The sequence below is a fragment of the Halichoeres trimaculatus genome, unplaced genomic scaffold (assembly GCF_033239565.1).
Source record: "Halichoeres trimaculatus isolate MK-OKI-2021-1 unplaced genomic scaffold, fHalTri1.1 fHalTri1_scaffold_9, whole genome shotgun sequence".
Taxonomy (NCBI): Eukaryota; Metazoa; Chordata; class Actinopteri; order Labriformes; family Labridae; genus Halichoeres; species Halichoeres trimaculatus.
In genome coordinates this window covers 33,584,225-33,646,206 of record NW_027437188.1, presented here as the reverse complement: position 1 = coordinate 33,646,206, position 61,982 = coordinate 33,584,225, and the positions used below count along the sequence as shown (strand labels likewise).

The window sequence follows — 61,982 nt, the reverse complement described above, 5'->3', positions numbered from 1 at the left end:
CAAACTCTGTGAGTGTATATTGCACGACCAGTGAAACAGTGAGACTCTGAGTTCAGTTTCTTATATGCTGTTGTAATTTTAAAATAAACCATACTAAAAAAAAAAAATATGATGAAGAAAAGACTAACTTTCAACAATGAGAAAAAAATGTGTCCCCTAAAATCAGACTGAATTTTGCAAAAGAGTATTAACAGGCTGCAAGAACTGACAATTTTACTTGTAAATGGTCTGTATATTGGCCTATTTCGTCTGATGGCTTTTATTCAAGTTTGACAACAATTACAACTCATACAATTCTTTCCTTATTCTTAAATAAGTGTTTTTACACATCCTTATTTCAGCAATTAAACCCTTAAGCTTCATTTCAGCTTCTTTTTAAGAAACCTTAACCCCTAAGACCCGAGCTTCTGTCTGGTCAGCATTTTTTAATTTACCTTGCTATTTTGGACTGGTAAGCCCTAATAAGTACAATTACTAAACTTTGTCTTTGGACGAGTGGTTTGATTATTTGTGTTATAGGTTCCCTAGAATGTGTTTGTTAGTGGTGTTATTGTACTTAAATATGTTGTTTTCTTCACTAAAATGGGTGTAATGTTGTAATTTCCTCAAAAGATAATGTGGGCAGTGTCCCTAAATGTGGCTGATAGGTCAAAGTATAAAAAAGGGAAGTATCATGAGTCTGAGAGGCAGAAATGTAATGTCCACATATATGGACGCTGGGTCTTAAGAGGTTAAAGCACTCGGGAGCCTCCCCCAATGTTGTCATGGAACAAAATTGTCATTGAGTCAATCATGCTTCTTCTTCTTTTTTAATTTGTTTTTTACTTATTTTTTTATCTATTTTTTGTTTATTTTCTATAATAATAATAATAATAATAATAATAATAATAATAATAATAATAATTATTATTATTATTATTATTATTATTATTATTATTATTATTATCATTATTATTATTATTATTATTATTATTGTTATTATTATTATTATTATTCATTTATATATTTTATTTATTTTATTTATTTATTTATTTATTTTATTTTTTTATCAAATACAGTCTGATGTTTTGGACCCCTTATAGGACCCAAAAGTGTGAAAAGGTTAAAAAGAGTAAAGAAATAAAAAATAATGTTTTTTGTTTTTTGTTTCCTTTTTTTCAAAAGTCCCTTCTTGAGGTTAACCTACATTAACTTGACAGTTTGAATTGTGAAGGCTGGTATCCACAGATAACATTTCAACTTAATTTTTAACTAAATATTTATTTAGGCTTTGAAAATTTGACCCAAATTAGTGGTTTAGTTGTCAGCAGAGTTAGCAAATGGACTATGAGATATTAAATAATATCATCCCTTATCTTTTTTAACTTTCTATTTTTCCAAACTCTTGTATCTTATTGTTGTCAACCTCTCTGTGAGGCTCTTTGAACCTATCCCTGTGTATATATTTGAAACATGCTTTATAAATAGCACCACGTTGCCTTACAGAGTCACCATTTCTGATGAAAAAGAGGAAGAAGAGCTAAGTGCACTTGAGGCCTCTCAAAGCGAGTCTGTTTTGGAAGCCCTGAGGAGATGTGTTTTAAAAAAGGAACAAAAAGCAGGCCAGCATCCTCTGTGACTGTTCCATATTAAAAATCTGTGTATGTCAATTAATTGTTTTGATCCTTTTTTAAATCAAGAGCTCTCTGCTGTACAGAGTTCTGACCTGAAATCAAGTTTTTTTTTTCCATGTAAGCGTACAAAGCTGGATATATTATATTCAAAGTTTTTTTTGTTTTCAAAAGAGACTTCTATAAATATGGGAAATCAACTTGTAGATAGCTATAAGACTTCAGGAGCTGTTTTTTCTCACTTCACTGCAGCTGAAAACAGGAAAAACTGAGCTGCGCGGTCCCTTTAACTCCCCATGTGGGCGGAGCCAGAACTGCGGAAGTGCTCCTCTTCTTACCCAAAAGAGACGTCCCCCTCACCTGTCAAATGTGGTTTTTAAGTGAAAGTTTCCTCTAAACCAGGCTGTGGTTTGATCTCTGAGCTGTTGCAGTCCAGTGGACACCGCTTCTCACGAATCATGTCGGACAGCATCAAAAACGTTGCGATTTTTGGGGCCACGGGGATGACCGGGCAAACGACCCTTTCCCAGGCGGTGGCTGCAGGTGAGGAACGGTCACTCAGAGCTGACCTAACATTGCATGGTTGTTGTTTTACACTTTGCATCATATGGGGTAAAAGTAAAGTATTTTCTGTTCAAAGCTTTACTACCTTAGTTTGATTGCTCTTGCAGTATAAATCGACCTAGGTCTGTGCTCACTTGTTTGCCAACTTTAAAGGGGTGAAAGGGGAATAAACCTGAGCTTTATGATCCAATATTGGTTTTACATGAGCTGAGTGATGACACAAAGTTGATTCAAAACTGAATAAAAACCCAGAGTCATAACAGCAAATGTTAAATATCTACTTCTGCAGAGGATTGTACACAGGCAGTACTATAATATGATATTTATTACAGACTCATGGACTAAATTTGCTGATTTTGTGTCTCTTCAATTCTAAATGAAGTGAAGTGAAGTGAAGTTTACCATTAATTACTATCTTTTCTTAATGTTTCCATTTGAGCATTATCTGAAAACACCATTGATTTTTATTCAACCTTAATTTTACCAGGTAGATCCAACTGAGATTAAAAATCTCTATTTAAAGAGACCATGCTAAGACAGCCAGCAGCACAAGAACACAAAGTTAGACACAGAAAACAAAAGTTTAATTCATTAACAATCACTTAGTAAGGAACATATTTTGGTTAATTTAGAGGGAGAGTAAGTCGGGGTAGGATATGATAAGCTTTTGCTTCTTCCCACTCCTTTTCAGACATGTTGAATGTTTTATTTAGTAGTTATAAGCAACTGTGGTATGTTGTACCCCTAATTTGACTGTTTTTGTTTTCTGAACTTGAATTATCTATAAAAGATAGACTAAAAGTCTGGATTGTAGAAAGTCTGCTTCAGTGTATTTTATTTTTGCTTGAGTTTTAAGTTTTAATCTAGCTGTAGGGGTGGTAAGCATAAAAATGACCTGGAAATATTATATTATGTATCAATTTTAAGGTATTTAGAGATTAATGGAGGTAATTCCGGTTCATTAGCAGCCATTGACTTAATTTATCTGTCAGGGATTAGAGGGAAACAGCTGATTCAATCAATTTAATACATTTAAGCACCCAAACTGAAAACTTCTCATTCTAAGTTGAATTAGTTGTAAACAGTTTGCTTTGATATCAGTCAGACGATTTCCAAAATACAAACTCTACACCCCCTGACTCACACATATTACACAAACACTTTTGTCACATGCTTTATTCGATAAAACTGTTGAGTCATGTGAACGTTGTGGGTCAGCTACATTCTGCTGAGTCACAGTCCGCTCTGAGCTGATAGAATGAGCTGGTGATTATCTCGTCTGTACAGGAGGGGTGTGATCTTCTACATGGAGTTTGTGAAAGTGTTACAGAAGCATCTGGAACAAATTAAATCTTTATCATTTTTTTTAAAAAGGCACATGTGCCAGAAACTGTACAATAACTGTTCAGATGACTGGACTAGTTTCATGAAGTGAAAGCAAAAAACAGTTAGATTGTTCGATTGTTGTGTCAGCAGAACTAATTCCTGCTCCTTAGTTGTTGTTTTAAAGTAAAACTGCTGAGTATTCGTCTCTGCTTCCACATTTGCATGATGGGAAAAACAGGAATGAAAGTAAGCACTAGGATTTAGTGTCATGATGACATGAGTTCTTGTTTCCTTTCCATTTTTCCTCCCTCAGGATACAATGTGACAGTGCTGGTGCGAGACCCTGCGCGGCTACCTGCTGACCACAAGGCGTCCAGAGTGGTGGTGGGAGACGTGCTTAACAAAGAGGATGTGAAGAAGACCATGGAAGGCCAGGATGCTGTTATCATCATCCTAGGCACCAGGAACGACCTGAGTAAGGCTGCACGGTTTGAGAAAGGACACAAATTACTGCAAAAGACAAAATTTTTTATCTTTCTTAGTTTGCTTGCATCAATTTATAAAAAGTAGGACTGGTTAATGCTTTAGTTTGGTACTCATTGATTTATATTTTTGTAAATTGGATTCTTTTTTTTACACAACTGAACAGTGTTGTAGTATTTATTGGTGTAATATTGTCAATCATTCACTAGAGGGCACAGTAAGACTTTCACAACAACATATGAATCACATTCACCTCAAAGAAAATAAAAGATGGAGTTTCAAGATGTAAAATTAAACATTGTGTGCTTGAATTTCCTTAATCCAACACTTCCAGACAGACACAAAAGTGTCTTTAAGCTATGCCTGTTGTAAACTGATCTCTGCTCATCAGGTCCGACCACCATGATGTCTGAAGGGACAAAGAACATCGTTGAAGCCATGAAAGCTCGTGGGATCCGTAAAGTCATCGGCTGCATGTCAGGTAAATCTCCCTGTTGTTAAAACCCTATCAGAGCATTACATGGCTTATTATAGTTATAAAAACAAAAGAAATACCATAAAAATGTGTTTTTGCTTTCAGATAGTCATGACATTAAAAAATAATGAAAGCTAACTGCTTCCATTTCTTCCTTTCTTTCTCTTTCTTACTTTTTCCCTCCCCATATCCAGCGTTCCTGCTGTGGGATCGCTCCAAAGTCCCACCTCCTTTGATTCCTGTGACAGAGGATCACGACCGGATGTACACAGTGCTGAAAACATCGGGACTGGACTACGTCGCCGTAATGCCTCCTCACATCGGTGGTTAGAGAGATTAACAACCTAAGATCTTAATTTAGGCTCCTCTATAAGTTATTTCTGCAAGACTGCACAAGTTGGCTCATCTGATAAAAGTGTTAAGGAAACTTGACTCTTATGTTGCACATGTTTTCCATTTCTATATGTTTTATTATTATTTGTGATTTTTGTTACATTAACTGAAGATAGAGACATAATTGGTGACATTTCTCTTATTTTGTGTATTTTCTGTTTCGCTCCTCCAGATGATCTTCCTCTGACAGGAAACTACATGACGGCAGAAAGTATGCTGAGAGGAAGAGCCATCTCCAAACACGACCTGGGACATTTCTTTGTCAAGTGTCTGTCCACCAACGAGTGGGATGGCAAGACTGTGGGACTGTGGGGAGAGTATAAAAAATAAATAATCCTGAGTGCGACACTGCTGACACCCTCTGGGCAGTGGAGGAGTTGTCAGAGAAGAAAATGAAGATTTTAAACAATAGTTTTTTGTGATCAGACAAATTACATTCATCATTATATGCTTTTATTGTTGACAGGCTTTTGCTTTGCACTATACATTCATTACTGAAGTTTATTTTTGAACTCATTTGAGGTGCTGCTTTTTGCTACTCGGCTTTCAGAAAGGCCTGGATTTTCAAAATAAAAGACTGTTTGAAAAAAGTTTTGAAATGAGTTTTTCCTGACAGGCTAGTCAATTTGAAAAGCAGTTAAAATGAATCTATCATTATTTGTGTTATTTTTAAATTTTGTTCTTATTACTTAACATAAGTTGATTTAAGATCTTCAATGAAAATAAAAAAAGAGATGAAAATATCCATTGATTTAAATTTATGTAATTAGATATGAATCAGCCAAAGGATGTTTGAGACGTGGTATAGGTAAAAGGAAAACACCTGATAATAGTAAATTAAAAAATTGAATAAAAAAACACATTCATCCTTAGGTCTAGTGTCCTTGCGGGTCACCTTATGTGAGTCTGTCTTATTTAAAGGACACCCCCTCTGTCAGATGAATGGCATGCATAGCTGTTGTGCAACTCGGTGCAGGGAAAAAAGTCAGGTAGTTAAAGAACATGCTGCATGAAACCGGAAATGTAAAGTCTTTTCACAATAAAACAATGCTCTGGAGGAGAGCTGCACGCGCAACAGTACAATAAGGCGAATGATAAAATGTTTAAAATCGTAGAGCTTTATAACTTTTTATTTTTCTTGTGAGAACCTTTATTTTCCAGTCGTTAACGTCACATCATCTGACCTTTATTCCCTAAAATTATGAAAAACCTTGCTTTTCTAGCACACTTTTTAAACTTTTATTTTGAAAAGTCAGCAGGAAGTAGTTAGATGTTTTTAAAGTTTTTCTCCGCCCTCTTGCACTGTTAGGAGGAGCCAAAGCTGTTTTTTCAAAGTTGCCTCGCTGGTTTTTCATGAGAAAAGGAAACGAGTGCTGGAATTTAAATCGAAACAGTTAAATTTTGGCATGTTGGTGATTTCACGACCTTAGAGGCTGTTTTGAACTGACCCTGTCCATCCTAGACGGCTCTACCTCTCAGGTAAAAAAAAATACATGTTTACCATACATTTGTTACACATTGGGAAGTCGGAAACTTTCGTTTAAGATGGAAAACAACACGCAAACATGTGAAATCGAGCTTGAAAAGCTTTAAATCTGGCCAAATTGTGTTAACATAGTCAGTAAAATTTGAAGAGATGTATTTTTAAATACCTCTGATTATGAATGTATCTGTTCAGTATAGCTTCATATCCTCACAGAATATGAGCATTTTCTGCACAAACTATCTCGAAACATAAGATAAAACATGCTGACTGTGAATAAAATCAGTGTTAGTACGTTTTCAACAAACATATTGTTGAACCGTACGTTCATTTTTGTGGGATTCCCTCTTCTATTGGTGATGTAATCATTTAGGAATTAGTGTAATGCAAATTACATAACAGCAGCATCGACAACACAGTCTAGTTGATAAAAAAAAATATCAATGGAGGTGAGTTGACATATCCAAATAACACTTTATTCTTTCAATATTTCACAAAGGTGCTCTAAGTTTATTAAAAAGTAAGATTATTCAGTGTGAAATGAAACTTTAGGTAGAAGAACTCCACCTCCCATAATGCCTTTCGTGTTTTGGCGTAAAACTTAAATCACGGGCGGGAGAAGACCCGGCTCATTCTGTTAGCGAAACTCCGGTGTAGCATGTAGTCGGATTGTGACTCGTTTAAGAGTCTTTTCATTTTAAATGACGTGTTTTTAGGTTTTCATATTTAATTAAGTGAAAAGTTTTCGTTCGTTAACCTTTTCCATCGAAACGAAGCAGAAAAAGGACCCACTCTAACGGCTACTTTTTCTTCTACACCCACCGAGGAAACACACCAACTAACTCAACAGGTCGGTCTCGTCTTAAAGTTTAAAATTGCTAACTGAAGTGAAATTCGACAATTTATGTAGTTTTGTTGCTACGTTATCGATTTCTTCTGGATAATCAAGATAAATGAAGTCTTTCTAAAGTAGTTTTTTGCCCTAAATGTCGTGTTTCTTTTTCCCTCCTACACGATGGGACTAATGTTACAGCCTCCAACCTCAGCCAATGCCCCCCACTCACATTTAGTGATTTCAGCTTGGACGTAAAACTTAAAAGTATGCTGTACTGAAAACTCAGAAAACTATTCGGTTTTAGGAAAAAGGACTAAGCCTATTTCTTTCTGTCAAACCCTATTTTAAATTCCGTTAACATTCATCCAACATTTTGAAATACGTTTTTATCAATTACATAAGTTTTGCTGGAATGATCAGTCTGATCAGACAGGAAGTTAGCTCATGATTAGTAAAATAGTTGTTTATGTGTAAAATGTGTGTTTATGTATATGTGTTGCAATGAGAATTGATTTTTAAACTGATTATTTCGTAAAAGACAATGATAAAACAGACAAATAGAAAGACAGAACAGAGACAATTAAACGATTTTGCAAACTATGTAAAAACAATATAAATCCCCAACTGTTAGGGCACCAGTTTATCTTCTTTTAAGTACAGTACATCCAGTACATAAATGCACAATTCTACAGATACTTTAAGCATGTACATACACACATATACATGTATTTGTATATCTACTCAAATACACATTACCTCATAATCTACATTCCTGTATTTTGAGGAACTCTTAAACACTTACCTTAAACACAGACCTGCTCATTGTGTTCTGCTTTATCAAGTGGATCAGTCTATTTTTTTAACTTTATCATTTTCAGTATTTTGGCTTTTTAAAAGCTGAAGGAGTTCAAAAAAAGACAAATTAGTATTTCGGTATTGGAATAGGGTCTTACCGGGAGGAACAACAACTCTTGAATCTCTTTAAATTAATGTATTCATTCATGTAATGTTTGAAAAAAGATAACTGAAAAACAGGCCTCTCAGTCACTGAAGAGCCTGAACTGTAGGACAAGTTTTTTCACTGATTCACTGATCAGATTTGTAAACTGAGTTTCTTGTTTTATTCCAAAGCTGATTTAATATTTTCTTCCCTCCACAGCTTGAAGATGATCATGAAAGGGCAGAAACGTAAGCTCCCCCCTGAGGAAATGGAGGTCTCAGATAGGAGCAACCCCTTTTGGGAGAGCCAGCGCCAGTTCGTCTTCTCCGTTTCCCTGAACAAGTACCAGCGAAGCCAGGAGCTCCCTGAGCCCAGCCTGAGGAGGTCTGTCCTCATCGCCAACACACTGCGGCAGGTCAGCCTGGAGGCCTGTGGTGCCCCCTCTGCAGAGTGGGAGGTGTCACAGCCACCCTGTAGCTCCTCTAACGGCCTCTTAACTCTTGATAACACGTCACACTGTGCTATAAACAGGTCTACACCCAGCGGCGCTCTCAGTGCTCCAAACGCCCCTCTGCCTGTGAGGGATGAAGACGAGGACTGGGGATCAATGTCCATGGATTCAGATTTTTCCCTCTCAGCTGCCATCTCCTCCATCCTCACTGCACTGGACTCCACCATGGATGGGAGCACACAAGCAGCTCCACGGACTCCTCTCAGGTCTTTGGAGAACCTGTCAGGGCTCCCTGAGGGAGGGGTGAGGCTCGGAGGCAGAGATTGTGGTGAGCAGCAGAGAGATTGTCGGGCAGGTTCCAGCTACCTGAGCGATCTCACTGTTGAGGATCTGTTTCAGGACATAGACACGTCCCTGCTGGAGAGGGACATGTGTGTGCTCGGGCTCCGTGGAAGTGGAAATGTTGCTGGTGATGAGCTTTTACGATACCTCCCTCCTTTCTCACCAGTCTCCCCTCTTTCCCTCAACCAGAATTTAAAGTGCCTGCCTTCGTTCTCCTCGTTCAGCCCGTTGTCTTCCTCCTCCTCCTCCTCCTCCTCCTCCTCGCCCTCTCTTTCTCTGCCACATTTCTCTGCTGCTAATCATGTTGAGCTGGAGCATCTGATGGAGATCCTGGTCGAGTCCTGATGGCCTAGACCTGAACGCAATGTGGACAAAAACTGAATCCCTACGGGAGACGTCAAAATTATTCTATAATGTCAGAAATTCACTTTCTTATTTTATATACTGCTTATAAAATAATGTGTCATGGTCTTTGTAGTAAGAGCGCTCTAGAAATGTGGGGATGGTTGAGACAGAAAAGGCTTCAGACGTTTGTTATCCTGAAGGATCTTTCAGACTTTTTTCAGTTATATGAAGAGTTTTCACTCTCAGGTTGAAAGCAGTACAAAAAAAAAAATGTGGGTCACGAGCCGGACAGGGCTGTGAGTTTCCTTCACAGCGAATAAGCCATGAGTCAGTGCACAATGAAAAAAAAACTACAGCTTCCTGCATGACTCATGCTGCTTGAACTGTGGAGGAAGGTGCTTGATAAGGGAGCAGAGAGAAATCTGCTGCAGTGTTGCCTAAAAATGTGTCACAGACTCGAGTAATCCTGGATCCTCACACTGAATATCCAAGAAAAGAAGCCAGTAGACTGATGTTGGGGGGCAGATGGGATCAGTGAAGTCTTAAGTGTTAATGAGTACGGAATGAGGATGTAGTTTAACTGGTGTTTGAGGTTGTATGGTTAAAACTAATGTTTGGGTCAAATCTTCTGTGAAGAAACGGGATGAAATCAGGTGCAAAGAGATCAAAAAGGAGTGTGAAAGAAAACGTGTTCACTCTCAAAGTATATTTATAATATCAGGTGGTTTGACCTGGGAATCACAAGAACAAATCTTTAGGTTGAAGGGATTTCACATGTGGGATGTGTTCTTGAAGGTTTCTTCAACAGGACACTTCTTCTTTCTAACCTTTCCTCTAACATCAGGGACAGACTGAAATATTTTCTTCAAATACAGGTAGAGACACTTTAAAATAACTCAGCTGATGAAGCGTGTCCATCTGGGGGCTGATGGGAAATTTAAATAAGGTCTGTAATGAGTTCAGCTGAAGTAGGTGGAAAAACCCACGAAAGTCCATCGTGAGAAACGCCCCCTAAAACCATTTTCAACCACTGCAGCAGCCTCTCCTGAACAGAGGTTTGGGTCGGCCAAAGGCCCAGGTGCCTGTAAAGTCTGACTGTGTGAACATTATTCACACATTAATCAGACTCTAGTGGGTCGAATTCACCCGTTCCAACTGGTTTACATCTGAATTATTGCACTTTTTGAATTCAAACGTGTTTCAAAGTCACGTCAGCAGCTCATGGTTTTTGTTTCACTCTGTAATGAGTATGTGGTAAAGTTACAACTTCAGGCGAATTATTCTCTCAGAATCCATAAAGTTAAGTCTTTTAACGTGTTTTATTGTTTGTGTAATGTTTGATGCTGAGATGCATGATGTCTTGACCTATGCAAAGGTCCTCTGAATATCAGGGCTGCAGTCCTAAACTATTTATACGTGTTCTACCATCCTTTACAATCCACTAATGATGATGTTTTTATGTACTGTATTTTCTTTTATCTTCCTCTAAAATGTTTCACAGTTATGTTCTGAGATTGAGGACAGAATGTCCTGTTACTATGTAATAAGACCTTTCCAAAAGAAGGCAAAATGTTTGTTCACTTATACTGATGTTTTTAATAAAATGTGGAAACAAAGTTGGCGTTTTGTCCAGTTTTTAATCCTCTTAGACATAAACAGAAGTATTTTTAGAGACTGATTCTGTCATTTACTAGAACAAGGGTCTTCAGCCTGCTGCTCTTTGACTCCTCTGCAGTGGCTCCTTGTAGCTTTAAAAAAACATTAAAATAAAGAACTTTTATTTTACTTACAGATCATGCGTTAACATTTAGTTGAACTAAATTTTCATCCCATCTGTCAATAAAGCCTGCCACCGCTCTACTTCACCTCCTACAACATCAACAGCCCACCAATTTTCATGCACCTATGGCTAACCTCAAGTTTTACAGCCCTGGGAAGATAACTTAATGAAGAAAATTGGTAAACAACAAAACACAATGAGTAAAGCAAAAGTATCAATATAAGGAATAAAATTCAAGTATTCTTTAAAAAATTTGAAAATCAAATTAATTTGAAATGTTTTTTTCAATATTTGGATTTTTTTCATTTTTTTTTATTTCAGTGTTTTTATTATGGGAAATTAAAAGAATTGTTGTAAAGCTACGCAATTTTTTAAAGTTCCAAAAATTTTTGATTTTTTTCCAACTTTTGAAGTTTCATTTTTTTTTTTTTTTTGCAAATTTTTTGGAAACTTTAAAAATTCATCAAATGCCTTTTTTCAAATTTTTGCAATGTTTTGAATTTTTTTTTATAAAATGAAATTTTTCAAACCTTTTTTAAAAACTTTTTTTTTTTTTGCAAAATTTTTTTAAAAAAAATATTTGTAAATTTATATATATATATAAAAAGACATCACCTGAACAATTTCATTGATTTGTTGAACTAAATCTTCATCCCATTTGTCAATAAAGCCTGCCACCACTCTACTTCACCTCCACAACATCAACAGCCCACCAACTTTCAGTGCAGATAGATGTAGATTTTTTTTTGAATATTCTTAAATTCATGTTTTTTTCTATTTTTCCAAATTTTCCCAATTTTCATTAAATTTGCAAATTTCTTTATTTCATTTTTATTTTTTTACACAATTGATTTTATTTTCATTTTAAAATACTCAAATTTATTTATTTATTTATTAAATATTTTTTAAATGTTTTAAAATTCTTGCAAATTTTGGAAATCTTAATTTTACCCAAACTTATTAAAATAAAAAAAACTATGTACAGACACATGTACAGTTTCATAAATTATAAAGAAAATAAAGAAAAATCTTTATGTTTCAATGATTATTCACTAGATTTTAACTATGTATAGAATTCAATACAATGGATAGTCTTGATTGTGACGATAAAGTAGATTTTGTGGCTTCAGAATGACTCTAATCCAGGTGAGCTGAGGCAAAATGGCTCCTGTGAAAGTAAAGGACCCCTGAACTAGAACAGGACAATAACTTTTAAGTGAACATCAACAACAAACTACAGAGCAAACTTTTTTAATGAATGGTTGTTCCATATGAATATATGTCAAACTGGTAGTACTAAATAACAACAAAAACATACAAACCAAGAAAAGGAAAGTTTTACAGCATCAGGTTAAAGTTGAACACCTTATCTAACTACAACATGTCTCAAAACTGACGTTAACTGTGAATTAAAGTGCGTTTCAGGTGTCCATTCTGTGGATTTGGCCCTCAATCGCCACAAAGAAGCACTCATCATTTTAAATCCATCTTTTCTTCACTTCCTCTGCTGCAGCAGAGTAAAAACATGTTGCAATTCTCCGTGTGGACACCAGGGGGAGGCACCGTAAAGGTGGAGAGTCCTGAGGCAGGCATAGCTCCTCTGGAGTTTTCACTGAGGCTGACCCAGACAAGATTTCACACAGGAAGTCTAATTTAATCCAAACCAAAGTTCCCAGTGTCTGAAAGATTTCAGAGAATCTCTTTTCTTTCACTGCAGCGGTGAAGAGCCCTGACCTTAACTCCGAGTGGATGGTCGAGTTTAAAGTCAGGGCGTGTTTGTGCTATGATGTGAAATATAACCACAGAGAGCTGAGGATGACATGCCACCAGTAAAAAGTAGTTTGGTTAAAGGTGAAAAGACTTCAGGGCTGTTCGATTGCAGCAGATTGAGTTTCAGATCAATTACACACAAAGTTTGTTCGTGGCACAAAGAGGGAAGACCAACACCAAAGTCTGAGCCCCTGAGAGGGAGCACCTGAGCCTCCTGGTCCAGGTCTGTTGGTGAAGTCAGGTCAGCATGGTTCCTTCATGTGTGCAAAAAGTGAATCCAGCAACGGTTTCATGGTCCCCTCTCAGAGGCTGAATCTCAAACTCATCTCACTTCCTCATTCGACTCTCAGGACGGCATGAATGAAAACAAATCAGATAAGAATCCAGATTCAGCCCACCAGTCCGGGTGTTAGATCACCGGTTCAAGCCCTGTAGGTCACCAGAGGTAGAGCTCCTTCTCCTCCTCGCCCTGCCTCAGCCTTTGTTGATGGTGTTATACGAAGGCTGTGATGCCGGGTCCAGGGGCTTACTGGCGTCTTTACCTCGAACATGAGGGGTCGTTTGGTTTTGGTGTCCGTTCTCGACGATGGGCTCTCGTTCGTCGTCCATGTCCGACTCCTCGCAGCGTGGCAGCTGCAGGAAGGTGGTGAGGCCGTGGAGGTCGGCCATTTTATGGAAGGTGCGCAGGAGGAGGTACATCATCATCAGACCCAGGAACAGGTAGACTGAAAAGAGAGGAGAGAGGCAAGGTTAGAAGGAAGTTCTCCATCAGGGGGCGATGTGGAGAAATATGTCAGAATGTTTTTATGGCAGGATCAGGATCTGGATTTGATCACTTAGACCAGGGTCTTCAGCATTTTTCAGACCAAGGACCCCCTGACTGATGGAGAGACAGGCGTGAGTCAACGGGGAAATAGTCGGTTTCGTTTGTGGCACAAAAACTATCATTTGTGCCTCAATGGTTTTAGTTTTTTGGAGATGACGTCGCCGCCAGCTCTTCAAACAAAGTTTGTCTCGTGCTACCACGCCCAGTAAATCACTATTTTTGTTTTTAAGCTAATGTACCTTTAATATGTTCTTCTGCTTTTTCATATATGCCAACATTGAAGGACGAATTTCAGGTTAACATGTTAGACTGTCGTAGCGTTTTTTTACTTAGACGAGATGAACTTTGTAACGGCACAAACAAAGCGCAGACAAAACAGACTGTTTCCCCGAAATTTTGCGTTGGGTGGGGGGCCAGCTTCACGAAGGTAGAGACAGAGCAAGGACCTCCTTTTATATCTGTAAACTGCAGGTTACATAAGAATAGAAAAGACAATACTTTATGTATCCCTGAGGGGAAATTCAAGATGAGTCACAGCAGCAATCAAGAAAACAAAAGTAAGAAAGTGTATAGAAAGTGCAAAAAGGTCCATAAGAAAATAGATGCTGACAGCTTGTCCATCATTGTCCAGTCAGCCAGCCTCCACCTCCACAGGGTCCAGGACTGAGCTTCTTCAGCAGTCTGTTCAGTCTCTGTCTCCTGGATCCTGTCTGCTCACAGCAGGTGAAGCTCTTCCAATGTAGCGTTGGTGTCTGGTGTTAGCTCTGTTAGCCATGTCTGTGAGTAGCATGATGCTACTCTGCCTTCTGGTATTCCCTCTGTTGCTGGGTTAGCACAGCTAGCTCATCCATCTTATTGGAGATAGATCTTATGTTCCCAATAACGATGGATGGAAGGACAGGTCAATGTCGTCACTTCTTAGCTCACACCTGAGAACCAGCAAGTCGTCCTCACCTCCTTCTCCTCACCTTGTGAGGAAACATCAGGCCTAGCACCAGTTAGCATTGACATGCTACAGGCTGCTAACAGCTGATTTCACATGTAAAAAATTCAGCCATGGTTACATGTAGGATCTCCAGACAAACACAGGAGAAAAATAGTAAAAATATCACTGTAGCCCTAAAAAGTTGTGTGTCCATGACCAACAAATGAGCTTCTCCAAATGCAAAGATGATGAACAGGCAAAGAGAGCCACTGCAACAGGCAGCCACAACCAACAGGGTGGTGCCTAGCAATTAAACTGGGCCTAGGCCTATGTATAAACGTACCTCGTTAGCATGCATTCAGTTTTAAGCTATTCCTCCACTATATCCACTGATGTATGTTCAAAGACAATAACATGAGTAAAAATTGAAATATTTGGGATTAAGTACTTGAAAATACAAAACAATGCTGAATCAACCAAAAATGTCACAGACTCCCTGCAGTACCCCCATGGACCCCTAGGGGCTGCGAAACCCCTGTTGAAGACCTTTGGTTTAGACTATTTTGATCTGCAAACAACTTTTTTGGCCTCAAATGTTTCTTATACTGCACTCTGAACAAATTTGAAGCTACTTTATTTGTCATCTCTGCATGATTTCACAACTTAAATGAATTAAAATACTATACAATGAAAGCTGGCTGTATGAAATTGATCTTCCTATCTTTTAAGAGGGGAAAGTACTGTGTATTCTTTGGGTTTTAGTGCAATAAAAGGAAAGTTGCTTTCCCTTTTTCACCCATTACATATTCTTGTTTTCTTTCACATCATGAAAAGGAGAGTTGGACAGAAATTTGTTGAGCTTTTGTACATTCACAGAGAGAACAGACTGTGCTCTTTACATGCAAACACTGAAAGAGAAAGGTATTAAATATTGTGCATGTGTGGATAAACAAGATGCTGCAGATTAGGGAAGAGTAAACTTGAAGTTTTTCTGTTTACCCTCAATAAGAGGTTAAAAGCTCCCTCGTGTTGTTCCAAAACACCCAGCGTTTGTTACTTCTGCTCTGATTCTTGTGTTTTCCTCATGTGTGTTTTTTTTCCCGTCACATGGCTGCACTTAACAGGAGCAGGGTTCAGGTCCTGGACAATACTCACTCATTATACAAGTAGGCCAACTGTTAATGGAAAACAGCGTGGGATTACCCAGGCTTCAGGGCCAGGAGCCGAGAGTCAGCGTGGAGGTGAATGATCAGCTGTCTACACCTGCCGAGTCAACTCATACACCTTTAATGATTTACAGCTTTGTTTACATTTTTACAAAAACAGACTTTGAGCATCCAAATTCCAAAATATTTGCTCATCAGCAAAACTTCAAAGCTGAGGCGTGAAGGAAACGGCTAAAACCATCAGTTTGACATATTTCTGGTTGAAAATCCAAAGCTTTATGATAATGTGCAAATATTTGGGTAATATATTAATGAATAAGTTTGACGTCTTTCCAAATTATATTTGCATTAATTTCCATTTTCTAAAGAATATAACATTTTGAATCAGGAATAAAAATGACTGTAAAACCAACAAAGTCAGTGAAACCACATCCCTGCAGCATGAGGATATTTAGGAAATCTAATTTTGAAGAATAAACCTCACCACGTCTCAGGCTGTTGGTTATTAAAGTCTGAGGATGTAAAATCAGGGAAATGTTCATCCATCAGTCAGAAACAGCTTTTTATTCTTCAGGCCAATAACATGAAGGATAATAAAAGACAGGTTTGCTTTTCTTCTCTGTCATCAGAATGACTTCGCATATTAACCTGTTTACTCACAGAATATCAACCTGTGATATCTGATACACTAATGTTTTATAACTCATTGAAGCAATTACTGATATCATCAACTCTCCTCCGTATTAGAAATAGCGTACAGTATTATGGTCACACTCATCACATTTGTTACGTAATATTAATTTCTTGTGCAACACAAGAAAAAAATGCTTAAAACCATATATTTGTTTACGAAAATTGCTTTCAAAGGAAATTCATGCAAAAAATAAATAAATACATAAACCTACTAAAAACGTGGATAATTTGTTCACAGACTTCTGCTTAAATATGCTATGAGGAGGATTTGTTTTGATTGGACTACCCCGCCACCTTCTGGTCAAGAGTCTCACACACACTGTCATAAAGATGTGACTTTTAACCAGGCGTGCTTTTTTTGTTGTTTTTTGAAGCGTGACAACAAGCAAACGTAAGTTTGTACTGTACGTCAGTAGCCAGCTTTATGTAGCGCTAATAGCAGCCTTGTGCTCCGACGTATCTGTAGGCTAACGAGTCAAACAGCTAACTGTCAGTTTGTAAGTAGTTTAGTAGCCGTCCGTATGTAGCGCTGACAGCCTGATCCTGTGAGACATGTCCGTAATGTGTAACGTTAGTAAATCCTGGTTAGCTATGTCCTGCCAGTCATCTACCAATCAGAGCTAACGTAACCTCATTCTTCATTTTATTGATAGACTCTCAATTTTGAACCATAGTCTGTATAAAACATGGACGTAGTTTCCTCGGCGTCACCCGTCTGTTTCTGAAATGGAAAATGAAGCAGATCGGCTGTAGCGGCCATATTGGTAGTGCCAACCCTTACGAAAGAAAAACATATGTACCAATATATTTTTTGAAATGTATTGCAATATATTATTTTTCCAATATATTATATATTTGATATACATGGAAAAATATATTGAGGGCACATATACAATATATTATATATTCATGAAATATATTGCAATATATTGCAAAATACACAAATGATTGCCGCTTTCCATATATTGCAATATATTGGAAAATATAAATACTAATGTCATATATGGGGATATATTACCTAATATATGACGTGATATTTTCCAATATATTTTTCTTTCGTAAGGGAAAGGCTTCACGTACAGCTATAGGGCGCTTGTGAGTCACATGACCCCGAGGTGTGACTCTGAACAGCAGAGTTTGAAAAAGTTCACCCCCCGTACAGTGTGTGCTGATAGTAAAATTCACGACTCAGACAGGAGACGTTTTTTGAACCAGGCTGTAAATAGGTTAATTTCTGCTTTGAAAACAGCTTTTTTTGGCTTGCAGAGAAGTGGACATTAAAACTATGATTTCCAGAATCAGCTGAGCTAACTGAAGTTTGGTGGCTTCAGCAGGCCGACCCCTCTTCACCAGATCCCACTCTTCAGGGGTCATGTTGTGGAAAAAGGTCTCAATGAGTGGACAGTAATCAGGGAACCGTCCGCTCTGAGTCCTTGCTGGTCCTTGTGAACATCCAGGCTCCTCCATTGTGGGCTGGGTCTCTGCGGGTTTTGTGTTTGAATTTGCGTTCATTGTGAAAAAAAGTTTTTTTGTTGTTTTTTTGCTCTGAGCAAAGTGCACGATGTGTCCCTTTCTGTTGCAGGTTTCAGAATGAAACCTCAGGTGAGAGCTAAGACGTGTCGACATGGACCTGTCCTTCCATCCATCGTTATTGGAAACATAAGATCTATCTCCAATAAGATGGATGAGCTAGCTGTGCTAACCTAGCAACAGAGGAAATACCAGAAGGCAGAGTAGCATCATGCTATTGACAGACATGGCTAACAGAGCTAACAGCAGACATCAACGCCACATTGGAAGAGCTTCACCTGCTGTGAGCAGAGCAAGCAAAAACTTGTTGACAGGGACTTCAATACGGTCCTGCCCGACCTGATCAGCAAGCTAAGAAGTAGCTAAGCATTAGCATTTAGAAACAACCTATATTGGCACTGATAATCTCATTTTAATGTTTGGATTACAATGGGGCATATAGAGGGGTTATTTGTTTGTCAACAATGCTGGATGTGCGCGCAACTTGGGTGCAGAAGCACTGCGGAGTATAATGGTTTGTAAACTGATGCATTTTTAAACTAAATATCATCACTTTTATAAAGAGTGAACAGAAGAGATCAGCAAGTGGACAGATATTAGGTGGACAGACGTTTTTAGCGGAGAAATCCAACGCGTACCCAGAGATGAAACACAACTGTCACTCGCTGCTCATGACTGTATTATCCGTGGACACTTACTAGATTGTGACAGACGAGGAAGTAAACATGTGTCAATAAATCACAAACCCTCTCAGACCAAAAAAAGCACACACACTGCTGAGTCTGAGACCAGGTTCATAATAAAAGAACCAGAAACTACATCCAGAGTTAATTATTTACCCACAGACGTCACTGGTGTTTCAGTGTAAAGTGTGACCCTGTTAACTGGTGACTCTCGGCCGTTAATCACAAACACTGTCAGCTCAGAGTCACCAGTTAGCATGGTCGCTATTAACTCCAAAACACCGGTTGCTCTGTGACGGTCAAAACTCGAAAGATGTTGCCTCTGTCGTATAGTATCTTTTCTAAAAACTGAGCACAGAACAACCAAACATTTTTCTGCTGATAACAGGTTGAATTTAGTGTTTAAAAAACACTAACTCGTCTGAATGAATGGAGCTCATTTTTAAGCCAATATCAGCCGATACAGAGTTACAAGACCCTCTGTAGGTCACTAATCCTCCTCACAACCTGCAGGGCTGTTTGGTTTAATCTGAGTTAACCTGACCTACATCATCATCCTCATGTTATGTAATGAAGCCTGTAGGATGAGGAAAACAACACGGCTGCTCCGTGTGAACCAACAAGACTCCTTCTGAACTGAACTCATGGGATTAACTGAGGACACAGAGCAAAGAGCAACTAACATCAAAGACAAACACAATTTTCATGTCTCCAAAAGTTTGCAGAAACTTAAAGTTCAGTTTGATCAAACATTCTTCTTTCTGCAGAGACCAAACAGCGTGTCTACTTTAAAACAAAGAGTCATTCCTGTTCTGGTTTTATTACAGAGGAAACACCCTCACAGAGGAAGAACAACAACTGAGTGACTGAAAATGACCGTCATGTGATGGCGAAGTTTAATCTAATCACCAACAAAGAAGAACTGGGATCCATCCAAGGCCTCATGAAGACAAACATTTATAAAATCATCTGAATCATATCAGCGATGGGGGTTTCATCAACATCAACATGTGATTTCCTGTTTCTCTTCTTTAAGACTGAAAAATTCCTGCTACATTTTTCAGAGCGACTCGGTTCATCTGCAGAGGTATTTTTCTTTTTAAAACCAACACGCTCAGTCCACATCACTTCCCATGTTGCTCTCCTGCAGGGCGGGAAAATAAGTGGATTAACGTCACGACTCGCTGAGTAAGAGATGAAAACTGACTCACCAGAAATTGTTGCTGAATTTATGACGACGCAGGGCTCTGATTCGGAAAAGAAAGTCTAAAAATAGCGCAGACATGTCTCACAAAGACGACTGAGGCAGACTTATGTAAAGCTAAGGATGACGAAGCTAAAAATATATCAAGAGAAAAACAGTTTAAGAGTTATTTCTGTGAAAACTGAAAGCATGAATAAACAGTTTACGTACGTCAGTTTAGTTTTGGAAATCAGAGACGACACATCAAAGAAAAGTAGTTCATGATTTCTGTATTTATTTTTCCCAAAGCAAAAGGAAATGAATCAAAGGTGAATATCCCTGGTTTTTAAAAGTCATCCCTTCCTGCTCCTTGTGATCATATTTTAATCAACCTGTTAGTGTCTCAGAACTTTTAATCAGATAGACTTATCTGATTATCTGACTTGTGCAGCTCTTGAGTTGCCATTTTCAGATATTTGCAGACACTACAGAAATGACTGACTGCATTAAATCCAAACCTTGCCTTTAACCAAGGCTGTGGTTCCCAAAGTGGGGGTCAGAAACACTGATGGATGTTTGCAAAATGCCTTTTCATCCATGATTTAAAAAATAATAAGAAAAATTGGGTTAAATTTGGTATAAAAGCATGCAAACAGACAATGTTTGATCTATTTTTCTTTACTGAGGACCTCGGTGGTGACTGAACCAGGAAACTAAACAGAGGCTGTTTCGTTTTGGAAACATAGCAACGTGTGCTTTTTGGAGCTGCAACCTGCGACTCTGGAAGACCCTGACACCGAATAAAATTAAACATTAACACTTTGTTGACCTAAAAATGCTTCAACTTTTACAATAAGGCTTCAAATTTATAGAGATTTTCAGAAAATCTTTTGAAATTTTTTTGAATTTCAATTCTTTGACTTGTTTTCAATTTGAGGAAAAAAAATAATTTTTTCTGAAGATTTTGCAAATTTTGGAAAATTTCATTTTTTTTTGTAATTCCAACATTTTTTTAAATTATTTGATTTTTTTTTAAAGTGCAAAATCTTATTTTTAAACAATTCTTTGAAAATTAAGCTAATTTTTGAAATAACATGTTTTTTTTGCAAAGATATGAAATTTTGGCAAATTTTTGAAAATTCAAAATTTGGGGATTTTGCAAGTTTTTACACATTTTTTTTAACTTCATTTTCTTGAAAAAGTTTGCACATATATGAAATTTATGACGGTACTATTTTTTTTTTTGTATTTGCAAATTTATTAGAAATACAAAAAAACTTCTGGTTTTGATTTTTATTCACTAGATTTTTACTATGTTTAGAATTGTATTCAAGTTTTGTCCTTAATGTGAAGATAAAACAGATTTTGTGGCTTCAGAATGACTTTCATGAAGGTGAGCTGAGGCAAACTGGGCCCTTTAAAAGAAAAGGTTGCAGATCCCTGTTGTAGACCGATTCTCTACCAACCAGCTAAATGAAATATCTTAGGCCTTGTTTGGTTAAATTTTCTCTTTTTTGCGATTAGTCTATGAGTGTTTTTCCACAGCAGGAAGCCACTAATCTCTGACTGAAAAGTTCAGGCACAGCTGAAAAAAAGTCTTGATCTCTTATTTGAGCCACTGTCTCATTCACTCACAGTTAACCAGACATTAGTGCAGGTTTCTGCTGCACTTTCTGCAGGTTTTAACAGCTTGATGCGTCTCCGGTCCGGCTCCACTCTGTTGCGTGTTCGTTCCGTTCATCAGCTCTCACTGGCTGTGTGTTCAGTTTAGCATGTTGCAGGCTCTCCAGATAGCTGGAGTCTCAGACTGACGAGTTTCCTGGATTCCCACCCTAATGATGATCCTCCTCTAGTCCATGTTGGACTGTAAAACTCCTGGTTTGGCTGCGCTCATTATGTCGGTTTGTTGTTGTAGTTTCTTTTATTTTGAAAGTCACTGGGTGCTTTTTTAGAGGTTTCTGTGCCTAACTTCCTGTCCTACTCCATTTACTTTTTGTTAAAAAGCATGTCACAGCTCCGGCATCTAGCACAACAGGAGGCTTGCGTATCTGATGCAGGGACGCAGCTGGACCGCAACAGAGCCGATCCAGTGTGAGTTCACACATTGACTTGGATAGAAAACCTATCAGATCCAAAACCGTGACAGAGTGGTGTATTTTGGCTTTCCCTGGACCTGCCGCCTCTTTTTCCTATCACCCTGTTTCCTGCTCTATCCTCTGTCCTCTTTCCAAATTAAGGCATCAAATACATAAACAAAAATCCTCAGCAGATACAAGTTTCTACACATCAAAACACAAGTGAGTATTTTCATTTCCCTGCAGCAAACACATCCAGAGAGTCGTTTCTTTTTAGGGAACTGACATCTCAGCCCCTGACCTGCTACTGAGAAAAGAGAAGCAGAGAGAGACGCGACTTCTCACATCAGAGGTGAGAGTTAAAGCTTGCACGCACGACTCAGAAGGTCAGCTGCCATCTCTTACAGCGAGAAACACTCATCCTGCAGGTCAGACTGTATCTGGCATCATCGATGAAGAGCCTCTGGGTTTTCAGGACGTTACACCTTACATGATTTCTCTAAAGACAGAAAATGAGGACATCTCAGTGTCTCTGCAGGACACGGCGCTCATAATCTGCTCTCATCATCTCCAGCTCTGCAGGCATGTAGCAGCCCAGTGTGACCCTCATAGGACAAAACCAGGCCGCGTCATGTGACTCCTGTTGGCCGTCATTTTAACACGGAGTGTGTGTGGTCACAGTCTTAGTCATCACTGCAGTGGAGTCACAACAACAGAGGAGACATTTGGAAACAGATGAAGCTGTGTGGAGTTAAAAGGATCTTTAAACCAGGTTTAGAAGATTCAGAGAGTAGAGACTGTGTCTGATCTACAGCTCAACGAGTCTAAATGAGTCTTTTGTTCATAATTTAAGCTGACTGATGAAGAACTGGTCTTGTTGATCCATTTAGCTCCTGGTCATTTGCTTTGTTTCTAAATGTAAAAACCCAAAGCTTGTGCTGTTTCCTCAAGTTGAGCTCACAAAAAGTTTTGTTTACTTTCAATTGATCAAGTTTTTATTGAAATGAAAGCAGATCAAATCCAATGAACAGCATAAAAGGATGAAAAGATGCATCACGGTTAAAAATCAAAACAAAAGTGTGAAGATTCAAATTGGCTGAGATAAAAAATAAACTGCAATGCCATATTTAAACAGCAGGGGGCTGTTTTTCCTTAACAAAAAATACATGTAAATCCTACCCAAGTAGCTGCCTGTTGCAGCAGCTCTCTCGTCTTTGTCCGTTACTTGTAAATTTTTTGTCTCTTTTTCGTAATCTTTGTATTTGGAGTGGATCATCACTTTGTATGGTTCATTGTCGGTCACGGACACCAAACTTTTTGTGGCTTCGGCGATATTTTTGACTACTTTTCTCCTATGTTTGTCTGGAGATCCTACATGTAACCATGGCTGCATTGTTTACATGCGAACTCAGCTGTTAGCAGCCTGTAGCATGTCAATGCTAACTAGTGTAGGGCTTGATGATTTCCCTCGAGCTGAGGAGGAGGAGGTGAGGACGACGTGCCGGTTCTCGGGTGTGAGCTGGGAGGTGACGACGTGGACCTGTCCTTCCATCCATCGTTGTTGGGAACGTGGGATCTAGCTCCGGGGGATGGACGAGCTAGCCGTGCTAACCCAGCGGCATCATGCTGTTCACGGACGTGGCTGACGGAGCTGACATCGGACGCCGGTGATACATCGGAGGAGCTTCACCTGCTGTGAGCAGACAGGATCCAGGAGACAGAGACTGAGCAGACTGCTGGGGAGGCTCAGTCCTGGACCCTGTGGAGGTGGAGACTGGCTGGGCTGGAGAGTGGTGGACGAGTGGTGGACGGGAAGTCGTCATCTAATTTCTTATGGACATTTTTGCACTTTCTATATTCTTTCTTACTTTTGTTTTCTTAAATGCTGCGGTAACTCCTGAATTTCCCCTCGGGAATAAATAAAGTATTTTCTATTCTATTCTATTCTAAACTAAGAACACATGCAAACCTGAGATTGTTTATCTGAAGAGATTCTATTTATTTGTATTATTCATTTAGTAATTTTGATGTAAGATTTGTTTAAAAAATATTTAAAATATATTTTTAATTTATTTTATGCCATTCAAGGTAAAATATAATTTCACTGGCACTTTTTTACTGCAGAAAATTAAAATGAGTTTTCTTTAATTTGTTAAAAATATGGGAAAAAAAGTTGTAGTTTTTATACATTCAAAAAATTATATAGAATGCTGAGTTGAGTGTATTGTTACATCCCTGTCTAAAAGGTAAGGTTACCAAAAACAGAAAAATAATGAACATTTCTCGGTTATACAGAAAGGCCTTTTAACAACTTAAAGCTGCTCTGGTGATTAGTCAAGACTTGAAAGTTGGTGTTACCAACTCTTACAGGTGTCCCAAGTTTTCTTCATTTCTTCCAACCTGCTCTGTGTATATAAAAGCAAAGCTGAACACACTGTGGGACCAGACCCTCACAGAGAGCATTACTAAACAGTATTGTTCTGTAGAAAGTTGTGTAACCCTCTAAAAATGAGCAGGAAAAGACGATTCATGATGAAAGAAAGACAGAGTATCAAAACATTTACAGGAAGAGGTTTTTCCTCCAGAGAAAAGAAGTCAAAGAAAGTCAAGGTGAGCTCAGAGAGGAGAGCTTCCTTCTCAAACTGGGACTGGAAGCCAAAGCCAAACCAGAACCAGAAGACAAGTTTCTGAGAGTCAACAGCTCCAGAGGTCGTTGTGACTCTGTCCGGACCAAAAGCGGACTTTATTTTTTTCGTTTGGTGTGGTTTGTATTCAGATTGTACTTTTTGCAAGTGGACCATATTCTGTAAACACATCCAGGTGTGTGACGATCAGTGCTCTCATTGGACAGCACTGACAAAGGCGGCACACAGAATACAGACCAGGAAATGGAGCTAAACATGTGTGTTTGTGCTCTTATTAGAGCTGCAAAATCATTTTCAGTTTCAAGAGCAGCTCCTTCAAAGCAGCGAAGACGAATGCACGCAGCAAGGAGACGCTATGCTCTGCGTATCCTGACCCACAGCATGCTAGCTACAGCGTGGCTAAACAGAAGACGGAGGATCAGGTATGAACTAAAGACGGTTAGGTTACGGTGGCTTTATAGGCCCAAAAGGCACATGTATCCTGTAGTTAGTTTGGATGGACCTTGGTTTGTATTCAGACCTGCACGGGAGAACCACGAACTGCACCAGAGTTCGTTTGGAAGCGGACCGAGACCACCTCAAAAAGTGGGTCTCGGTCCGGTTGTTTGGTCTACACCAGAGTTCATTTGTGTCTATTCACACCTGCATGAAAAGTCCGCACCAGCGTGGGAAATGAACCCTGGTCCGTTTAAAGTGGACCAAACAGTCCAGGTCTGAATACGCCCTCAGTCTCAGTTTCAGTTACTGTGAAAAGAAGACTTTGAGACACAGCTTTGACAGGTCAGACTGCAGAAAGAAAGACATCCATCACTAAAGGTCCATTTCTCCTTCCTTTACATATAAAAATGTCCCTGCCCACATGCTTCCCCGTACGGAACTTTGAGCATAAATGGGCCTTTAGAAAGAGTCAGAAGAAGAAGAAGAAGAAAATAATATTGTTCATTTTTTCATTGTTTTCATTTCAGAGTTCAACAAGAGGGCATTTATGTGTGTCAGTGTCTGTGTCTGCCTCGAACCCTGTCCTCTGCCTTTATGTTGATGTTTTGGTTGTGTTGGGCCTATTCTGGGCAGGGAATAAGTGTGGTTACATCAGCCAATCACAGAGCGCCCAGTGCGTGAGTGGCTTTGCGTGTTGATTAGCGAGTAGAAGAAGCTATCCTTAGAGGCTACGATAGCGGATGTAGCATGGAGGAAGGAAAACAACCAAAGTGAAACGAAACTCCAAACAGATTAAACATTTTCCTAAATGAGGGTGAAGCTTGGATCAACTTTCAGTTGCTTTCAGGAACTTGGAGAGCAGCACAGAATGAAAAGTGATGCGAGTTAGCTTTGTGCTAACCAGGTATGTGTCAAATACTCGTGATTAGCTTGTGCTAACATGAGAAGTCAGCGGCTCTCGAGTATCTCACATGTAGCAACCCGATGCTACAGGTGGTTGCTGGGCTAGTGAGCATGTTCACTGCCACAGTTGGAGGTTGTAGGTGTGTGCTGCTGCTGGCACTGAGCCAAAGAAGAGGGGCCCAGTTCGAATGATGTGTTTACGAACAAGTTAAGAGTTTTTTTGATAGGTTGTAACGCCTGATGATCAGTGGATTGTTGAATTAAAGTCGGACCATAAACAGAGGAGAGGCAGGACTCAGCACGAACAGCTGAGCAGCGCAGTGTTTGTTTTTCTTACCTGCTCTGTTTACTCACACAGACAAACAGTGTGTGTGTGTACGGAGTGTGTGTCCTGACACAAAACAAGGAGGGGGACTTTTTGCGTGCAGCTTTGTGCTTGAGAATAAATTACAACATGTTTGTGTTGAATTCCTCATGTGAGTGAAACTGAACGACTCGTCTGTTTTCATCTGAGACAAAGAATCCAGAGTAATGACTTCATCCTGACGGCGCAGAGCAAACATTTACTGATACGGACGTCAGAGTGAAACAATCATGATGAGACAACACCTTCTTATCAAACATCTTAAATTCAGATCGACACGCCTCCAAGTGTGTGTGTGTGTGTGTGTGTGGCTGTGGAAACACTCAGAATCAGGTCACATCAGACTCAAAGTGACATGACCACGATGAAAAAACGGTGATGAAATTCAGACAGGAAATTGTACAATCAAAAAAAAACAAGATGCTGCTCAAACCTTAGGACAGGAAGAAGCTGAAAGTGAATCAAAATGGCGAACAGAGATGCTGGACTTTCAAAAGAAGGTGAAATAATCAGACGCTCACCCATGACGGCGACCTGGTACAGCGGTCTGTACTTCTGCGCCGGATGCGTCCCTGGGACAAAGTCGCCCAGCCCGATGGTGCACAGCGAGATGAAACAGAAGTAGAATCCATCCAGGAACGACCACGTCATCTCCACGGCGCTGAACACGGCTGCTGGCGCTACGAAGAAAAGCATGATCACCAGAACCAGCAGCAGCACGAAGTGGAGGATGGTGGCGGGCCGGGGCTCTACGCCTGATCGCTGCAGGAGGCCGACGGGGGCGAGGACCAGAGGGTACATCAGCCTCTGCACGCAGGCCGTCAGGACCAGCATGGTGAAGGGGACGCCAATCAGCGCGTAGACGATAGAGAAGGCTTTCCCGGTGTCGGACAGAGGCGTGTTGTGACCGTAGCCTGAGAAAGAAGGAAACAACAGGAAGTTAAAGAGAGGCCGTCACTTCCTGTGTTTCTGACAGATCCCAGCTTCTAATGCCTTTTAAGGACTTAAAAAAACGTTTAGCGTCTTCAAACACTTTTTCATGTAAAGTGCAGCAATTATTTTAATAACCCAACCCCTGAGTCACATGTTTCATGTTGTCTTCATGTCTTTAGACCAAATTTAATTTGTAGCACTGAGCTCAGAGAGCTGAGGAGGTGGAGGGAAGGCCTTGAAAAAGTAATCTGATTACAAATAACTGGTTACTCTTTGAAAAAGTTACTCAGCTTCCTTGATGATTACTTAATTTTGAATGTAACTAAGTTAGACTTTGTTTTTTTTTTTATATGAGTCTACATGTTTTGTTTTAAAGGAGCATGCAGAGATTATTGGTAGTTGTGAAAAATGTACTTTACAATTAAAAACAAAAATATTAATTTTATACATTTTTCATTTTAAATACAACCAAAGGAAGCTTCATAAGTATTTAGTTAAATTTTAGCTTTAAATTATATTTTTTAATGACTCTTTGTTTTAGTCCAGTTTGGTTTTTATTGCTTTATTTTTTTTCTCTCATAATCCCTGGGGACCTGGTCGGGGCACCCCAGTCTAAAAAAAATCTGGACACGCCCCTGCATGTTCATCTCTTGGAATAGAGGTAGTTACAGTGAAAGACAGGACCCATCTTCTCCCAGGTGAAAATCAAACAACTTTTGCTCACTTATTTTTTCAAAATTTAAATCCTTCATTTCTGTCTTTGTCTATATCAGGGGTCTGCAACCTTTACTTTCACAAGAGCTGTTTTGCTTTAGCTCACCTGGATTAAAGTCATTCGTGAGCCACAAAATGTATTCTATTTTCAGAATAAAAACAAAAACTGTATATAAATCTAAACACAATAAAAATCTAGAAAATAATTATCCAAACAAGAGTTTTTTATTAGTTTTTTTTTTAATATAAAATTGTACTTGTAAGGTCTTAGTTTTTTTTCCCTAACAATAATAATAAAAATCAAATATTAAAATTTCATAAATTTAGCAAATTTATGAAATTACAAATAAGTGGCAAAGTGTTTCAAAAAAATTGCAATTAAAAAAAAAGAACTTTTTTAAAATGTGTAAAAATTTCCCAAAAAATATTTTGAAACTTCAGAATTTATAATTTAAAATAAATGAATGGTAATTTAAAAAAAATGTTACTTTTTTAAATTAAGAAATATTTTTAAAAAATTGCACAATTTTCAAAGAAAAAGGAATTCAAATAATTAAAAAAAAATTGCAGATAAGAAAAAATGCAAAAATCCCCCAAAATGTGGAAGCTTTATTGCAAGACGTGATGCCTATAAAGTTCAACAAAATGTTAATGCATGATTTTATTTGGTGTTAATGTCATTAATCATCAGTACCCCCTGTAAGAAAAACAAAAATTCTTTATTTCAATATTGTATTGTTTAAAGCTACAAGGAGCTGGGTCAGGAAATAGCAGAGATTCAGATCCTCTGATTAATCCTGAAAAGTGACTCACATGGGATGAGCATTTTTGGGGAAAATATAGTTCCTGATTCAGGATGGGTACCACATTCTGTCTGTGGTACCGAGTATCGTGTTACCGGCATCACAGCTGACTGCTGAGATCAGGACTCAGCCTCACATACCAGACGAGTTACTGGGTGACACTTTCTTTTATATTTGATAAACAAATTTCTGGACACACAGCTGATTCTATCCAATGACACACTTTAAAAAAGCTTCATCTGCCAAACAACTGAGAGAGGACGCTGCAAAACTCTTTTCTGGGATGAACAGACGACTCCTCCATCAGCTGATTCCTGCAGTTTAAAGCCTGACTCTGAAGCCACCAGGAGTCCAGTTTCCTGCAGAGCCACAGCTCAGAGTCTGCTGGAGGTAAAGCTGCTGTGGTCATAATTAAAGAGTTAACAGTAGCACATGATTAGCTCTGTGTGTGTTTGAGCTGCAGCCAAGTTTTCAGCTGAAAGAAGTGAAAAACAGCAGCTGAGTGGTTGATATCAGGGAGCTGAAGCTGGAGGAAGGAAAGAAAAGTGACTCACGTTGCTGAAAACCAACAGGGAAACTTCCCACAACGACAACACTGCTGCTGAGCTCAAAATGTGATGGTAACAAGTCAAACGCAGCAAAGCAACACTTTAGAAACATGCAACAAACTCAGGCATAAGCTGCTCTGAGCTGAAGGCAGGAAAACAACAAACTATAAAAGCACAAAACAAAAAACCCACAGCAGAGGAGCGACAGGATGACACTCTGATGCAGCTGCTTTGATGATGCACCTGTTTTTCTTTCAGCTACAGTTTCTGACAACAGCAGCAGCAGAAATTACACCTGATGAATACTTCAGTCACCACCGAAGGAAGAAGAAAAGATTTTATAAAGCAACGTGGGAGGAATCTGATAGATCAGGGGTCTGCAACCTTCATAGGAGCTATTATGCTGCAGCTCACCTGGATTTAAGTCAGTCTGGAGCCACAAAAGCCACTTTATCTTGACGATTACGGCAATTAAGAAGTGCAAACATAGTTAAAATTAAGTAATTAGTCAACTAAACAAGAAGGCTTTTGGAGATTATGAAATTGTACACATGGTGTGTTTGTTTTTTTATTTTTAATATGCATGCAAAAAAAAATCAAAAATAAACAAAAATTAAAAAATGAAATAAATTGTGAAAATTAAAAAAAGTTAATTTAAAAAAATTTACAAAAAAAAGTCAAACAAAAGAAAAATAAAAAAAGAGAAATAATAATTTTCCAAAATTCTTAAATTTTGTGTGAAATAAAAATAATATTTAACTTATTGTGTTTTTGTCGTTTGCTAAGGTTTTGCCATATATTAAGAATGTTTATTAATGCAGCACTTTGGAAGTTAATTAAATCCATCCACACAGAATTAAATTATGTATTTTCTTCCAGATTTGTCTTTTAATAGAGTTAGTTTTTTTCTTCCCAGGGCTGTAAAACTTGAGGTTAGCCACAGGTGCATGGAAAGTTGGTGGGCTGTTGATGTTGTAGGAGGTGAAGTAGAGCGGTGGCAGGCTTTATTGACAGATGGGATGAAGATTTAGTTCAACAAATTAGAAAAATATCCAAACAAGAATTTATTTTAATTAATAAAATTGTATGTGTGATGTCTTATTTATTTATTTTATTTTATTTTTTTTTATAAATAAGCTAGTATTTAAAAAAATAAATTGAAATTCAAAATAATAATGCAAAAAATGGATTTGCAAAAAGATTTGCAAACAAACTTTCAAAATTTCCAAAAATTAAAGTAAATTAAATTCTAAAAGTTGCGAATCTTAAAAAATCTTGAAATGTAAAAATAACAATAATGCATTAAATTATTATTATTATTATTTTAAATTACATAAATTTGCAACAACAACAAAAATGAAATTTCAAAAGTTGCAAAAAATTTTGAATGTCAAAATTTCAATTTATTCAAAAAAATCTTGAAATTCAAAAAATTAAAAGAAATTTGAATTTTAAAATTTTTAAAAAAATTCTAAAAATTTCAAAAAACAAAAAAAAATAATTTTAAAAGTTACAAACATGTTTGAAATGTCAAAAAATGCAAAAAAAAAAAAAAGTATTTAAAAAAATCTTTAATTTTAAATATTAAAAGAAATTTGTATTCTAAATTTGAAAAAAAAAATTGCAATAATTATATTAGCAATAGTAGTATCGGGTATTGGTATCGACAAATATTTTCATATCGGTTCATCCCTATTCACAAGGTTCATTTTCAGATTGACAACTATTTCTTGCTGTTTTGTTTAATTTTACTTTAACTTTTAATTTGAGCTACTTTCAGACTTTTGTGGGTGAAATTCTCTTTTACTGGAGTAGATTTCAAGTGAGATATCGTTACTTTTACTCAAGCATGGCTTTCAACTTCTTCATACAGCACTGTTTAGAGCGACACAGGAGGTATCTGATGGATAAACCCTGGTGTTTTCTCATTCACAGATTCTATAATTACACCCTGAATGAATCATTTTCTGCCTGAGGAAGAGACGATCTCACACGTCGAGGATAAAGCCGTCTTTGTCCTGATCCTCCTGCAGGTCGCTCTGATTTCAGACACTCAGGAGCAGAAATAAAACTCTTGGATGAAGCTCTGGAGTCACATGTTTGCAGTGTTTGAGTGAAATATGGAGCACAATGCGTCTGTTGACAGAAAGTGAAGAGAGCTTTGTGTGGACCTGATAGTGTTATCACACAGCTGCTGTGGAGCCTGAGATTAAACAGGGTCTCTTTGTGCTGCGTTACAGCAAAGTTAAAAAAATAAAAACACACCTGACGTCACCTCCTCATGCATTCATCCTCCATATAAACCCAACAAATCATCATCTCACCTCATTTTCTTATCTGCTGCTCCGTTTGAGCTCCACTTAGCGGCTTAATGAGTCTGGAGCTGAATGAAAGTTTCAGCTTGAGGCTAATTTGGAGAAATCTTATCTGGCTGAACAGATTAGACACACAAACGGTGGTCAGTAGTCTGAATTTCTCTGGACAGGCGCTGTGAAGGGATTTTCTGCTGATCTGTTCGGCTCAGGGGGAAAAAAAATCCTTTTATGTCTTCAAAACTGAAGCGAGCAGATCTGAATTAAAGGGGAGCAAAGTTTTTGTTCAGACTTTAACGGTTTTTAAGTCGAGCGGAGATGAGAATAACATGTTTTGATGTCTGCAGAACTTCATTTTTGCAGAACTTGATTGTTCCTCTTCTTTTGTTTAGGAGTAACGTGTGGTATAAATGTCACCTACAGCTGGTTTAACCTTCAGATTAACGTTAAAGATGCTGAACAGGTATCTTTGAGGTGTTATGTCAGGAAACACACAGGGTCTTGTCAGAGAAAGTCGTGCCCTCGGGGTCATCGTGTTCTGCTTCATGCATGAATTTGCATTTCCTCGTTGGCCATGTGAGTCTGTCGGTCAGCAGCGCCTGGGAATGAGTCTCTTTGTTTCCTCAGATTGTTCAGAGGCTTGCAGCGAAAGCCTCTCAGCGTTTTAATACGACGTCAACGGGAGGGTGCTGCAGAGAGCGTGGGTGCTGCAGGCATCAGAGGTGGTTTTAAAATCCAATCAGAAACAGAAATATGAATCCCCTCAAACATGATGATTGGACTGGAAAAGTCCTGTATTTGATTTTCTTATTTCTTTCACAAACTTTGCTCTGAGCTTCCTCATTTTCATTTCAACTAAAACACATTAAAAGTTTCCTTTAGTTTCACAGGGAACTAGTCCTTTAAAGGTCTCATATCCTGCTCCTTTTCTGCAGTTTAATCTGGATCATTGATGTCTTCATGAAATGGTAGTAACATGTTTTGGTCCAAAAAGCCAATAAATCAAGCACAGCAGCATTGTTTCCAGGCTCTCATAGCCCCTCTGTTCTGAACGCTCTGATTTAGTGGGCGTGGCCTTCATATGTAAATGAGCCACCGCTGATACCGCTCCGCTCTTCTGCGTCACTGAGAGCGGCGCCACGAGCTCTGAGTGCTCAATGTTTATAAAACAGCGAAGCTCGTTTACCATAACATTACAGGCTAAAACAACAGGCAAACCGCAGCTAAAGTTAGCATCCTGAAGCTAACACAGAGACAGGGGGGACACTGAGGAAAAGCTCTTCCATCTGCTCCACAGCACACAGCATTTAAAATACTCACATTTCCAGGGTCCCAGGTTTGTTGGTGGATGGTTGGTAATGCGCCTGGATTCAGGACCAGTCTATTCGCTAGCCCTCTGTTGGACTGTCCAAAGATGGAAAAGCAGTTGGCCGTGAAGTGACTAGCACACACATGCTCAGTTTTACTGAGTGTAGCCGGCACATTTCCTTGATAAATGAACTCTAGACACTTAGTCTGTCTTCTTCTGAGATGGGAAGCTTGAGCATGGAACTATGTGGCTGTTTACAGCCAAAAACAGAGCAGTGATGGCTCTTCAACTTAGGCATTCTCCTCCTCGCTGCTGGAGAGATTTCTCTCCTGATGCGGGGAGGAGAGTGGGCGGGGAGGGGGTTCAGGGGTATCTGCTCCGGTGGACCAATCAGGTCAGACTTGCTCCTGATTGGTCAAAAAAGGGAATCGCTGACGTCGGCAAATCCCCAAAATCCAAACAGCTCGTTTTACATTCACAAGCACTACTAAGAACAGGTTTTGTCATTAAATATCACATTTTGTGGACTGGGAGGAAAGACAAAGACCCACAAATTTCACTAAAAGACTTGATAAAGTGATTTTTGCAAAATATGGGACCTTTAAATAACTTGAAATAAGACATTTTTCTGGACTGGTCAGGTGAATGTGGCTCATCCTGAGTCTAAAAAGACATTTTTACTTAAAATAAGACAAAAACACTTGATAAGATTTCATTTTTTTGCAGTGCAAACCTAAAAAAGGAAGCAAGAGGCGAAGGGGCTTGAGCAAGGGAGAGAAAATTAGTTTTTAACATGTAATTTAAGCTACTTTAAGTTATTTTTTTTTGTTGGCGACTTTCGCTTTAACTGGCCACTCTGCCTAAAAAAAGAGAAGATCTCACACACCCTGAATAAATCCGTCTTTGTCCTGATTTTCAGGTCATCTTTCCTGATTATTGTCGCAAAGGGTTGGAAAATTTTAGGTTACTTTCAGGAAACCATAACCTAACCCATGGGATTTTTAGCTCAAGAATATTGGACATTTTCAGATGAGAACGGAGACTTTATGGAAAAAAACATGGCGGACGGTATGGAGAGAAGGCAAAAAACGATCTAAAGCCTGGCTTGATTTTTTTAAGAAAGGCGACAACAGTGCGATGTGCAACATTGGTCAAAAAGTGATAACATTCAGAGAAACATGCTTAAACATTTGTCAACGGGTCACAGCATCAAATGTAAGGAGTCTCTTTGCTGGTCATAATCAAACAGCGTGTTAAGTGTTTGACTTAATACCAACAGAGGTAAACGCTGCACAAATAGTTTGTCGTTTGATTATTTGTTTTAACAATAGCTACGGTGGACCAAGTACCTCTGCTGCTTCGGCTCCTTTTTTTAAATCAAAGAAAGGCATTGATAAGACAACCACTAAAGAACTGAATTGATAAGCAGAATCAATAATGGCATCGGTATCGATAGAATCTTGTTAATTCCCATCCCTAACAGGAAGTGATGATTCTTTCCACCAATCAACTGGCTTTAGTGTTTCTAGCTCCACTTTCTGGGGTTGGATCGGTTCGTCTGACACCCCAACAGAAGGGAACCAAAAAGTGGTACGGTACGGGTTGGTAATTTAGGGACCCGTCCCGGTTTTAATCAAAATTTCCAAGAATTCCCATGGAAAGATCCCAGCTTTGAAAATTCCCAGAAAGCTGTGGCCGTATTCCTGATTCTTTTGCCCTGAGCGACAGAAAACAGAGTTTTTCCTCCGTCATGTTGACGTGCATGCTTCATTTATCTTCTTCAATCTGTGTGACGAACCGCTGCATCTGTGTTTCTCACGCATATTTTCTCATGAAACTCAACACAGCAGAGAAATATGAGCATATTTCAACTCACAGCTCATCTTTTCAGTGTATTCCAGGACTTTCCCTCATTTCCCCAGAGGTTTAGTTTGTTTAAAGCTCAGAAAAGTGAAACCAGGATGAGTTTGATGAAGTGTTCGCTCTGTTTTTACTGTGAAGTCTTCTTAAGTCCAGTCTCCAGAGTTATCAAGTCAAATTATGACAAAACCACAAGATTAAACGAGTGTTTGCTGAGTTTTTAATTTGCCTCAACATCCTGTCTAGACGGAGACAAACAGCGAGTTAAAGAGACAGATCTGACAGCCTGAGGAACTTTCCATCACGATACGGAAATCAGCGTCAGAGCAGCTCCTCAACAAACGGATTCAGAGACTTCAGAGAAAAATGATTTTACTCCACACTTCATTATTCCTTCTCATCTTAAAGCTCCTTAAACAACACACACAGTCATTTGTCCACATTAACACACTCATGGTGAAGACAGACGAAAAGTACCAAGGGTCTCACTGCAAAAGCTGAAATCTTATCAAGTGATTTTGTCTTTTTTTTTTAGTAGAAAATGTCTTTTTGGACTTAATATGAGCCACATTCACCTGACCAGTCCAGAAAAATGTCTTGTTTCAAGTTATTTAAAGACAAAAATGAGGTCTGAATTGCTGTAACGAGTAAAAAAATCTGCCTTGCAACATGGTTTGATTTACAGCAGCCGTAAAGCGTGACGGTGCTGAAAACACGTGAAAACTCGATCTGATACTATCCGATCCTCCTAAAATAGCCATACCAAGCGCTGATACCCATCAGTGTATCAGATCGGGACGTCCCCACTCGACATTTCATTAAGGTTTGGGATAAAAGGGTTGGATGGAAAAAAGTGACACTACAGCGTGTTAAAGTGTTATGACATGCTCTGGCAGACCTGGTATGGGTTAAATTCCTGACAGCAGAACTAATAAGTTTAGCAACAAGTTTCCCTCCACACTTAGTTGCACAGAGAGCAGGACGCTCAGTCTCTGGTTTGATGAGGAAATACAGCTCCTGATGAAACTCTTAGACTGACTGATGCTTCAGGGTCTGACGGCTCTACGCAGACAAGCATCCTTACAATTCTTTTTATGATGTTTTCCCTCAGAGTGAATTCATTCCTGTTGTTGTTTTTTTGTTAGATCCTTTCTTATCCTCAGGTCTTTAAGTTCCCGTCAGAGGAGAACTGAGTAAATAAACTCCATGGATGCACGTTAGGATGGATCAAAGCTTCTGAAGCCGTGGGTCTTTTCTCTATCTCTGTATCAGGTCTTTAACCTGTAGCTCTTTGACTCCTTTGAAGTGGATCCTTGTAGCTTTAAAAAATATTACTGAAATAATATTTTTCTTACACAGGGTATTGATGATTAAAGACACTGACACTAAATAAACTCAAGCGTTAACATTTAGTTGAACTAAATCTTCATCCCATCTGTCAACAAAGCCTGCCACCGCTCTACTTCACCTCCTACAACATCAACAGCCCACCAACTTTCCATGCACCTGTGGCTAACCTCAAGTTTTACACTGGCGAAAAGATAAGTAAATATGGAAAAATGGCAGACAACAAAATATGATGAGTACAGCAAAAGTATGAAAACGTGTCATGAAATTCAATATTCTTTCAATAATTTTGATAACTGACTAAATTTGTTTTGTTTTGGGATTTTTTTATCTGCAATTTTTTGGATTTTAATGCAAATTTTTGAAATTCAAATTTTCTTTTAATATTTCAAAAACTGTAAGATTTTCTTTTTGGTATTTCCACAATTTTTGACATTTCAAACATTTCAAACATTTCAAGTTGGCAACTTTTAAAATTTTATCTTTTTTGATTTTGAAATTTTTTGGAAAAATTTAAAACCTCAAATTTCTTTTAATTTTCTGAAAATTTCATGTTTTTTTTAGTTTTTGGCATTTTTGACATTTAGAACATTTTTGCAACTTTAAGAATTTCTTTTGTGTTATTTTTGCAAATTTCACATTTTTTAAAAGTTTTTTAGAATTCAAATTTCTTTTAATAATTCAAAAACTTCAAGATTTTGTTTTAATTTTTGACGTTCTTTACATTCAAACATTTTTTGCAATTATTCAAATTTATTTTTTTTGTCTTGAACATTTTTAACATTTTTTGAAAACTCTAATTTTCTTTTAATTTTTTAAATATTTCAAGTTTTTTTTTCATTTTTGCAATACTTGACATTTCAAACATTTTGTGAAATTTCGAAATTTTATTTTTTCATATTTGCAAATTTTTCTAAATTTAAAAAATGTATTAAATGCCAAATTTTTGCAAATCTTTTTGCAATTTTTTTTTGCCATTTTTTTATTTGATTTTTTTAAACATTTGCAAAATTATAACAAAGAAAAAACTAAGACATCACACGTTCAATTTTGTTAATTCAAATAACTTCTTGTTTGGATAACTTTTACCTTGATATTACCTTTATATAGATTTTACACACGTTTTTGTGAAGATAAAGTAGATTTTGTGGCTTCTGATTGACTTTAATCCAGGTGAGCTGAGGAAAAATGGCTCCTTTGAAAGTAAAAGTTGCAGACCCCTGCACAAAAACATCTGTAAGCTCAGCTGCACCTCACACACACACACACACACACACCCTGCAGAAGCTGCTGGACTCTGTTAGTTCCCAGTGAACCTCTGACCACCCTCCTCCATCTCTGGCCTCATGTTCAACTTCTGCCTCAGTTTGACAGTTAAAGCCTCTGAACACTTTCTCTGATCAGGAGAAACATGTGAAAGAGTCTTTTCTGTAGTTCAGGGAGATTTGGGGGTTTCTGAGGGAAATTAACAGTCAATGATTTGTTCATTGTTTGCTGAGCTGCTGAGGGATCTGTTTGAGTTTTCATCCCAGAGCAGAAGTTAAACAAACAGCTGAAAACAGTAATTAACATCAGGACACGTGGCTAAAAGGTCAGAAAATCCCCGGAAGAGTCAAAGATTTGGGGTTTTGGCTTAAAGATTAATCATAATGTAAATGTTTTATCCAAATGTTAGATGTGTTTGACGTTGCAGGGTTTCTTTGGAGATGTGTGCGCGAACATTTCAGCTTTTTCCTCTTTGCGTCCTGCGTAAAAAGCGCCCCCGGCTGAAAGCACCCTTTGTTTGTGGTTTGGACTCACCGACAGTGGTGACCAGAGTGTTGGCGAAGAACATGGAGGAAGCCAGGTCCCAGCTGGAGGCTTGCACCGTGGAGTTTCTGAGCACGGAGACGCCGTACTTGTTGGCCGTCAGCACTTTGAGCAGAAAGCGCTCGAGCGACGCGGCGTTGACGCAGCTCTGGTTCAGAAACTCCTGCTTCAGAGCCTCCATGTCCTGGCGCAGCTTGTCCTCCACAGGCCGCTCGATGCTGGAGAAGACCAGGGCCCCGAACAGCAGGTAGATGATGTAGAAGAGGATGAAGCCTGTGAGCAGCAGCCACGACCTGCCGGCTGAATGCATGTCTGAGTTTCACTCCTGGACGAGCATGAGCGGAGCAGCGGAGCAGCCGAGCGCAGGGCCTCCCTCTCTCTGACTCTCTGACTCTCTGGCTCCTTTCTTCCTCTCCGTGTGGGAACTTTTCAGGGGGCTGTCCTAAATGAACTTGAACACCTCCTTGTCAGCTCATCCTCCTCCCACAGCCAAACTGGAGGGTGTGGTCAGACCAGGATCCTGTGGTGCATCCTGGAGCCTGGGAAAGTGTTTTCTCATCTGTCAAACTTTTGTCACTCAACAAGTTGTCTTTACATGACACACTAAACAGCTCTACATCTGACCTCTGATCCAAACTTTTCCAAGTTAAATTTTTCTTGTTCCACCAAATTATGAGACAACTTCCTGTTTTTTTGTTGTCTTATCCTGTTTATCTTCTTATCAGCTCCAGGTCATAAAGAAAGTGTCACGTGTAACTCATCAGGATGTCAGATTGATGAACGTGTCAGGATGAAGTTTGCTCAGTATCTTCATGTAACTGTTTGTCTTTATGTTGTAATGAAGTGTTTTACTGATGATGGACACAGACTCTCGTTCGACGCAGAGTCAGGAGAAGCAGCAGGGACAGACGGAGACTTTAAAGCTCGTATAATCTGCAGATGTTCCTCTGTTAAAGAGCCTCAGACTGACCTCAGAAGAACTTTAAGGTGGAAAAGGGAAGTGGTGTGCACAAGCTTTTTGCAGGGCAGGGGCGAAGAGAAAAAAATAGCACATACAACAAGCTCTTGCAACTGAGGAGGGCACTTATGCACATCTTTTTACCACCAAAATGGGCAGTTTATCATGTTTTACTCACCCAGGTTAGCATGTGTTGCTACCAAGAGGCACTAAAGAACCTGTTTTAGCTCCAAAGAGGCACTTTTGCACACCTTTGGGCCTCCAAGTAAACACTTTGGCATCTGTTTTGGCTCCTTAAATGAAACTTCAGCAAACATTTGGCTCCTGAAAGGGCACTTAAGCACATTTTGGCTCCCAAAAGACACTTAAAGGAGTTTCTTTGCTACCTAGCGGGCACTTTAGCGTGTTTTGCTTCCATGAGGCACGTTTAAGAAAACATTTTTGCAGTTTAACACGTCTTTTAGCTTCTAAGAGAACACTTCAGCTTACATATTGCTCCTGAGAGGGAACTTGAGCACAATTTTGGTTCCCAAGAGGCACAAAAGTGCACGTTCTAGCGCCTAAGAAAACGCTTTAAAACATTTGGCTCCTAAAGGCATGTGTATGTTTTGTTTTTTTTTTGGCTCCTAAAAAAGCTCTTTGGCACATTTTGGCTCCTATAGGCATTTTAAGGAGCGTCATGGCTGCCTGGAAGGCACTTTAGCGTGTCTTTTTCCTATTAGGCACTAAAGCACACATTTTGGCTCCCAAGAGGCACTTAAGCACGTGTTTTGGCTCCTGAAAGAGCAAGTTGGCACATTTTGGCTCCCAAGAGGGCTTTTTAGGAAGTGTTATGGCTTCTAAGAGAACACTTTAGCGTACTTTTTGCTCCTGAGAGGGAAGTTAAGCACATTTTGGCTCCCAAGAGGCACTCTAAGGAGTGTCTTTGCTACCTAGAGGGCACTTTGGCATGTCTTTCTCCTCTGAGGCATGTAAGCAAACACTTTTGCTTCTTAGAGTGCACTTTAGCGCATGTTTTGGCTTCCAAGAGGCACTTGAAGGTGTGCTTCAGTTTCTTTGCTAGCTAGAGGGCACTTTAGCGTGTTTTGCTCTCAAAAGGCACTTTAGGGCATGTTTTGGCTCCTTAGAGAGCATTTTGGCAAATGTTATGGCTTTCAAGAGAACACTTTAGTGCACATATTGCTCCTGAGACACTTTGGCCCACCTCTCAATAAACACTTTTGCACATATTTTGGCTCCCAGAGGCCCTTGAATGTGTGCTTTGGCTCCTTAGAGGCACTTTAAGGAGTGTCTTTACTGCCTATAGTGCACTTTTTGGTGTCTTTCTCCTATGAAGTGCTTAAGAGGGGTACTTAAGTGTACAATCTTTACATTTTGGTTCCCAAAACGGCACTTAAGCTCATATTTTGGCTCCCAAGAGGCACTTTAATGCATGTTTTGGCTCCTGTAAGAACACGCTGGCACATTTTGGCTCCCAAGAGGGCGATTTGGTGCATTTTGGCTCCCAAATTGGCACATGGGAAGTTGTTTTAGCTCCCAAGAGGGCACTTTAGTATGATTTGCTCTCAAGAGACACTTTTGCTGTCATTTTGGCTCCCAAGAAGGCTTTTTAGGAAGTGTTTTAGCTTCTTAGAGGGCACCTATATGTACATACTGCCCTTGAGAAGGCACTAAAGCACATTTTGGTTCCCAAGATGCACTTTGGTGCATGTTCTGGTGCCTAAGAAGATGCTTTAAAACATTTTAGATCCAGAGACACTTTAGCCCACCTTTTGCTCTCCAGAGACACTTTTGCACACAATTTGTCTCCCAGAGGCACTTGATGCATGATTTGGCTCCTTTAAAAGCTCTTTGGCACATTTTGGCTTCTAAGAGGCACTTTAAGGAGTCTCTTTGCTGCCTAGAGGGCACTTTAGCATGTCTTTCTCCCATGAAGCACTTTAGTGCACATTTATGCTTCTAGAAGGCACTTCAGTCCAGTTTTGGCAAGAGGGCAATTTGGCACATTTTGGTTCCCAAAAGGGCACTTAAGAAAGTGTTTTGACTCCCAAGAGGGCACTTTAGTATGTATTGCTCTCAAGAGACATGTTTGCTCTCATAATGGCTCCCAAGAGGGCTTTTTCAGAAGTGTTTGGCTTCTAATAGGGGACTTGAATGTACATACTGCTACAGAGAGGGCACTTAAGCACATTTCGGCTCCCAAAAGGCACTTTGGTGAATGTTCTGGCGCCTAAAAAAAACGCTTGAACAACTTAGCTCACAAGTAGAAACTTTGGCCCACCTCCAGAGACACTTTGGCAAATTTTGGCTCCTCAGAGCCACCTTAAGGAGTGTCTTTGCTACCTAGAAGGCCCTTTAGCGTGCTTTTGCTCCCACAATGCACTTAAGCTAACAATTTTGCTTCCAGGGGGTCGCTTTGGCACATTTTTTGGCTCCAAAACGGGCACTTTAGTGTATGTTTTGCTCCTTAGAGGGCACTTAAGCATACATTTTTGCTCCCAAGAGGCACTTTTGTACATTTTGGTTTGCAAGAGACACTTTAGGAAGTGTTTTGGCTTCTAAGAGGGCACTTTAGTGTAGATTTTTTTTCCTGAGAGGGCATTTATGCACATTTTGGCTCCAAAGGGGTACTTTGCCCACCTTTTGCTCTCACGAGACACATTTGCCCTTGTTTTGGATCCCAGAGGCACTTTAAGGAGTGTCTAGCAAGAGGGCACTTCAGCATGTTTTGTTCCCATGTGGCACATAAGCGCAGGTTTTGGCTCACAACAGGACACTTTACTGTATGTTTTGGCTTCCAAGAGGCACTTAAGCACAAGTTTCAACTGTTAGAGAGTAGATGCAGTGACACCACTCTGCTCTAAATGCTCTTACAAATACAATTGAATTTAATATAAAGACGTCACTGACAAGAATAAACATGGTCTACACTAAAACTCTCACAATTATTTGAACGACTATCACACATCTGGAGGCTGTAGAAACACTCCAGGATAAAAACCCAAAACGTTCCTTAAGAAAAGGCCTACACCTCAAACCGCAGCTTCAGTTTCAGCTCTCTAGGATTTCTCTCACGCTCGCCTCATCTTCAGTAGTTAAACGTGTCTATCTGAACAGAAGTTTGTTCCTTGGTCGATTAATTTAAACTTACTTTTTACTTTAAACAACAGAAATTTCAGCTTTCAGGGACCGGCCTCTGCTCAGATCTCATACAGCGAGAGGTCCTGACTCCAGCTTAAGGTCTCTTTCCTACACGTCATTCCCTCCATCAACTGTCCCATCCTCCCTAAAAGAGTGCAACAAACAAAAAGTAATCTTAAGAACGTCAGTCAGAGGACGCCCTCTCCTCCTCTCTGTGTCCTGTTTGTGATGTTTATGTAAAGGCGGCTGATTCATGCGGTGTAAGGTCAGAGCGGTCTGCGGCCCAAAGGCTGCCTGCAGTACAAAGCTCTGTTATCAGGCTGCGGCAGCCAGCTGCTCTGACTCAGCAAAGAAAGAGTTTAACTCCCTGAGAGCCACAGAGCTGCTGCTGCTGCTGCTGCTGCACAGATGTTCACTCCTTTAGGAAACAGTCTGTACGTGAATATCCTGAATACGTCTGCAGACAACACCCTCTCCTGCTGTCAAATAAAAATCATAACTTAAGAGATTTTAAGCATGACGAGTGTTTTAAGTGTCCACCGTCTCACTTTTGAAGCATTTTTCTGGGATAAAACCCCATAAAACTGAAGTTACACAACGCTTGTTTTGATTAAAGTTGTCCCTGTGGACATCTGTTTGTTTGTCTGTGTGTGTGTCGGTCGTCTTGGAGAGATGAGGGTGGTTTGCCTTAAAGCCGAAACATTAAACTCATGACCTGAAGCTTTCCACCAGCTCAAGAACTGGGCTAAACTTTTAAAGAACACTAGAAAAACTGAAATCTTATCAAGTGTTTTTCTCTTATTTTAAGTAGGGATGTTCAATATCACTTTTTTTCAGACTGATACCTATACCAATACTATTACTACTTTTGATACATAAAATTTAAATTAAAAGTGACAGATCAGTTTGACCAAAGACAGCTCAGTCCCTCTGGCATTAAGTCCAAAATAAAAAACATACAACTCTCTCTGAGCTTGTGGTTATTTTTAATAAATATCAAAAAATAATATTAAAGTGTGAAATAAAATTAACTAGTAAGACTAGTTATGTTATTTGTTAAAGTAACTAGAAAAAAATTGTCTAAACAAGAAGTTATTTGAATTAACAAATTTCCGTTGGTATTGTCTTAGTTATTTCGTTTTAAGAAATTTGCAAATATTTACGAAATGTTTGAAATTAAGACAAGTAAAAAAATAATTTAAAAAAATTGCACAATTAAAAATTGGCATTAAATAAATTTTAAAATTTTCAAAAATTGAAAAAAAACAACAAAATCTCAACAGTTGCAAAAATTTCAAAAATCTTCGAAATGTCACAAAATTGCAAAACTATCAAAAACTTCTTGAAATTTCCAAAAATTGTTATTTTTTAATTTAAAAAAAATTCAAAAAAAGAAAGATTTGAAAAAAAAAGTAAAAATTGTAAAACTATTTGGCATTTGATGAAGTTTCAAAATTTCAAAAAGTTTCAAAATTACAAAAATCAAAAGTTGCAAATTTTAAGTGTTTTTGAACTTCAAAAAAATCATTGAAATTTCCAAAATTAAACGAAATACAATTTTAAAATGAAAAAAAAAAAATCCAAAAAGTTGCAAGATTTTCAAGTGTTTTTTTTTAAGTTAAAATAAACACTTGAAATTTCTAAAAAGTAAAATATATGGAATCTTAAAATTAAAAAAAATTTGCAAATTTTGCAAAAATCAAAATAAAATAAAATAAAACATCAAAACGTTATTTCAAGTTTTTTAAAGACAAAATGAGGTCCGATTTGCTTGTTACAATTAAAAAAATATTTGCCAACGAAACAAGAAAAATTTGCTCAAAAATTTGTTAATACTACAATAATGTCTTAAAAGTAACTTTTCTCTTGTTCAACTGGCAGATTTTTTTAACTCGTTGCAGCAATTCAGACCTCATTTTGTCTTTAAATAACGTCAAATAAGACACTTTTCTGGACTGGTCAGGTGAATGTAGCTCATATTAAGTCTAAAAAGTCTCATAAGACAAAAAACATTTGATAAGATTTCAGTTTTTTGCAGTGAAGTAGCTCACTTTGAGACGCTCCTCTTAGGTAAAACTCCTTCAGTATTTCTCCTTTAAAGCTTTTATCCCCCCCTCTGTGAAAAATAATCACGTCTGAAGACCAGAATGAGACCTGCGTCGTCCATCACACTGTATCATTTTATTACATCAGTTAACAAGGCGACACCTCAGAAAATATTCATCTTCTCTCTTCAGGAACTTCCTGTTTGCACGGCTGGCAGACTCACAAAGACACATGATTGTTTCTGATCATCACAAACCGTGGGGGTGAGAGGTGAAGAGTACGACGTAAAGAAACTCGAGGTGATTCATGTGGATGTAAATTAAAAATGTACAGTCATCAACATTAAAACATGATTCTCAGAAAAACAGGGTTTTGATTGGCAGCTGGATTCAAGTGGCGTCCGTGACGTTATCTCGCCTTCGAGTCTCTGAGGAGCAGAGGACGGACGAGAAAAGAAGAAGAATCAGAAACAAACATCACATGCCAACGTTTTGTTTGTGAGAGGAACACGAGGTGGCGTTTGACCTTGGGTAACCTTGTAAACATTGGCACTTTCACGGGTGTTTCCTGTTGGCACTAACTGGAAGACGAATCTGTTTCTCTGAGAAACTGAAATTTGAAGAGTCATCCTATCGTTGGCTTCACGGAGCAAATACACCGATGGAGAAACATGCATCAGTTTGTAAAATGTAAACACAGGAAAAAAAGAGGAAAATGGTTCTTAATGCTTTCTTTCCAGTGTGGTCACATGACTTCCTGTCACGTCTATCATCTGAGAAAAGAAGAAGAATGTTGTGGGATAAAGACGACTCATGGTTCCTACATCATGACAACATAAAGACGTGTCATGTGATGGGATGAGTCGATATGAGCGTGTTTTCTTCTTAAAGCTCCAGGATCCAGATTTGGCACTAAATGATTCAGGGAAGCTTGAAACTGGATTTCACAGTGACTAATTCAAGCCGAACGTCATGAACAAGGGTCTGCTACCTGCGGCTCTGTGACTCCTCTGCAGCGGCTCCTTGTAGCTTTAGAAAATATTATTGAAATAAAGAATTTTAATTTTTCTTACAGAGGGTACTAATGATTAAAGACACTAACAATAAATAAAATCATGCGTTAACATATAATTGAACTAAATCTTCATCTCATCTGTCAATAAAGCCTGCCACCGCTCTACTTCACCTCCTACAACATCAACAGCCCACCAACTTTCTATGCACCTGTGGCTAACCTCAACTTTTACACCTGTGATGAGAAAACTGAGCGTAAAACAAAAAGAAAACAGTAAAACATGATAAGTTGAGCAGAAGTATCAATAAATGTTACGAAATTCAAGAATTCTTTAAAATAAAAACTGAATTTGATATATTTTTTTTTTGATTGCAAAATTTTGTTGTTTTTTTCCCTATAATTTTCAAATTTCATTTTTTTCAATTTTGAAAAAACAGGATTTCTCCTTAAGTTTTGCTACTTTTTAACATTTTTAAAATTTTTGAAATTAATTTTCTTTTTAATTTTGCAAATCTTGCAAATGTATCAAATACCATATTTTAATTTTTTTTTTTTATTTTTTTTTATATATATATTTTTTTCAGATGTCTAGCAATTTTCAAAAACATTTCAAAAGGTTTTGAAGGTGTTCCAACTTATAAAATCTAATTTCTTTTTGTTTTTGCAACTCATGGAAATTAATCTGCCACATTTTTTGACATTTTTGCAAATTTGCAAAAATTCTAAAATATTGTTTTTTACATTTTTTTTTCAATTTCAAATAAAATTAGGAGAATTTATCATTTTGTTTCTTGAAAGTTCTGCAATTTTTATGTCAGCTCATTTTTTTTTTTTACATTTTTGCAACTTTGGAAACTTAAGTTTTGGGGTTTTTTTGCTACATTTTGTAAATTTTTAATATTTTCCAAATGGCATTTTTTTTTTACAGTTTTGCAATTATTTTTCCAGATTTTTTTTTTTATTTATAAAAATGAAAGACTTCTTTTCAAGATATTTTTTCCCTAATTAAGAATAGAATTTTACACACTTAATTGTGAAGATAAAGTAGATTTTTTTTGCTCCTGATTGACTTTTATCCAGGTGAGCTGAGGCTAAATGGCTCCTCTGTAAGTAAAGGTTGCAGACCCCTGCTCATGAGAGTAAACTTTAATTTAACAGTTTGATAAAATAATGAGCCTGTAAAGCATCAGTGGCTCTGGCATCTGTGACCCTAAACATCTTCCAGTGAATTTTGACACAACTCGAGCTACGACTCCTCAATCAAACACAAAGTCTGGTTGTTTGAGTGAAAACACGCTATGACTATGTTCTATAAAACACACTGAGGAAAGAAAAAATGTGAGGAGCAGAAATCAGAGTCTGAACGAGCCAAGAAAGATCTGAGGGAAGTCGACCTCATCGAGCTGCGATCGATGTGATCACAGGCATGAAATTCACCAACGAACCAGAGGGATGATGTAGTTTAAGCGATCTTTAACGAAGGGGAAAATTTCTTGTGTAATGTGGTTAAATCTAAGTATTCGTCACTCCTCCTCCTCCTCCTCCTCCTGTGTGATTGCTTCAGCTCCTCACAGCGGAGCAGGGAAATGGGAATGGGTGGTTGAGGTGGCGAACACGTGGCGGTGGCGGTGGCACAGGATGCGTAATGGAAACACTCCAGCAGTCAACAGGAGCTGGAGGAGACGGCGTCTGAATCACAGCTCAAAGAGTCGTTTTTCTTTTAATCCAGGGGTTTCCAGTTCACGTCTTGTCACCGGCTCAGGGTTTTAATAACCAGGAAGTGCAAAGAGCCAAAAAGGTCGCTGGAGCCTGTCGATCACATGACGTGAATCCTGTGTTTTTCCAGAAGCGTGCGGTGGTTCTGTCCGGCCGGGGTCAAACCTGCAGTTCTTCAGGTAAAGGTAAAACCAGGCAGAGCGGACGCCGCTCAGTTACTCCATGATGTTTCTGTTGTAGTCGTACGACAGACGCCGCTTGGCGGCAGCGTTCTGAGCGAGCTGATTGGACGAGGGGAGGCCAGGGGAGAGTCTGCGATTGGCTGTCCTCTGAGCTGGTCTGACCTCCTGCAGAGACAAAGACAGAGAAACAATATATTTTCTCATGGCTTATTTACAGGATTCAGACAAAAATCACAGAGATCAAATTTAGTCCTTGAAAAAATATAAATTCTCTAATAATTTCTAATGATTTATAAAATACTGAAATCAGTTTATTTAATAAGAGAGAAACAAAGAAATCAAAACACAACACTACAGCACTCAGCCTCAGGTTTTAGCTGCAGTTTCAAACCTTTGATCATCTGAAGAAACAGACTATTTCACTTTAACTGATTTTAATAAATTGCTTTCTAATTTTATTTCGTCTTACTCCCATTTCTTCTTTTTGCATTTTGAAACTCTACTTGGAACCTTTTTAAGATCCAACAGTGCAAAATGTAAACTCTTGCAATATTTCAACTAGTCTTGAAGGGGCTGTGACGAGTTTCTAAGGATACATTTTCACAACAACGGTTTTAGAGTGAAATGCAAAAGGCGTTTTAGTTGACGTCAAACTCAAACTTTTGAAAACGGCCTCCAGAGTGGGATTTTTCTGAAACGCTGCCGACACCATTGCTGTGTAAAAAGTAAGCCGGCGTTTTCAGTGGAAACGCTGTCACACTCTGCCCTGCGCATTCAACAGGACAACAGTACCAATGTTACGAACGTCGTGGTCTACTGTGTCGCTTAATCTGCTGTATCTGCTGACTGTCTTCATACAAAATGAGCATCTGTTGCTCCACTTTTTAACTTATTATTCACCAATTCACCAGATGATCGGCTCAACTCTACTTCGGTGGAGATCTACCAAAAGTAACTTCTAGACCAGACAGTTATAGCGCCTACTAAAGGCCTGGCATGCTTACTACAGCACTTTCAGTCCCACAGCGTTTATGTTTGAATGCAGATTTTTTTCACTGCGTTTTAGCGTTTTGGGGTGAAAGAGTCTCCTTTCTAGATATATGCCTCATCATAATCCACATTTTAAAAAGGGATTATCGGCACCAATATAGGTTATTTCAAAACGCTACTTCTAAGTGTCTGGCACGGCCAGATTGAGTTACAGCACGTCTAAGTCTCTACGACAACACCACGCTGGCTGATGAAGTTAAAATGTAAGAAAAGAGGTCAGTGTTTTTGACTCTACTGAAAACAATTTCTGTGATTAATTTTGTAGTGATGGTGGACACTGGAGCCTAACTGTCAGACAGAAAAAGGACAGAAGAGCAGAAGAAAGCTAAACAGGAGAGAGATAGAGCACGAGCTAAAGGCTAACACAGGAGCTAAACTGTTTGTGCTAATGTTGATCCCAACCCACAGTCAGCAGTTATTCTGCAGTGGTCTGTTCAAACTTGAGAGTCTATCAATAAAATGAAGAGTGAGGTTACGTTAGCTCTGATTGGTAGATGACTGGCAGGGCATAGCCAGGATTCACTAACGTTACACATTACAGACACGTCTCAGAGCACCAGGCTGCCAGAAGTAGGGCTGGGTTTTGCTAAGAACCTCACGGTTCGATTTCGATTCTTTAGGTTTGATTCGATGCAATTTGATTCAATTCGATTCAATATTGATTTAAATGCTTCGATTCTCCATTTTCATGCCCCATGTGAACACAAGTGGTTTGTCACCTCACCTTTTGGAGCAGTAAAACAACCCAAACGTCAGACTTTAAAGCTGAAGGATCTGGCTTTATGCGGCTGCTGCTGCTTTGGCTGCCATTTTTTTATTGTTTGGTCTCTCGTGGCCCTCGTCCACGCAACAGGAATAACACGCACAGTCCATATTTTGATGCATCCTTTCATCAATATTTCTACTCAACACTAATCAGGAGTGCTTAATATAGCCAGCTACTAAACTACGGTACAAACCGTCAGTGTTTACTTGTTGTCACGTTTCAGATCGTAGCTCTACCTACCTGTTTATAAACACCATATTTGTTGTATTTGGTAAAAAGTTTTCTTAAACAAAGAAAAGAAGAAGATCTGATCTCCATTCAATTCCAAAACCAAACACAGACCTTGTTAAGAGTCGCATCTTCACTGTGAGACAAAAGGTGGCGCTGCAGTCCAGTTAAAACAGATCTTTCTCACAGCATCTTTAAGATTTTGATCCAGCGTTTATGTAACTTGATTTGCTTGAGACATGTTGTTTCATTAACACTGAAATAATAAACTAAATTCTCCACTATTAATTATACTTATAATTAAATATAATTATATAGTATAAATATATTAAATATAAAAATAAATTAAATAAATTAAATACATTTTATATATATATATATATATATATATATATATATATATATATATATATATATATATATATATATATATATATATATATATAAATAATAAACTAAATTCTCCACTATTAATTATAATTATAATTATATATAATTATAAAGTATAAATATATTAAATATAAAAATAAATTAAATAAATTAAATACATTCTATATATATATATATATATATATATATATATATATATATATATATATATATATATATATATATATATATATATATATATATATATATAATTTAATAAATTAAACATACTATAAAATCATAATAATATAATTATAATTACTAACATTCTGGGATTAATAAAGTATTTTTTATCTTTATCTTTTATCTTTACTATGAGTACTTTGCTCTCAGTGACACGCCAATAAAACCCTGATATAACTTGAAGATTTAAACTTTTTCTCTTTGATGAAACTTTGACATTCACATGCTGCCTGATTAAACATCAAATCAGCCACTGAGAGCTCGTAAAAGTTAAGTAAAGTCTCTGATATGTGAGTGAGAGTGAAGAGCCTTCAGCTGTGTATTATTTCCTGCTCAGACTCAAACTCTGGAGGAGTAAACCACACATTTGCATCGTCTGCAGGTGCAGGAGTTTTTCCTGCTCGTCTGTTCCTTTATCCACGGCTGTTTTGCATGAAGCAGCGGACGCTTCATTTGAATGTAGCTGTAGCTTTCGAGGCCAGACAACAGTATCACTTCTTTCTGCATTGTTCAGTGAGGAGAATAAACTAACAGCAGGATGTGAGTGGAGACAGACTCTGTCTCCTTGTGTTTGTCGGCGTCTGTACTCACGGCGTGCGGCTGCTCCAGGTGTAAAGTCTTCAGCAGCAGATCACGAGACACGCCGTTCCCTCTCTTGTATCTCTGGCAAATCATTTTGTTCAAGTCGTGGAAGCTGTCCAACAGCCTGCGGGGTCAAACACGAACAACCGACACAGGAAAGAGCGATTAATGGACGGATAGAGGAACTCAAAATGAGCCTTAGAGAGTGAATTAAACACAACATACAACAAGGTTTAATGTCTTTGGATCAACTTCAAGGTCACTTTTTGTTCCACATTTAAGAGAAATCATCAGATAAACACCTACAGGAGAAAATCCACACTTACAGGGATTTTCCTGATGGAGTTAATTCTTTCTTTTAGCTGCTGTTAGCTCCTGTGAACAAACATCAATTCACCACACACACACTCCACATTCAGACACAGGCTGCCTCTGACATGCAGTTCACACACTGACCACCGGGTGGCCTTGATTCATCACATTTACCAGAACCTGTGCGCCCTGTAAATATAACATACCTGCACACAGCCACCTTAAAACTCACTCACATTAATTTTACAACACAGCATTGTTTGAGCTTCTGCTTTAAAGTTTTAAACTCTGAGTTCTCTGCTGGAAAATTCCAGAAAAGGCTTCAGATGTAAGACTCGTGCAATGTTTGATATGAGGAATAATTGATGTGGTGGAATCTGAGACACTGAAAACTCACGGAAAGACAATCCTTATCTCTTCATAACACTTCTGCAAGCTGATGCAATTCATAATCACATTGTTTGACTTACTTTTGAGCTCAAACTTCAACATTCCTGATTGATTATTTCTTTTTTTTCAAAACTGTATTTTTATTTAGAATGGACAGATCACTTCAGAAGTATTTCACCATCATTGCAGGTAAAATCAAGAGCCTTCCAGTTTTGTTTTGAGTCCACAACAAGAAAATGTAACATCAGTTATTCTGTGATTGGCATGTAGCTCTTTGATACAAAGTGGCACAGGAAGTGATGATTCTTTCCACCAATCAACAGTCTGCAGTGTTGTAGCTCCACTTTCCAAGAGCGGATCGGTTCAGTCTGACACCCATACGAAAGGGTCCCAAAAAGTGGGACAGCTCGTCTCCGTTATTTTGGGATCTGTCCCGGGATAAGTCAGTGGAAACACCACAAAATGCGCGCAGTACCGAGATGAACCGAACCGGTCTGCTTTCTGTGATTAATTTTGTAGTGATGGTGAACACTGGAGCCCAACTGTCAGACAGAAAAAGGACAGAAGAGCAGTAGAAAGATAAACAGGAGAGAGATAGAGCACGAGCTAAAGGCTAACTTTACGGACAGGTCTTAGAGCATGGGGCTGCTAGCTGCGCTAAACATCAGCTACTAAATTACTTACAAAATGACAGTGTTTACTTGTTGTCATGTTAGCCCTCAGATACATCGGAGCACCGGGCTGCCGATAGCGCTACATATAGCCGGCTTGATGACACGCTTCAAACTGTAGTGTTAAGTCCCTTACCTCGGCGCGTTGTATCCAGTAAAAAGTTGTCTTGAACAAAGAAAATTTGTTTCAGTCCGATCTCCATTTAATTCCAAAACAAACGCACGCCTTGCTAAAAGTAATTTACAACAGTGTGTGAGACTCCGGGCCACAAGGTGGCGAGGAAGAGCAATCAAAACAGATCCTCCTCACAGCATCTTTAAAGAGAACTCTGTCACTTCTTTAGTAAAGATAGAACAGTTAACATAGAGCTATTTACAGAGAATTGAGGTGGTTGCCCGCCGCCTGTTGTCGTAGAAAATAATAACATGATTAAATCACAAACTAAGATGAACAGTGGGATCAAATGAAGTTGGCTCTCATGAGGGAAATAAATATAATCCAGTTTTCCAATCCAGTCATCCAGGGAGGGTTTTCCTACTCACCACCAAGAGAAGTTGCATCAGTTTAATCTCACTTCTATGTTGTAAAAAAGAGTCAAAACCTTGATATACAACCTCGAAGCTCTGAGGAACATGAGTGTTAAAAACAGAGCTCAGGAAAGCCTGGATACTGTAGAATACCAAATAGTAGCCTGGGCGTTTATTTGTTTCAATCACTGAGCGGATCAGGTGTTTATTTGGGACCGGGCGTCTATTTGGGACAGACGTTTATTTCTTTCCCAGAAAGTAACATTCAGTGGTAGTGGTAACGTCTTCTTCTTTAATGACCTCCTCCTTGAAACAAGGGGAGTAAAAGAACCTGAGCTTATAATTTCAGATTTTATTTTCAAAAAGAAACGCCAGATATAAAGAAAGATATAAACAATATGGGAATGGAATGCAAAGTGCACGGCAGGTCGTCCTCGCTCTCATAATCACTCATCTTTACGTTGTTATTGCATAATTCGTCCTGGCAGACTACCTGCGTTTGTTTATATCTGGCACGCCGCACGCGGACTGATACATCAAGCAGTGAGCGCCTTGTAGCCAGCCGTGGCTCTGCAGCGGAGGTAGCGCCGTTTTACAGACTTTAATCCTTAATTTGGTCAAAATTTTGCGGGTATCAGATCTCAAAACAACCATAAAGTTTGTTATTTGTTGTGATAATTTCAATTATCAGAGTTTTATGACACGATGAGAACTAGAGCCTTATTTAGCGGTGTTTTTGTGTGAAAGTAACGCGCTGAAAATTCTCTAAATAAAGCGTGAATGCAGACCGATATCAGATTTTTTCGGTGAGAGTCCGTTTATTTGTGTTTTTGATCAAGTAAAATATGGCCCCGTCTGAGTGCAGAGGAAACCGGCAGAGGAGCAGGAAGGGGGTGTTTGGTGCGAGCGCTTGGGCTTCTGCTGCACAAAAACACTGCTGTAGGGTCATGTGTGTGCCGAACCAATTACGTCTATCCTAACGGATCACAGATCAATCATGATCCGTTGCACCACTACTAATAAGGTGCAGTCTGATTATGTTTCTTTAACAAAAATCAGTTTGCATGTGTGTTCTGTAACTATGACCGCGGAATAAAAAAAAGAACAAAAGAAATGGACTGCCGCTCGTAGTCTGCTCAGAAAAACTTACCATTTGGAACAGGCGTCTATTTTTATAACTGTGCTGCTACACCCGGCGTTTGTTTGGTATTTTACGGTATTCCTCCAGAAAGCGTTCAACTTCAGACATTACGAAAAATTCTGATTGATTATTTCATTATTTTCATTTGAACAGACTTAATCCCTAATTTGATCAAAATTTTGCGGGTATCTGATTTTAAAACAACCATAAAGTTTGTTATTTGTTGTGATAATTTCCATTATTTACCAACTTTAACTTGTTTTAAAGAAAAAAAGTGAATTTAGAGTGTAGGAAATTGACTGAGAGGAGATAAGTGGGTAAGACTCGAACCCGAGCTGTAAGAACGAGCTCTCTGCTGTAACGAATCCTCCACATTAATTTCCAACAGCTGATTAAGAGCATGTCGTGTCGGGTGTTAACGAGGAGCCTGATTTATGCTCCTACAAATCGTAGGAATGTGTTAAACACAGCAGAGGATCAATTCATACATAGAAAATCATAGTTCAGCTCCAGATCAGAGGGATGACTCACCCCTGGTCCTGGTCTGCCCCTCCTCTGAGGACCTGGGTCAGGGTGGGGACAGCATCCAGGTCAGTTGAGGACGAAGCCGGCAGCGAGGGGAAGGCCTCGGCGAAGACTGACGCCTGAGGAAGAGACACAGAGACCCTGTCAGACGGACGTGGGGGGTCACATGTAGACCGTAAAATACCAAGTGTCCTGAGGAGAGGTTTTCACAGCCCTCGCCCGTCTATAACCCATGATGTTAGAGAAAACAGATTCGTCTTTGGGAACCACTTGATGACACTTGGAGCATACAAAACAGTTGATTTGAAAACAGTTTCCTCTCCTTCGCTGCAGCTTTGGGCAGAGCTCGTTTTTCATCTGCATCTTTTCTCTGCATTAGCGTCCGCTGGGAGACTCTTCCTGCAGCGTCGGCTTCTTTCTGAGAAAAAAAAATCACTCTGAGCTCACACCGGTCTAATGTGAGCTACAAAATACTGACTAATTTAAGACGGAAAACTTCGCCACCTAATCCCCAGGGCTGTGTCTGGATGGGTTTCCATGGAAATGGTGCAGAAAAACAGGAAATTACAAAAAGGACAACAAGGCTGAGGAATAGATCTACCCAGTGTGTCTGAGTTCTGGCTCTGTGTGTTTAAAACGCTGAATGAAATCTTTACAAACAGGATTTCTTAGACTATCTGTCATTCTTTAAAAACGACACCAAAGGCCAAAATACACTGGGTGTGTCTCCGATCCGGCTCTGGGTCTGATAAGTTTCTACTCAAGTCTACTCAGTTGCGTTCCAGCCACGGCAGCTTGCAGCAGATACACAAGCCTGTCATATCCTGTAGCTGTGACGCATCAATTTACAAAAAACAGACTGCACAGGACAGGAAGTTGTGTATGAAAATCACCCAAAACTAAAATAAAATAAAACAAACTGTGTCAAAACCAGTTGGTATTTATCTTTACTATTACTACAAAGCAGCATAGAGAGAGGAGTCAATAGGTTTGAGGTTTTACAGCAGGAGTCCTGCAAGGCGTGGACGTACGGAGTCAACGCCGTAGACGGTATAATTAATGGACGTAGTCTCCCTGACGTCACCCGTATGTTCCTGAAACTGATTTTTGAAGCAGATTAGCTACTGTCAGTCACGTGAGCTGAGCTGTGCCTCTGATTGGGCGAGCTTAGGATCTTAATATCCTCTAAACTGCCAAGTTAGAAAAAAATTCAGTGTGTGCCGAATCAGCCAGGAGTCGTTTTTTTGAACCAGGCTGTAAATAGGTTCATTTCTGCTTTGAAAACGGCTTTTTTGGCTTGATGTGTTTGTGACTTCTGGAGCCACCCTCGAGCCGACATTCAAGAAACACATTGTCCCATATTCTTAGACCGGAGGTTGCCACTTGGTCAACACACAACTTAGTGGACCTGAGACGCATCTGGTGTATTTCTAGCGTCAGACTCCAAACCAGACAGGGTGAGTCCCTAAGCTACGAAGTTACAACCTAGCATCCCCACTTGTGTCTTAGCCCTTAGCTATGAGTCTCAGCCTTAGCTGGAAACTTCTTTGATGCAGGGACGGAGCCAGGATTTCAGTTCAGGGTGGGCCAGACAAATTTTGTCTGGGCCTTAAGTTATAAAAGTTTGTAGATCATTAATTTAATCAATATACCAATGTTACTATGTGTGGTTTTAAAGTTGATTTGTTTGCTTTTTTACCTTTAATTAGCATTTCAGCACTAGAAGCTACAGTCTTTCCCAAAATTATGTTCTGATCCTGCCGACATGAAGATAAATATTTCATAACTTTTTTAAATTTGTTTTTCCAGGAGACTAATAATTAGAGCTGGGACAATATTCTATTCTCATGATTTGGTTCTGTTACGATTTTTGGGGTGCTGATTCAATTTAGATTGTAGTTCTTTGATATTTACAATTTTTTAAAAATTTTAGTTTGCTTTTTTAACATGAAACCATGTGAAAAATTAAATGATGATGTCTACAGACTATATCAGGAGTCATTTTCTCCCCAAACATGCACATTTTGTGAGTTAGAGAGAAACATTTCGCCCTCTGCTGGAGAAGAGTGGTAACTTTTTTTCCAATCCAGTTTATTAACAAAGACTAAAATGAAGAATTTAAAACAAAAAAAAATTTGGCAAGGAATCCCAGTTTTGATATTGTCAAACAAAATATCCTGATATATCAATTTTGGATTTTTTTGTCCCACCCTGACTAATCAACATAGTTTATTTTACATAAAAACAGAGAATCTAACGCTAACAAAATGAACATGAAGTGACAAAATTTTACCATTCTCTTTTTAAACCGATTTAAAAATATAAAAAACATCAGAAATAGTAAGTATCAAGAAGGTTTAAAGGTGGGCCTGGGACCTTTGGACCCACCCATAATGCCGCCCCTGTTTTGACCATTTGTCATTTTCTGCAAAAAAATGCTTTAAATGAAAATATATTTAATTGAAACTTGGGAGAAATGCAGCCAATAGGCGACAAAATAAAACACCAATGATCATTTTACTCAAACACAAACCCGTATACAAATTTTGCTGTGGTTTCTTTTTTTTTTTTTTCAGAGCTGCAGACCTTGAAATTTTTCTCCTGGTTAAATAAAATTAAGCTAGATCAGCTGCTGTTACACGGCTGAATCTGTAAACAAACTGTTACCTGTTGTGTTGCATTATGGGAAATGTAGGCCCCAGGTTTTGAGGAAGGAAAAAGAATATGTATGGCCTTGTGACACATCAACCTGACTTAAAACAATCATAGAGTTGGAGAATCGAAGCACTTAACAAGAGCTTTACCAGATTCTGATTGGCCAAGAGTCTGTCCCTCCCCTGCTCCACGGCGCTCGTCGGCCACCACTGTCCCACCGCCGCGTCTTCTCGGCCATCATCTGAGGACTCCTGAGGAAAGGCCGCCCAGGTGTCGTCTGATTGGTGAAACGAGCCGTCCGTCCAGCCTGGCGTCCAGTGTGTCGACTCTCCGGAGATGGCGTGGTTTGTGGGTGCTGATTCACACACACACACAGAAACACACTTCTGGTTAACACTGCGCCACAGTTTGCAACAGGTGTCGTTGTTCCTGTATCGTCATGACCTGTGCAGCTAGATTTAACCTACATCACAGTGAACAGGTGGTGGAAAAGCTCAGTCCTGTTGTTTACTACCTGTATTTTTGCCATCAGAGAAAACATTTTGTTTTAGAAGGATCTGGAAACACTACATGTTGATTTTAACACTTGAAAACCCCTCAGAGCACCAAATTGCTCTTTAAATTACCGTAACTCTTGAACTATTTGGGCTACCAAAAAAATTCAAACAGCTCCTTAAAGAAGAAAACAAAAGCTTTAGGGTGATATCCGGGGTATTATGGTACTGCATAAGAATCAGTGTACAACATCAGGCAATAACTGATGCAAGCTGTTCTCATTACCGTAACTCTTCAACTATTTGGGCAAGAGAAAAAAATCTAAACCTTTCCTGAGAGAAGAGAAGATGAGCTTCCTGGGCATGTTTTGACGTTTTTGAGGCCAAAATATTAAAAAGTGCAGTTAGTCTGTAAGATATGTTGGTGTTGAAGGGTTTGAAACGATACAATACCGATGCCCGGTACCTGGCAATTGGTACCAGTACTCAAAGGAACCAGTTTTCAGAACTTTTGTGTGTGTATATATCGTAATAAATATCAATTTGTTTAATAATAAAATCTCTTTTTTTCAATTTGACATATTTGTTTTTCAATATATAACCTTGAAATGCTGTGTTCATGTCCAGCATGGAAAATTACCTACTCTTCCACTCCCTCACAGTCACAAGGATGCATTTAGGTACCTAAACATGGTACCCTTTGATTCTACGTGGATCGGTACCAGGTACTACAGATTGAACTCCAGCAGTACCTATAATAGTACCTGATTTGGTACCCAACCCTAAACTTGCTTGTTATTTTGCCACTTAAAGATGCTATGAGGAGGATCTGTTTTAATTGGACAGCCTTGTCACTGTCTGGCCAAGAGTCTCATGCACACTGTCGTGAAGACACAACTTTTAAACAGGCGTGTGTTTGTTTTGACAACTATTTAGTGGATACAACGTTACGAGGTAAGGTATTTATCAGTACAGTTATGTAGCGTTACACTTTGAAACGTGATGTCAAGCAAATGCTATAAACGCTGTAGCAGCCCAATGCCACGACATATCTGTAAGCTAACATGACGACAAGCTAACTGTCAGTTTGTACAGTAGTTAAGTAGCCATCCATATGTAGCGTAAATCCTTGTTAGCTATATCCTGCCAGTCATCTACCAATCAGAGCTAACGTAACCTCACTCTTTAGTGCTTTAGCCTTTAGCTCATGCTCTATCTCTCTCCTGTTTATCTTTCTTCTGCTCTTCTGTCCTTTTTCTGTCTGACAGTTGGCTCCACTGTCCAGAGAAAAACACAGATCTGGTTAGCCAGTGTGGTGTTGTCATAGACTTGAATCAATCCAGTCCTGCTCAACCCAATCGGGAAGATACAAGGCATTTCAAAATAACTTATTTTAGTGCTGATAATCTTATTTTTAAGTGTGGATTACGATCGGGCCTAGAAGGGCGACTTTTTCGAGATCTCTCAGAAACTCCTCACAGCCTCTTTAAACCTGAATTTTAAAAATCACACTTCATTAACCTCGGATGCTTCCCCATTCCTAAAACCTGAGCTCCTTTTTGCATCAGCTGTTTTCATATTACGGTGATGAATGTTTCTGCTGTGTGTTCTTCTCGCTGTCGCTGCTTCATCGTGACTTTCACTTCTTGTTTTCAGTCTGACGTCTTCACAGAAACATCCTCAAAGAAATCGTTCCAGTGAAAGTTTGTTTTACTGTGACACCGGCGGCCTTCACGTCTTACTGTTGCATCTATCAAACATTTGTGTTGTACTTTATTGTGTGTGTGTGTGTGTGTCACCCATTGCCCCACAACCTGAGGCGAACACACACTCAGAGTCCTGGGCCTCATTTGCCTCCTCCCTCCCTCCCTGAGCTGAACTCTGAATGATTAATACGGTGAAATGAGACCGAGGGGAGAGGAATTCAGGTCAGGACAGACTCTGACTTCCAGGATAGAGGCAGGTGGTGCTGTTACTGCACAGCTGATCGTTAAAGTCACTTTAGGATCTTTTAAAAGTCTTAAATTGAAAATGCATATCATTATGCTAATAGATTCTTCTCACTTTACATGCAAACACGGTGCACGCTCTCCTTTAACATATTACCAATCACTCTCACAGATTCCTGCTGGTGTAGACAAAACCTTCAACCTGTTAAACTCCCGTAAATCTTCAGCAATATGTGAAATTAATGAAATGAATCTATTCAGGTGCATGGAGTGGGGACAATTTTATGATTAAACCCCGGCTTAGCCCCGTGGCCCTCAGCAGGAGCTGGGCTTAAGTGATTAGCTAACGGGAGCGGACTGAGGGGATCTAAGGACTCTGGATGTTAAAGGAGAAACAAAGACTGAAGGATGACGTGTGTCCTGAGCGTTGAATAAAGAAGAGCTGTCAGATTATTATGTTATTTACTCAGTTGTTCACAGCGCTGTGAAGTCAGGGATGATTTACTGATGAAATATCTGTCAGGGTTTTGTCTTTGAGGCTCCATAGCAGAGCTTCTGAGTGTGTTAGCAGCGTCTCAATAAATCATGTTAACTGTGAAGCAGTTACTTAATCCATCATGTTTTTTGGTACAAAGACTCAGCTTCCCATGAGCACTAGCGACTGCTGTCATAAAGATGTGACTTTTATGATGGCGTGCATTTGTTTTGGAGAACAAATCTTCTTTTTAACTCTACTTTTCTGTGTTTAGAGAAACTTTTTCCAGGTTGCAAAGAAAAGGTGATATACCGTATTTTCTGGACTATAAGTCACACTTTTTTTAAGGGTTTTCAGGGTTTGACTTGTATATCAAATAAAAAAGGTGTTGTGTTATTGAATACTTTTATTGAAAATGTCTCTAGATTTATCCATGAGGAATATTGATCAGGAAATATCACCACGTGGTGTTGCTGGTGTCGCCTGATATTGTGATTCTTGCGCACAAGTATTTTTAAAAACGACCCCCCGCGCCATATTCATTTTAAAAATAAATTTCGTCCACATACACCGGGACAATCTGCTGATATCTGAAGCTCAAAGCATCCCGATTTTGATAATGTCAAATAAAAAATCCCAATATATCAAATAAAAAACAAAAAAAATCCCAGTCTTATCAGACTTGATATGAGCCACATTCAACTGATCAGTCCAGAAAAATGTCTTATTTTAAGTTATTTAAAGACAAAAATTAGGTCTGAATTGCTTCTAATAAGTAAATAGGTTGCGAGGTGCCGCCCTATTGGCTATGGCTGCCTTTTGGAGCAGCTCTCTCTTCTTTGTCTGTTGTAATTTTTTCGTCTCTTTTTTGTAATCTTTGTATTTGGAGTGGATCGTTACTTTGTTTGGTTCATTTGTTGGTCATGGACACGAAACTGGTTTTATCTTCAGTGATATTTTTACTACTTTTCTCCTGTGTTTGTCTGGAGATCCTACATGTAACCATAGCTGCATTGTTTACATGTGAAATCAGCTGTTAGCAGCCTGTAGCATGCCAGCGCTAACTGGTGCAAGGCCAGATGTTTCCCACAAGGTGAGGAGAAGGAGGTGAGGATGACGTGCTGGTTCTCAGGTGTGAGCTAAGAAGTGACGACATGGACCTGTCCTTCCATCCATCGTTATTGGGAACGTAAGATCTGTCTCCAATAAGATGGATGAGCTAGCCGTGCTAACCCAGCAACAGAGGGAATACCAGAAGGCAGAGTAGCATCATGCTATTCACAGACATGGCTAACATAGCTAACACCAGCCACCAACGCCACATTGGAAGAGCTTCACCTGCTGTGAGCAGACAGGATCCAGGAGACAGAGACTGAACAGACTGCTGAAGAAGCTCAGTCCTGGACCCTGTGGAGGTGGAGGCTGGCTGACTGGACAATGATGGACAAGCTGTCAGCATCTTTTTTCTTATGGACCTTTTTGCTCTTCCCATATGCTATTTTACTTTAGTTTTCTTGATTGCTGCTGTGACTTCAACTTTGTTGTACTTGTTACAGTGACAATAAAGTTCTATTCTATTCTAAAAAAGATTACTGCCTGTGTAACAAGAGAAAAGTTACTTATATTAAAACATTATTGACAGATTTTTGCACTTGTTACAAACAATTCAGACCTAATTTTTGTATTTAAACAACTTAAAATAAGACATTTTTCTGGACTGGTCAGGTAAATGTGGCTCGTATCAAGTCTAAAAAGACATTTTCTACTGAAAAATGAGACAAAAACACTTGATATGTCCTACCAGGGCTCATCTACCAAGCAGAGCTAACGTAACCCCACTCTTCATTTTATTGGATGGACGTTATCACAAACAGATTAGCTCTTGTGTTAGCCATTAGCTCGTGCTTTATCACTCTCCTGTTTAGCTTTCTTCTGCTTTAAGCGAGACTTAAAAACTCATGACAGGGTCTTTGATTTCTTCATTTTCATGACACGTTTTTATCCTCCATGTGTTGCTTTTTTAAGGCGTCCTCATGTTTGAACTTTGAACTTTAAACCAGAGGACAGATGTTAGCTTGTGGGAGTGGGAGAGTTTCATGTATCACAAACTTTATCTGAGCAGGATTTTCACTTTCAGGACAGCGTGATAAAAGCTTCAACAGTCTGACGTTAGACGTGTACGATCATCGCCTGCTCTTTCAGTCACAGCTAAAGGTCTCACAGCCCGACAATTAGCGGCATGGCCCTTTAAATCAGAGTGTGTGAGTGCATTCCTGAAACAGTACTAAAGGTTAAAAATGCACTAATACCTTGAGTGAGTTATTTCCAGCACAGCAGAGACGAGCTCTCCAGAAGTCTGAACGGTGTTTTTTTATATCTCAGACTTCTGAAGCGCTGAATGTCAAACAAAGTCGACGTCGTGATTTAGAAAAACAACGAGAGACGCAGGAAAAGAAAGATGCACAAACACGAGGACACTCACCGACACTCCCTCTGCTCCCACAAGGCACTGAGGCAGACATGCTGGACCCCTCGCTCCAGGCTGGCTCTCCCTCTGCCTGCATGAACACCCCAAACTCATCCTCCTCCTCCTCCTCCTTCCTCCCCTCCTCAGCGGCCACGGTGGAGCCCCTCTCCTCCTCACCCGGCTCCTCCAGCTCTCTCTTTCCCTCCTGGCCTCCTTC

At 39.0% G+C, this 61,982-nt stretch overlaps 4 protein-coding genes across 6 annotated transcripts in view; 2 read left to right on the top strand and 2 right to left on the bottom strand.

Moving 5' to 3' along the window:
- The first annotated feature begins 1,917 nt into the window (after positions 1–1,917).
- blvrb (biliverdin reductase B) lies at positions 1,918–5,407 on the top strand. 2 transcript variants are annotated; one of them, XM_074679889.1, is made up of 5 exons: positions 1,918–2,153; positions 3,814–3,975; positions 4,375–4,464; positions 4,653–4,781; positions 5,024–5,407. In XM_074679889.1, exons 1-5 carry the CDS (start codon positions 2,069–2,071, stop codon positions 5,179–5,181), a joined length of 624 nt encoding a protein of 207 aa, XP_074535990.1. In that variant the 5' UTR covers positions 1,918–2,068; the 3' UTR covers positions 5,182–5,407. The 2 variants fall into 2 exon arrangements, with proteins under 2 accessions (XP_074535990.1, XP_074535989.1); XM_074679888.1 differs by having other exon boundaries at positions 4,653–4,784.
- A 1,526-nt stretch (positions 5,408–6,933) lies between these two features.
- Positions 6,934–10,854, top strand: sertad3 (SERTA domain containing 3). The gene is made up of 2 exons (XM_074679199.1): positions 6,934–7,184; positions 8,329–10,854. Exon 2 carries the CDS (start codon positions 8,336–8,338, stop codon positions 9,245–9,247), a length of 912 nt encoding a protein of 303 aa, XP_074535300.1. The 5' UTR covers positions 6,934–7,184; positions 8,329–8,335; the 3' UTR covers positions 9,248–10,854.
- Positions 10,855–12,165: 1,311 nt separating this feature from the next.
- On the bottom strand, positions 12,166–38,300 carry kcnk6 (potassium channel, subfamily K, member 6). The gene is made up of 3 exons (XM_074678744.1): positions 37,855–38,300; positions 26,750–27,142; positions 12,166–13,522 (listed from the first exon to the last, which is right to left on the bottom strand). Exons 1-3 carry the CDS (start codon positions 38,171–38,173, stop codon positions 13,272–13,274), a joined length of 963 nt encoding a protein of 320 aa, XP_074534845.1. The 5' UTR covers positions 38,174–38,300; the 3' UTR covers positions 12,166–13,271.
- Positions 38,301–45,989: 7,689 nt separating this feature from the next.
- Positions 45,990–61,982, bottom strand: part of LOC141797439 (uncharacterized) — a 17,998-nt gene continuing 2,005 nt past the window's right edge. The window contains exons 1-5 of one of the 2 annotated variants that reach the window (XM_074678778.1): positions 61,781–61,982; positions 56,530–56,735; positions 53,732–53,844; positions 50,168–50,282; positions 45,990–47,085 (exon numbers count right to left, since the gene is read on the bottom strand). The exon at positions 61,781–61,982 is cut by the window's right edge and continues 2,005 nt beyond it. In XM_074678778.1, the coding sequence (XP_074534879.1) occupies positions 46,954–47,085; positions 50,168–50,282; positions 53,732–53,844; positions 56,530–56,735; positions 61,781–61,982 (768 nt within the window). In that variant the 3' untranslated portion in view covers positions 45,990–46,953. The remainder of the gene's footprint in view (positions 47,086–50,167; positions 50,283–53,731; positions 53,845–56,529; positions 56,736–61,780) is intronic. The other variant, XM_074678779.1, reaches the window with a different exon arrangement.

What these genes read in the sequence shown, in the direction of transcription:
- blvrb (XM_074679888.1), top strand. Translation starts at nt 2,069, where the DNA reads ATGTCGGACAGCATCAAAAACGTTGCGATTTTTGGGGCCACGGGGATG. An exon ending in AGGCACCAGGAACGACCTGA is followed by an intron (nt 3,976 to 4,374) that starts GTAAGGCTGCAC and finishes TCTGCTCATCAG; the next exon opens with GTCCGACCACCATGATGTCT. An exon ending in AATGCCTCCTCACATCGGTG is followed by an intron (nt 4,785 to 5,023) that starts GTTAGAGAGATT and finishes TCGCTCCTCCAG; the next exon opens with ATGATCTTCCTCTGACAGGA.
- sertad3 (XM_074679199.1), top strand. Translation starts at nt 8,336, where the DNA reads ATGATCATGAAAGGGCAGAAACGTAAGCTCCCCCCTGAGGAAATGGAG.
- kcnk6 (XM_074678744.1), bottom strand. Translation starts at nt 38,173, where the DNA reads ATGCATTCAGCCGGCAGGTCGTGGCTGCTGCTCACAGGCTTCATCCTC. An exon ending in CACTCTGGTCACCACTGTCG is followed by an intron (nt 27,143 to 37,854) that starts GTGAGTCCAAAC and finishes CTTCTTTCTCAG; the next exon opens with GCTACGGTCACAACACGCCT. An exon ending in GTACCAGGTCGCCGTCATGG is followed by an intron (nt 13,523 to 26,749) that starts GTGAGCGTCTGA and finishes CTCTCTTTTCAG; the next exon opens with TCTACCTGTTCCTGGGTCTG.